Source organism: Zootoca vivipara, chromosome 13 (genome assembly GCF_963506605.1).
Source record: "Zootoca vivipara chromosome 13, rZooViv1.1, whole genome shotgun sequence".
Taxonomy (NCBI): domain Eukaryota; kingdom Metazoa; phylum Chordata; class Lepidosauria; order Squamata; family Lacertidae; genus Zootoca; species Zootoca vivipara.
Window position 1 is genome coordinate 52,134,488 of NC_083288.1, and position 70,325 is coordinate 52,204,812.

General features: G+C 51.6%; 2 protein-coding genes across 2 annotated transcripts; one reads left to right on the plus strand and one right to left on the minus strand.

Annotated features, from left to right (window-relative positions):
* Positions 1–10,448: 10,448 nt before the first annotated feature.
* Positions 10,449–14,114, plus strand: LOC118095282 (C-type natriuretic peptide). The gene is made up of 3 exons (XM_035136391.2): positions 10,449–10,593; positions 10,832–11,115; positions 13,864–14,114. Exons 1-2 carry the CDS (start codon positions 10,519–10,521, stop codon positions 11,111–11,113), a joined length of 357 nt encoding a protein of 118 aa, XP_034992282.1. The 5' UTR covers positions 10,449–10,518; the 3' UTR covers positions 11,114–11,115; positions 13,864–14,114.
* A 3,682-nt stretch (positions 14,115–17,796) lies between these two features.
* Positions 17,797–58,669, minus strand: EPHB4 (EPH receptor B4). The gene is made up of 16 exons (XM_060281938.1): positions 57,844–58,669; positions 44,413–44,480; positions 40,628–41,309; positions 32,223–32,378; positions 29,609–29,938; positions 28,176–28,300; positions 27,860–28,016; positions 26,269–26,371; positions 25,904–25,974; positions 25,455–25,568; positions 24,992–25,239; positions 24,192–24,407; positions 22,894–23,043; positions 21,471–21,664; positions 19,846–20,001; positions 17,797–19,631 (listed from the first exon to the last, which is right to left on the minus strand). Exons 1-16 carry the CDS (start codon positions 57,893–57,895, stop codon positions 19,520–19,522), a joined length of 2,934 nt encoding a protein of 977 aa, XP_060137921.1. The 5' UTR covers positions 57,896–58,669; the 3' UTR covers positions 17,797–19,519.
* Between the last annotated feature and the right edge of the window lie 11,656 nt (positions 58,670–70,325).

Consider the following 70,325-nt stretch of genomic DNA (forward strand, 5'->3'; position numbering starts at 1 on the left):
GGAGCCAGGAGCATAGCTGCCAAGTTTTCCCTTTTCTCGCGAGGAAGCCTATTCAGCATAATGGAATATCCCTTTAAAAAAGGGATAACTTGGCAGCTATGGCCAGGAGTTCTGCCTGCCTTTAGCCTTTTACAGGATGCAAACTTTACTTCACGATCACAAGGCTCCCCATCTGAGCCAGACACACCCCAAAGCCCGGTGCTCTGTTCTACCACCTCTCTCCAAGGCCGGGTCTCCGAGGCAGGTTGGCAGAGAGTCACACCAGCTGGCATGTGAGCCCAGGCACCCTCCCCTTGACCTTCTCTTTGGCTGATTGCTTGTGCCTTTTTTTTGTCCCTTCTTACTGTAAAAACCCTTTACAGCTTTCCCCTAAACGCTGCCCGTAAATCAGGTGGTATTTTAGTGAACTAGGCAGAGTGCCAGGGCAGGGCAAGAATGTGGCACCTTCCATATCATCCCCCTCCTTGCCCCCAGTATTTCTGGTTTTTAAGCAACCTTTCTTTTCTTCTTCTTTTTTTGAAGGCCTTTGCACTTGATTCAAGCAGAGGCTTGACAGGCATATGTCAAGAATGCTTTGATGCTGTTTCCTGCTTGGCAGGGGGTTGGTCTGGATGGCCCTTGTGGTCTCTTCCAACTCTGTGATTCTATGATTCATTGCTGCTCATCAGAGGATTCGTCACAAACTGTGAGCTTGCCATAGGGATCAGGTTGGTCATTGTAGGAACAGGATGCTGAGCTAGTTCATAAGCCTGTGGTGTGATCTAGCCGGTCCCTTCATAGGTTCACTTTTCAGAACTTAAGGAGAGCCCTGATGGATCAGGCCAGTGGCCCATCTAGTCCAGCATCCTGTTCTCACAGTGGCCAACCAGATGCCCATTATGGGGAAACCTGCAAGCAGGATTCTAACACAAGAGCTACACCAGGCATCCCCAAACTGTGGCCCTCCAGATGTTTTGGCCTGCAATTCCCATGATCCCTAGCTAACAGGAGCAGTAGTTTGGGGAAGATGAGAATTGTAGTACAAAACATCTGGCGGGCCGAAGTTTGGGGATGCCTGAGCTACACTCTCCCCTCTTGCAGTTTCCAGCTGCTGCTATCCAGAAGCATCGCTGCCTCCAACTGTGGAGGCAGGCTATCGCCAATGATAGGCCTGCCTGCCATGAATTTGTCTAATCCCATGCAATAATGTTGTTTAGTCATTTAGTCGTGTCCGACTCTTCGTGACCCCATGGACCAGAGCACGCCAGGCACTCCTGTCTTGCACTGCCTCATGTTCAAACTCATGAGCACAAACTCATGTTCGTACCGTAGCTTCGAGAACACTGTCCAACCATCTCGTCCTCTGTCGTCCCCTTCTCCTAGTGCCCTCAATCTTTCCTAACATCAGGGTCTTTTCCAAGGATTCTTCTCTTCTCATGAGGTGGCCAAAGTCTTGGAGCCTCAGCTTCACGATCTGTCCTTCCAGTGAGCACTCAGGGCTGATTTCCTTCAGAATGGATAGGTTTGATCTTCTTGTAGTCCATGGGACTCTCAAGAGTCTCCTCCAGCACCATAATTCGAAAGCATCAATTCATGGATCAATGCCTTGTCGTGGCGAAGGGGCTTGAATAACTCAGAGAAGCTATGAGCTATGCCATGCAGGGCCACCCAAGATGGACAGGTCATAGTGGAGAGTTTTGACTAAACGTGATCCACCTGGAGAAGGAACTGGCAAGCCACTCCATTATCCCTGCCAAGAAAACTCCATGGACAAAGACAACAGGCATGCAATAATAGGGAGGTGCAAACCAAGAGAATCAGCCTCTGGTGCAAGTGAGGGTTTTTTTTTTGCACCATGCCCAGCCCCATTACGTTCTGCCTGGAGCTTGCATCATCTGCCGCTTTGTACTGCACAGAACCAGGACCCTAAATATTGCTCTCAAGCAGGATTCAAGTTCGGCCACCACTTACCAAAGGCTGGCCCTTGAACTTCCTTCCAGGGCCAGAATTTGCTGCTGGAAGGAATTTGTGCAGTAGGAATAAACAGAAGTCACAGAATAAAGGGAAAATCATGAAGGAAGAGCATATGCAAGGAGCCAATAGTTGCAAGGGGAAGGAACATTTAATGAATTCAAACCTCCAGGGCTTGATGAGCTGCTCCCAAAGGGTACTAAAGGAACTTGCAGGTGTAATATCAGAGTCTCTGTCTATAATCTTTGAGAATTCTTGAAGAGCAGGCAAGGGCCCTACAGACTGGAGGCATGCAAACGTCGTCCCAGTCTTCAAAAAGGAGAAAAAAGAAAACCCAGGTAACTACTGACTGGGGAGCTTGACATCAATACCAGGAAAGGTGTTAGAAAAGTTAATTCAACAGTCGGTCTATGAGCACCTAGAGAAGGATGCTGTGATTACTAAGACCCAGCATGGGTTTCTCAAAAACAAGTCATGCCGGACAAATCTCATTTCTTTTTCTGATAAAGTTACAAGCTCGGTGGATCAGGGGAATACTGTGGGCATAGTGTATCTCGATTTCAGTAAGGCTTTTGACTAAGTTCCCCCGTGATGTTCCTGGTAAAATGTGGGCCGGATGACGTAACAGCAATGTGGATTTGTAGCTGATTAAGTGACCAAACCCAGAGTGCTCGCTGATGGTTCCTCATCGTTCTGAAAAAAAGTACAGTAACAAGTAGGGAGCTGCGGGATTCTCTCCTGGGCTGGTTGTTGTTCAACATCTTTATAAACTTGGATGAAGGTATTGAATCTTCAAATTTACAGATTACACCAAACTGGGAGAGGTAGCCAACGCCGCCAAATACAGAACCAGGATTCAATAAGACCTTAACAAACGCGAGAACTGGGCCCAAACTAACAAAATGAATTTTGATAGGGACAAATGAAAGCTTCTAAACTTAGGCAGGAAGAACAAGCTACACAAATATAAGATGGGGGACACCTGGCTTAATAGCAGTACATTTGAAAAGACTCTAGGGATTTTAGTGGACCACAAGTTGAACATGAATCCACAGTGTGATGCAGCAGCAAATGTGAATGCTATTCTAGGCTGGATCTACAGAAGCATAGAGTCCAGACCCAGTGATAGTCCCACTGTATTCCGCCTTGGCCAGACCCCACCTGGAGTCCTGTGTCCAGTTTTGAGCACCCCAGTTTAAGAAGGAGATTGACAAGCTGAGGAGGAGGGCAACCAAGATGATCAAGGGTCTGGAAACCAAGCCTTATGAGGAACAGTTGAAGGAGTTGCGTATGTTTCGCCTGGAAAAGAGGAAACTGAGAGGAGATATGATGGCCATCTTCAAATATCTAAAGGGCTGTCACATGGAAGAGGGAGCAAGCTTGTTTTCTCTTGCTCTGGAGGCTAGAACCCGAACCAACAAATTCAAATGACAAGGAAGGAGATTCCAACTAAACGGCAAGAAGAAGTATCTTCCTGATCCAGACTACCACAGGAGGTAGTGGACCAGGCACCCCCAAACTTCGGCCCTCCAGATGTTTTGGACTACAATTCCCATCATCCCTGACCACTGGTCCTGTTAGCTAGGGATCATGGGAGTTGTAGGCCAAAACATCTGGAGGGCCGCAGTTTGGGGATGCCTGTGTGGACTCTCCTTCCTTGGTGGTATTTAGGCAGAAGTTGGGTGGTCATCTGTCATGGCTGCTTTCGTTGAGATTCCTGCATTGCAGGTGGCTGGACTAGATGACCCTTGTGGTCCCTTCCAACTCTTCAGATTCTATGCTTCTATTCTATTTGCGATTGTCTCGGGGTTTTGTTTTTTTGAAGCACTCTGGAAGTTTGCTTCTCCTCTGGCCGAGCCCACATTGCTTCTGCCGTCTCATCGCCTCCCTGCATCTTCCACAAACAGGAAACGATATCGCTGCGTGCGACTGTGCGACCACAGCCAGCCACACTGCGGTGTGGCATTACGTGACAACAGGCACTCGTGTCCAAATATTTAAACAAGCCTGTCGGAGTGATGGAGGTTGCTTTCCCCCCTCAGTGTCTGTGGGTCCCACAAACCCAGACTTCTCTGTTCTCCAGCAGGAAGGGAAGAAAAATGCGGGGGGGGGGAGAGAGAAACAGAGTGATGGGATCAATGGGGCCTTTCACCCCCAAACTCCCATTTAGGCAGAAGCCTCCTATGACGCCAACCCAGTGAAGCCTGAATGCCTTGGTTGGCAGGGGAACCTCCCAGGTTTAGGCCAGGAATGCACCCTTCTGCCCCCTTCTGCAAGGATCCCCATTCACCGCCACAGAGGTTGTGAACATGCGGGGGTCAAAGTATTTATTTTTAGCCTTCAAGTGGCCACAGAGAGCTGGGGTGGGGGATGAGTTGTGTCCTCGAGACACCCTTCTTGTGCAGACCACGTCATGAGCAGCCTTTCCTTTGTCCTTCCCCCCCCCCCCCCAACGCGGTGTGACTGGAAAGTGCTTGAATTGCCAAAGGACCCAGGAGCCTTGTTCCCAAGCCCCTTCCATGCAAGCCCACCCCCACCCCCAAGCCCTGCTTGGGATATTAATCTGTGAAATTCACCTGTGGAACTGGCTGCCACAAGACGAGGTCAGGGCCGCTGGCTTGGCCACACCCCGGGAACAGCTTTGACCAGCCGGCTAAATGGAGGGCAGCCAATGGGTCGCAAAGCCTCGGTGAGTTGGGGACTTCCTCCGCATGGGACGTGGCGGATTCTCCTTCCTTGGAGGCTTTTAAACAGAGGCATCTGTCAGAGATTCTTCAACTGCAGTTCCTGCATTGCAGAGGGTTGGACTAGATGACCCTTGGGGGTCCCTTGCAACTCTACAATTCCATGATCTCAGAAGGTGGCGTCCTCTCCTTCATTGGAGGTTTTCAAGCAGAGGTTGGGGTGGCCGTCAGTCAGGGATTATCCAGCTGCGATTCCTCCTTTGCAGGGGGTCAAACTAGATGTCCCTGCCCACCCCCCAGTTCTACCATTCCGTGGGGCTTCAATTCTCCCGCAGAACCGTTGTGAGAGCATGTGGGAAGGGGAGAGGCTGGGGGGGAGCAAAGAAACTGTACCCAGAGATTTCCCCCGTGGGCACATGGGGTGCAGGAGGCACAGGGCCCCGGCCAGGCCTTTGGCGAGGGCAGTGACGCTGGCTGGCCCACGACCGTCCCTTGTGCGACACCCGTTGCTGGGGCACCCATCTTGTCTCCCTCGGGAATGCCCGTCTGCTCAGTTAAGCCCTGATACTGAGGTGGGGAGGCCCCCTCTTTCGCGGGACCGAGGGGTGGCGATGTGGGCCCTGCCTCTGCCGTTGCGCTTGACGGCCGGACAAAGCACCACATCCAAGGCAGGCCCTTGGCGTGCCTTAACAAGCATTAAGCCCCCCTGTTTAATTAGCTGCCTGGATTGCTTAATCCTGGCTGATGCGGGGCCATTAATTAAGAGGCACAATGGTAGGGGAGGAGCACCATTCTCCCCAGCGACGTCCTGGGTGTGCGGGCTCCCGCCTCGACCCTGCAGAGAGACCTCCCCTTCCCCGGCTAATTGAAAACCCCGCCGCTTTGCAGCCTCCAGCCATAGACTCTCTTTCTCCTTCAAAGGAGAAAGCTTGAGGATTTCATTTTTTAAAAAAGCAATTTATTAGATTTCTCCCCAGCGACGTCCTGGGTGTGCGGGCTCCCGCCTCGACCCTGCAGAGAGACCTCCCCTTCCCCGGCTAATTGAAAACCCCGCCGCTTTGCAGCCTCCAGCCATAGACTCTCTTTCTCCTTCAAAGGAGAAAGCTTGAGGATTTCATTTTTAAAAAAAGCAATTTATTAGATTTTTCCAATTAAACACATTTAAACAAAAACAAACCACACATACAATCACAAACACAACAACACATAATAAACATAATAAACACACAATTTCTCTTCTTAGCATCTTATCGATCATTACAATTTTCTTTGCTCTGCCGAGCTTTGACTTCCCTCCTTCCCCCCCATTCGGTTTTCTTATTCACTCCTATCTCGCAGTTCCTTTATTTCATCTACTTAAAGTCGATTCGTAGGATTTATTTCAGTCCTGCAAGTGTCTTTAAACCTATACAGTTCTTCTCCATATAGTCCACAATTTTACTCCAGTCCTTTTGGAACCTTGACTCTCCCTGGTTTCGGATCCTGCTAGTCAGTCTTGCTAATTCCGCATAGTCCATCATTTTCGTCTGCCACTCTTCAATCGTCAGTAACTCCTGAGTTTTCCATTTTTGGGCTAGCAAAGTCCTAGCCGCAGTTGTCGCGTACATAAATAATACTTGATCTCCTTTCATTATCTCTTGTCCTATAATTCCTAATATAAAAGCTTCTGTTTTTGGGGGGAAAGTATATTTAAAAATCTTTTTCATTTAAGAAAGGTTGAGGCATTCAAATGTGCAGCCCCCCCAGGTCCACCTGTAGCTGGTTGACTGACCGAACCCAGAACACTCTTGCCATCCTGATAAAAAGAGGGAGGTTGGGGTGCTGCAGAATCCTGTCCCGGGCCTGTTGTTGTTCAGCGTCGAAACAAACTTGGATAAAGTGATTGAGGGGCTTCTCTTCCAATTTGCAGATGACACCAAACTGGGAGGGGTAGCTAATGGCGCAGAAGACAGGATCGGGAGTCAAAATGACCTTAACAGATTGCAGAACTGGGTCCGGACGAACAAAATGAGTTTCAGTGGGGACAAATGTCAGGTCCTACGCTTAGGCAGGAAGAACTAGGTCAGGGGTCAGCAAACTTTTTCAGCAGGGGGCCGGTCCACTGTATAGGGTGGACTATATTTTTTGGGGGGAAATATGAATGAATTCCTATGCCTCGCAAATACAGTGGAACCTCGGTTTATGAACACCTCAGTTTAAGAATGTTCGGTTTACGAACCCCACAGACCCATCTGGAACAGATAAATTCACTTTCCATTACTTTCAATGGGAAAGTTCGCTTCAGTTTATGAACGCTTCGGTTTATGAACAGACTTCCGGAACCAATTACACCCATGCTTCAGTTTATGAACGCTTCAGTTTAAGTACTCCGCGGACCCATCTGGAATGGATTAATCCACTTTCCATTACTTTCAATGGGAAAGTTTGCTTCAGTTTATGAACGCTTCAGTTTAAGTACTCCGCGGACCGTCTGGAACAGATTAATCCACTTTCCATTACTTTCAATGGGAAAATTCGCTTCAGTTTATGAACGCTTCAGTTTATGAACAGACTTCCGGAACCAATTGTGTTCCTAAACCGACGTACCACTGTAACCCAGAGATGCATTTTAAATAAAAGGACACATTCCCGGACTGTCGGTGGGCTGGATTGAGAAGGCGATTGGGCTGGATCCGGCCCCCTGGGCCTTAGTTTGCCTCCCCATGAACTAGGTACAGAAATATAGGATGGGGGGCACCTGGCTTAACAGCAGACCAGGTGACAAGGATCTAGGGGTCTTGGTGGACCACAAGCTTAACATGAGTCAACAGTGTGATGCAGCAGCAAAAAAAGCTAATGCTATTTTAGGCTACATCAACAGAAGTCTAGTGTCCAGATCAAGGGAAGTTTGGTACTATGTTATGTATTTTGGTGTTTCTATATTGTAAATTGCCCCGTGATCCTTGAATGGGCAGTATAAAAATTTAATTAATTAAAAATAAATAAATGTGGAATGGACCCCCTTGAAAGGTGGTGGGCTCTCATTGGATGCTTTTAAGCAGAGGTTGAGTGGTCATCTCCCCGCTGCGTTTCCTGCATAGCAGGGGGTTGAGCTAGATGACCTTCAGGGTGCCTTCCAACTTTACAATTCTATGAAATCTGGAGGGCAGCACATTGACTACCCTGGTCCAAGTGGATCATCAAAGTCTTAACTCAAGCCTTTTCCAGAATGACTTGACTGCAAAGGCCTGCAAAAATTGCACCTGCTCCTCTCCTTAATTTGCGCCCCCTACAGGGGAAAGACCCCCTCCCCAGATCCCCTGTCTCCCTTCTCCTCCACCCTGCCTCCTGCCCTCCATCCCCTAATAACATGGAGGAGGAGGAGAATGGCAGGGCCCCTGGGTGACTTTTGCCTGTCTCTGGGGAAACCTCCCTGGAGAGCAGCAAGAATCAGCCAGGCCTTTTCTCAGACCCCTGAGAGGCAGGGGGGAGAGGGAGGAGGAGGAGGAGGTTTCCTTGGCAATCCCAGGTTTCCCCTTGGGATGATGGATTTAGCGGGAAGGGGGGGTTACGGGATGACAGGTGTTGGGAAGAGGCTCTAGGCTGTGGTGGTGGGGAGAGAGAGAAAGCCATTGGTTGGGGGTGTAGCAAAAACCTCCAGGCCTTCATAAGCTGAACGTTGGGAGATTCAGAACAGATGAAAGAAAGTCCTTCCAGTGCATGTTTGAACTATGGAACTCCCTCCCGCAGGATGGCCAAACCCCTTTTGTTGTTGTTGTTGTTTAGTCGTGTCCGACTCTTCGTGACCCCATGGACCAGAGCACGCCAGGCACTCCTGTCTTGCACTGCCTCATGTTCAAACTCATGAGCACAAACTCATGTTCGTACCGTAGCTTCGAGAACACTGTCCAACCATCTCGTCCTCTGTTGTCCCCTTCTCCTAGTGCCTCCAATCTTTCCCAACATCAGGGTCTTTTCCAAGGATTCTTCTCTTCTCATGAGGTGGCCAAAGTATTGGAGCCTCAGCTTCACGATCTGTCCTTCCAGGGAGCACTCAGGGCTGATTTCCTTAAGAATGGATAGATTTGATATTCTTGCAGTCCATGGGACTCTCAAGAGTCTCCTCCAGCACCATAATTCAAAAGCATCAATTCTTCGGCGATCAACCTTCTTTATGGTCCAGCTCTCACTTCCATACATCACTACTGGGAAAACCATAGCTTTAACTATACGGACCTTTGTCGGCAAGGTGATGTCTCTGCTTTTTAAGATGCTGTCTAGGTTTGTCATTGCTTTTCTCCCAAGAAGCAGGCGTCTTTTAATTTCGTGACTGCTGTCACCATCTGCAGTGATCAAGGAGCCCAAGAAAGTAAAATCTCTCACTGCCTCCATTTCTTCCCCTTCTATTTGCCAGGAGGTGATGGGACCAGTGGCCATGATCTTGGTTTTTTTTTATGTTGAGCTTCAGACCATATTTTGCGCTCTCCTCTTTCACCCTCATTAAAAGGTTCTTGAATTCCTCCTCACTTTCTGCCATCAAGGTTGTGTCACCTGCATATCTGAGGTTGTTGATATTGGCCAAACCCCTAGGTGGCTTTAAAAGAGGATTGGGCAAATTCATGGAGGAGGAGGAGAGGGCTATTGATGGCTCCTAGCCACAATGGCTCTGCTCTGCCCCAGAGGCAGCAATGCTTCTGAGCACCAATTGCTGGAAGCCACAGGAGGGGAGAGTTACTATTGTGCCTGAATCCTGCTTGTGGGTTTCTCATTGGGACATCTGGTTGGCCGCTGGGAGAACATAATGCTGCAGGACCAGATGGGCTGTTGGCCTGATCCAGCAGACTCTTCCTATGCCCTTAGGATGGAAAGCTGGAAGGAAAGGCATGGGTTTGGTGTGTGTGTGTGTGTGTGTGTGTGTGTGTGTCTGGTGTGGATAGAATCATAGAATCATAGAGTTGGAAGAGACCACAAGGGCCATCCAGTCCAACCCCCTGCCAAGCAGGAAACACCATCAAAGCATTCTTGACATATGCCTGTCAAGCCTCTGCTTAAAGACCTCCAAAGAAGGAGACTCCACCACACTCCTTGGTAGCAAATTCCACTGCCGAACAGCTCTTACTGTCAGGAAGTTCTTCCTAATGTTTAGGTGGAATCTTCTTTCTTGTAGCTTGAATCCATTGCTCCGTGTCCGCTTCTCTGGAGCAGCAGAAAACAATCTTTCTCCCTCCTCCATATGACATCCTTTCATATATTTGAACATGGCTATCATATCACCCCTTAACCTAGAGGATGGGCTCCTAGAGCCAGTGGGGGCAGGAAAGGGGGGGCTACGGGCAGATGCATGGACCTGTGAGTTCCCAGGGTCCCTTTGGGTGTGAATCCATATGCCTCCCAATTTCACATTTCCCCCTCTCTTCTGTGTTTCCAGACAACCTGCCTCACAGGGGGTTGGGCTAGATGACCCTTGGGGCGCCTTTGACCCTTCCATGATTCTAACCCTTTCCCTTCCTTGCTGCTTCTCTACCCATCCAGGCCGCCTTTTCTTCCTCCCTCCCTTCCCGCCAGGCAGCCAGCCCCCACTCCCTGCCCTTTCTCCACCCGCCCCCCCCTTCCCGTAAGTCGTCCCCTGGGCAACACATGCCTTTCACTGGGGGACAAAAGCCCCCCTCCAGTCACCATCCCAGGAAGACACCCCCTGGCTCCCTTGGCTCTGCCAGCAGGGGGTGGCCCCTGTTGCCCGGGGAGATGGGGTGGGTGGTCCCAGCACCCCTATAAGAATCGCAGCCGGGGAAACAGGCAGGCCAGACGCACCCAAGCAATCCCTCCGCTCGCCTTTGGGGGTTCAAGGCAGCCCACCCTTCCGACATCCCAAAGGAGAAACTTGCTGGCTTGTTTTTGGGGAAGGATGAAGGTCTTGCCTGCCTCCCTCTTCCTCTTCCTCCTGCCACTGGCCTCCCAGACCCCTGTCCACTCAACCCAGGTAAGTAGAGGACCCCGGGAGAACCCCCACTTCTGTCTCACCCCCCCTCTCTGTTGAGGACCCCACATCTTAGAAAGCATTCCAATGCACCCATTTTTTCCTGGAGATATAAAATAGCACATTGAAGTGTTGGTGGGTACCAAATTTTGGTAGTGGGGCACAGGGTCCTACTTATGGAGTGAGGTTTTTTTTTTTGGAGGGGGTTAAATTTCTCCTCTCTGTCTCCCTCCCTCTTCAGTCCTTGCTGGAGATACTTGGGGAAGACCTGGCCGCCTTGCTGTCGGCCAACCAAGGGGACCACCAGCCGCCGATCTCCCAAATTCTACGCGGCCAGCACCCCCTCCACGATGCCCCCGAACCCCCAGCCCCCTCCTCAGGGGAGCGTGCCTGGATCCACTTCCTGAAAGACTTTGTGAGCACCCAGAAGAAGTTCCGGGGGCGAGGCAAGAAGATGGCCCAGCAAGGGTGCTTTGGCATCAAGCTCGACCGGATCGGGACCCTCAGCGGCCTTGGGTGCTAACGGTAAGCCTGGGCATGGAGTCGCCGAGGAAAAGGGGTTGGGGAGAGGGAACGGGCAGGGTTTGCATCTCAGAAGCCCCCTCTCTCTCGGCACCTCTAAGTGTTGGACTGGGGTTAACCTGCCTGCTCAAGTGACTAGTCCCTAAGAGGTTGTCCTGCGCTGATCATGTTCGAAGCAGCAGGATATGCACATTGGCTGAGCCTTCCCTGGGCACCCATGAGGCACTGGAAGAACAGGAGGATCCCTTTTGGATCAATTCCAAATGCTCATGGAATCCAGACATGGAATTGTTGAGTGGGAAGGGAGCCTGAGGGTCATAGAATCATAGAATCATAGAGTTGGAAGAGACCACAAGGGCCATCCAGTCCAACCCCCTGCCGAGCAGGAAACACCATCAAAGCATTCTTGACATATGCCTGTCAAGCCTCTGCTTAAAGGCTTCCAAAGAAGGAGACTCCACCACACTCCTTGGTAGCAAATTCCACTGCCGAACAGCTCTTACTGTCAGGAAGTTCTTCCTAATGTTTAGGTGGAATCTTCTTTCCTGAAGTTTGAATCCATTTCTCCGTGTCACCTAGTCCAACCCACTGCAAAGCAGCAATCCTGCCCATGTGAAAGCACATTGCTTCCTCCAAATAATCCTGGGAACAGTAGTTTTGCCCCTCACAAGCTACAACTCCCAGCACCCCTAACAAACTACAGCTCCCAGGATTCTTGCATTGGGGAGCGGAATGTGTTCTAAATATGCTTGAAGCAGAATCGTATTGCTGGCCATGTCTCTGGACAGCCGACAAACAGGGTTATGAGAACAATACCCTTCCCCCATCATAGGTCCCCCTCTGGCAGCTGTTACCTACAGGTAGAGTGTCTCTGGGCTTGGAGGTTAAACTTAGCTATGATCATCAACCTGTAGACCTTTCGCACCTCCTCCTCCATAAATTTGTCAAATGACGCTTCTGAGTCAGTGGCTGTCCTCAGAGTTTGCGGCTATGTGTTCCTTACATTAACTATGTCACATACGAATATGCACTTCCTTTTAGACAACTGTTGCTCTTCCCCATCCCATTTGGGAAGGGGAATGCTGTGTGTGGCAGGTGGCACTCTCTCACCTGGGACCACTCCTGCCTTCAGATCTCCCATCCTCAGACAATCGTTGTCTTTAGCTGTGATACAGGGGGTTGGGCTGGATGACCCTCGGGGTCCCTTCCAACTCTATGACTCTATAACAACGGGAAAATTGCCAGGGAAAAGGCAGGGAGCTGAGGGTTCGGGACTGGAGGCTCAAGCCTCCAAAGGAGGGTCATAGGTGGACAGAACTTTCCAGATGTATGTCAATTTTGGTAAGACAAAAAAATATGGTAGCAGCTGTTTTCAGCTCCTTTCCTAATGATCCCTAGCATAGAATTCGCATTTTTCACAGCTGCTGCCCACTGGGTTGACATCTTGACTCCAAGGTCTCGTTCCTGGTTCACCTCCAGTTTAGACCCCAGGAGCCTATATTTGAAATCTGCATCACTTTACACTTGTTTACATTGGATTGCACTTGCCAATTCACCTTCCATTCCCTCCGTTCGAAGAGGCCCTTTTTTCATTTCAGCAACCTGAACGGTTTGGGATCATTGGCAAACTTGGCCACCTCACCCCCGACTCTGGAACATTTCAGGAATTCTCTGCATAGACCTTGTATAATATTTGGCCTTCCGAAACAACCGAAGATTCCTGTGCAGATTTAGCTGTCAGGAAATAAGAGGAGAGGTTCTCTTACAAAACCAGTTGCTGGTTAAAGAGCAGGAAACAGAGTAGGGGACAAATAAATGCCCGGCTGGATCAGGCATGTGATTTAAACGATGGGATTCGCTCCCACAAGCTGTACTGAGCGCCACCACATCGGGTAGTTCGTAAAAATTCGACACACCCGTTGAGGAGGAGGCTATCAGTGGCTGCTATATGCTCTTTCCAGGGCCAGAAGCAGCAGGCCTGCCGTTCAACTATAATAATAATAATAATTTATTATTTATACCCCGCCTATCTGGCCGGGTTCCCCCAGCCACTCTGGGCGGCTTCCAACAAAACACCAAAATACAGAAATCCATCAAACATTAAAAGCTTCCCTAAACAGGGCTGCCTTAAGATGCCTTCTAAAAGTCTGGTAATTGTTGTTCTCTTTGACCTCTGGTGGGAGGGCGTTCCACGGGGCTGGTGCCACTACCGAGAAGGCCCTCTGCCTGGTTCCCTGTAACTTAGCTTCTCGTAGCGAGGGCACCACCAGAAGGCCCTCGGCGCTGGACCTCAGTGTCCGGGCAGAACGATGGGGGAGGAGATGCTCCTTCAGGTATACTGGACCAAGGCCGTTTAGGGCCTGTGGAACTCCCTCCCACAGGAGGCAGTGATGGCCACCAGCCCGGTTGGCTTTAAAAGAGGATTGGGCACATTCTCGGAGGAGAGGGTTGCAATTGGCTACTAGCCATGAGGGTTCTGCTCTGCCTTCATGGTCAGAGGCAGAGCACTGGGTAGATTTATTGAGAGGGCTATTGATGGCTTCTAACCATGATGTATTGCTTCTGAATGCCAGTTGCTGGAAACCAGGGAGTAGGGGGAGAGCTGCTCTCGCGCTCGGATCCCGCTTGTTGGTTTGGCTTTGGGCCATCTGGTTGGACACTGTGAGAACCAGGATCCTGGCCAAGAGGGTCACGACTGCCTTGACCCAGCAAGGCTCTTCTGAGGTCCTCATTCTGCCTCTTTTCTTGTAGGTGCCACCCCTCTGACGAAGCCCCACAGGGGCCGAAGGACTCTGCACAGACAAAAGCACCCGCTGGGTGCTTGCAAATAAATCACCTTGCCTGCCCCTCCGGGCGATCTGCCCCATGTCAGCCTTGGAACAAGACCAAAAAGAAAAAGAAAAAAGCCCCTCCAGTACCCTGACCCCCACCCCCACGGACTTACTTCAAACACCAAGCGTCTCATCGTGCCGGCAATTTGTAACCGATTGGAACCTGTCTTAAATTTTTTGCAAAAATAAAATTGTTTCTGTTTGACTCCCTCCCACCCCACCCAACCTCGCTGCAAAATTCATCCGGTTTGGTCGTGGGGTTTGTGGGAGAGGTCAGTTCCCAAGCGTGTTTTCGATTTGGATAGCGAAAAAGGATGCCTCTCTGCATGTAAGGAGCACATTGTCCTTGCCAAGGCACCTCTGAGATCAGGAGGCAGAGCTAACACATGTTTTTTCCAAGGCAGGCCCATCAGCGCTCACTTCCAGGGCAGGTAACAGAAATGGCTTTAAAAGAGGATGGGACAAACCAGGAGGAGGAGAGGACAATTGAGGGCCACGAGCCATGTTGGCTACGCTCTGCTGGAAATCGCAGGAGGGGGAAGAGTGGCTCTTGTGCTCGGATCCTGCTTGCAGGTTTTCCCATTGGGGCATCTGGCTGGCCAGTGTGACAACACTAGGTGAGCCACTGGCCTGATCCAGCAGGCTTGTCTTAACGTTCTTTTCAGAGATGGGAGACTGGCATGAGAGGTTTCTAGGTCTGAGGCCTGAGAGCCCCGAGTGCAAATTAAGGCATGCCATGGGTTAAGGCAGGGGTTCCCAAACTAAGGCCCGGGGGGCCAGATGCGGCCCAATCGCCTTCTCAATCTGGCCCGCAGACAGTCCAGGAATCAGCATGTTTTTACATGAGTAGAATGTGTCCTTTTATTTAAAATGCATCTCTGGGTTATTTGTGGGGCCTGCCTGGTGTTTTTACATGAGTAGAATGTGTCCTTTTATTTAAAATGAATCTCTGGGTTATTTGTGGGGCATAGGAATTCGTTCAGATTTTTTTTTCCAAAATATAGTCCGACCCCCCCCATAAGGTCTGAGGGACAGTGGACCGGCCCCCTGCTGAAAGTTTGCTGACCCCTGGGTTAAGGCCTCCAGCAAACATGTATGAACGGCAAGCACTTTCCACAAAGGTTCACAGATTTCCAGGGGCGGCACAGCTCAACGAGGCCACACGGGGGCGCTGTTCCTCTACGAAACCTGTGGCCTCGCTTCTCTGGACCCGGGTTTGTGGAGGGGGGTGTTTGTTTTTCTACGAGAGTAGAAAGGGGGAAACAGCAGCACACCCTCTCTACCCAGCTGCCTCTTTGCGAACCGCTTTAGAAAGGAGTCTGAAGGTTATCCCAAACTGCATGTGTGAAAGGACCCGTGCTCAATGTGGACAACACTTCTGCTCGGCAAGGGGCACCGTATCAAACCCAGGAGAAATTTGCACTGGGTGGGCCAGCTTTTGTGGCAGCTGCATTCTGTATGGGCCATTGAGAAGAACCAGGAGTCTTTGCAAAACGAGCCATGCAATAATGCAGTCATAAGAACACTGCCAGAGCCAATTTATGTCATATAGAGGAGGGAGAAAGGTTGTTTTCTGCTGCTCCAGAGAAGCGGACACAGAGCAATGGATTCAAGCTACAAGAAAGAAGATTCCACCTAAACATTAGGAAGAACTTCCTGACAGTAAGAGCTGTTCGGCAGTGGAATTTGCTGCCAAGGAGTGTGGTGGAGTCTCCTTCTTTGGAGGTCTTTAAGCAGAGGCTTGACAGGCACATGTCAAGAATGCTTTGATGGTGTTTCCTGCTTGGCAGGGGGTTGGACTGGATGGCCCTTGTGGTCTCTTCCAACTCTACGATTCTATGATTCCAGGAAGTACCACTTGGGGGTTAATTTAATTTAATTAATTTAAATGGGGATTAATTTTAACTTGGGGATTAATTTTAACAGAAATGCAATCAATAGCTCTCATTCCTGCATTACAGGAGATGACACTAGATGCCCCTTTTGTGTCCCTTCCAATGCCACAATCGTAAGGATTGGAAGTAAATTATAAACGGGTAGTGCTTGGCAGTGTTGTCCTAGGTAAGCTGGCAAATCATAGAAATGTCTATTTGGAAGGGGTCTCGAGGGTCATCTAGCCCAACCCCCCGCAATGCAGGTATCTCTCGAACCCACAACCCCGAGATCGAGAGTCTCGTGCTCTGCCCACTGAAATCGCTCGGAAGCAAATGCTGCTTAAGTTCAGGGGGGTTTGCATCTAGGGTAGCCGGATAGAGGATCATTGCCTCAAAGTCTCCTTATTGTTGCTGGTTGTCCCTCACCCCACATTTAAGAGGCCTCTGGGAACTGTAGTTTTGTGAACCTGCCGGTAATCTGTGCTACCAATCCGAGCAAAAAAAAAACAAAAAACCACCTGGTGCAAGGTTTTCAAATCCACCGGCAGAATGCACATTCTGGCGTAAACCGGGTTCGGCTGCAGGCATAGGCCTACTGGACGCTAAAATCTTCTAATATTATTTTTAAAGGGTCCCTCTGGACTAAATTTTCCAGAAGGAATGTGGACACATTACGATTCGGAGTTCCCGAATTTGCAGGAGCCTCACGTCTCTGCCACATTTCAGATCTGCCTCCCTCTTGGGTTGGGCTTCTGGGACACCCCCCAGCCCCCCCCCAAGCGGTTTAGGTCCGTGTGGGTGCCAGAATTCCCTCTTTCGAGTGGGAGCCAGCTGCATGGGATCAACATGGGCTTGGCCCAGAGAGCACCGATAAATCAAGAGAGCCATTAACCCCCATCCTCTTCCCCATTGTGTCTCTGCGCAAGGAATCTGACCTGTGGCTTCCCCTCCCTGGAAAAAAGGAGTCTTCTTAATGGATTTCTGCCCAGTCAGTTTCCTTCCACGCTTCCTGCTATTTTGGGTGGGGAACATTCTCCCTTTTCCTTTGCTTGCTCTCTCCCCGCTCCAGAGCGGTGCGAAGGATCCAGGAACATTGGGTCCAGCTTGGATGGAGAATTTCAAAAAGCTAGAATGTTTATAGAATTGGAAGGGTCCCTGAGGGTCATCTAGCCCAACCCCCCCTGCAAGGCTGCAATCTCAATACAGCATCCATGACAGATGACCATCTGATCTGCGCTTTAAAAACCTCCGAGAAAGGAGAGCGAGCCCACAACCTCCCCAAGACCATTCCACTATCGAATGGCTCTTACAGGTCCTTCCTGTTAAGCAAGATCTTGCTGAATTTGACCAAACGGGCCTCATCCGGTACAGCAACCGCTGTCTCTGGAAAGCCCACGAGCCGTTTCTGAAGGCAACAGCCCTCTCTCGCTGCCCTTCCATATGGCAGTTCGATTTAGCCAGCCTTCTCCAACCTGGTGCCCTGCAGACTCCAACGCCCATAAGCTCCAAACCAGAGCTAATGTGTCACTTGCATGGGGTGACGTGGGATAAGGCTTTTCTCTTGCTGACAATCGTATTGAGGGTTGAGGAGGGGATCCAGCCCCCACAGACCGTAAAGGACATTAATGCCTTTAATGTCTTAGCTGCCAAGAGAGGATTAGACAATTTTGTGGAGGATAAATATGGCTGTCACGGGCTACTACGTAGCTACTCTTCCTGTCGGGAGACAAAAAGAAAGTTTGCGATTCCAGGTAGATGTGGAAATTCCAACTGCTGTGGAATCTGGAACCCAATACTTTTAATTTGGCATCCTGGGACCCTGGGCAGTGCAACCTTTGATACTTTCTCTTTCGGAAAATAAAGAAAAAGGGAGGAGGGGATATAATTGCAGCATCAAATTCTGCCCCCCCCATGACAATTCCCGCCCCCTGTTCCACTCCACACACACCCTACCCAGGCAGCAGTATTCCCCTCGGTTTCATATATATTTTTTTTTAATAAAAAGCAAAATCACCACCTTCAATATGAAGGTTAACAAAATGATACAAAAGGAGAAGCGCTTTGTAACGACATCACGGGCCTGTTCCCATGACATCACCTCTCAGCGCCCACACTTTATCCCGGAGGCACTTTGTTTCGATGTCATTAAGAGAGCGAAACCAGGCATCGTCTCCTTCCGCCGGCTTCGGCGTCTGCCGCCAGTTCTCCCGGCACCCGCAGTCGCACGGAGATGACGTCACAGAGAGAACGGCCAGGTCTTGCTCTTGCGCCACGATGACATCACAGCCCAAGTGCCCGGGACATCCCTTAACAGTCTCCAGGGTATTATTGGACTCTAGTGGCGAAAGCCATAAAAAGGCAGCTCGAGATATCCCAGAGCAAAAGCTTCGCTTTCCCCTTCTGTGACATCATCACAGCGACATCATCAGAAAGTGCAGAGTCTTCTGATTGTCATATGGTTATTTCAACGCGGCGGTTTAACCCTTCTCTGTGGCATGCGTGTCCTTGAAAGCCCCTGCTTCTGATGACATCACTACATAGCTGCCGTTTCCCTCTGGCTTTGCAGGGATGTGGCGACAAGTTGCACTCTGGCGCAGGCGGCACTGCCCCGCGGCATGCCAATGATAGTCCCTCTTTGGCTTTCGGGACGTGGAGAGTCAGGGGCTGCACATCAAAGTGTGCAGGAACCCCAAGCCCCGTCCCTTTATATTATATTATAATGGAATATGTCCATTTCGATTCAAGTAAGGGCTCCCATTTTCAGAAATCGGTAGCACGGGTGGCCACCCTCCCGTCACCCCAAAAGGACGGACGACAAATTGTATAAGGCCTCTGGTGATCACCCCACACAAATCCTCCATACAGGACAGCACCATGGGGAGCCAAAGTTTTTTTAAGCACACCCCCAAATGGCAGAAAGACAGCGATCCAACAGCCTCCATTTCGAAAATGTTGCCACCGAGCAGAAAGGGGTGGCCATCTTGAAAGCCAGGTGGCAAAGGCATTTCATTTCCCTTTCCTTCCCTCAGCGGCCGCCTCATTCCTCCTACCAGGCAGCCACCTTGCAATCTCCAACGAACAGGCCTGCCGCTCCGGAAGACAGCGGGAGGGCGGCCATTTTGCGACGTGAACCGCAGCATGGGAAACTTGGCCGACGGGAGGCCATCTTTGGCTTTTCCAACGTTCAGGAGCTTCGGAACCACGGAAGGTCATGCGAAGGCGCCGAGATCTCGGACGTTTCAGCGGCCCATGAAACGACGGGGACGGAAGACGCTGGGGGTTTGGCGGCCCCCTTTGTTGCCACTGCGGTCGGCCATCTTGAAGAGAGGCCTGGCGGGCAGCGAGAGCGACTCCTCGCCCCGGGAGTGGCCGTTTGTGGCGACTTGCCCGGCAAAAAAGGACGGACAAGAACGGCTACCCTCATCGCGCTTGAACAGTTAAATATCTTTCCATCCCTTTCCGTGCTAAAGGATGAGAGGATACGTGGGGGAGAGAGAGAAAGCCAAATTATTCCCCACGGAATATGCTGTTCCAAAACTGAAAAATAAGTGAAAAATAAGAGAGATGAGCTCCAGGAAGGAGGGAGGCAGTTGATGTCCCAAGTCAAGAGGCCACAATCATCACTGTTTGATTCCTGGGGATTTGGGGGGGGGGAAGAGCAGTCAAAACGCAATAATTTTGGTCTGTTTCCTTCCTCCGCGGTCAGTAGGGTCCCAAGGAGGAGCCGGACTTGCTCTGAACGCGCATGTTGTGAATGCTGGTCAAGATTTTCTTCTGATGCCCGGCCAATGTCACGCCGATCCGGAGGAGGTCTCTGGAGAGGGAAAGCCAAGGGAGGAGGAGAGAGGAGTCATCCCAGAACCAAAGAGTTGGAAGGGACCCCCGGCGGTCATCTAGTCCAACCCCCTGCGATGCGGGAACCACAGATGCGATTTAAGTGCAGTGTTTCCTCCCCACCTCGCACTCGCTGCCCTGTCTCTCCCCCCCCCCCAGGTCTTGGGACCCTCCTGCCTCGGAGGCTTACTCACTCGGTGGAGAGCTGGCTGACCAGCTCGAAGGTGGTGAAGCCGGCGCCGGCGAAATTCTCTTCATAGCGCCCCATTTTGATGGCGCGGAGCCAGTCGCCGACAGATGCGAAGGAGGAGTAGTGGGGCAGGCGCTGGTCCAGGAGGGGGTGGGACGGCCTGAGATTATAATAATATAATAATTATAAATTTTTATTTATACCCCGCCCTCCCCAGTCAAAAACGGGCTCAGGGCGGCTCACACCAATAAAATTACAATAAAACATAAAAAGCAATTGATTAAAATACAGATTAAAATACAGTATTAAAGTTTAAAATTTAAGTTTAAAATGCAGCCTGATTTTAAGTAGACCATAAATCCAAGCCATGAGGGAGGAAAAACGTAGGGGTCAGACTAAGTCCAACCCAAAGGCTAGGCGGAACAGCTCTGTCTTGCAGGCCCTGCGGAAAGATGACAAATCCCGCAGGGCCCTGGTCTCCTGTGAAAGAGCGTTCCACCAAGTTGGGGCCAATACTGAAAAGGCCCTGGCCCTAGTTGAGGCCAGTCTAGCCACCTTATGGCTCGGGATCTCCAGAATATTGTTGTTTCTGGGTCAGCTTCGAGGGCAGCCCCGCGTAGAGCGAGTTACAATAATCAAGCCTGGAGGTGACCGTCGCATGGATCACTGTGGCCAGATCAGGGCGAGAGAGGTAAGAGACCAACTGTTTGATACGGCGGAGATGGAAAAATGGGGCGGGAGGAAGGAGAGAGAGAGAGAGAAGAGCAGCCGCTTCAGTAGAGTTACGGTGGTGAAGGTGAGGGAGACAGAAGTTATAGAATCATGGAAGTCAGCCTTTAAATCCGTATTAAATCTGTGCTAATTTGACCAACGATTTGTTAAAAGATTATGGAAAACCACTAAAAAAATAATTGGCCAAAAAACAAACAAACAGGGAACTCTCCCATTTATGCGGGGGTTACGTTCCGAGGCATGTGAAAATGATGATGATGATGATGATGATAATAATAATAATAATAATAATAATAATAATAATAATAATAATAATAATAATAATAATAATAATTTATTATTTATACCCCGCCCATCTGGCCGGGTTCCCCCAGCCACTCTGGGCGGCTTCCAACAAAATATTAAAATACAGAAAAGCCTGCAAACCCCCTCTGAACATCTGGAAACCCTAAAAAAAACCTTTGGAAAACCTCAAAGGCCGGTGGGATTGCTAGACGCAATTTTTGCCCCTTTCTGCGCCCGTTCTGGGTTAGAGGCAATGCACGCAGATGCGGTGGCTCATGCCTTTAGTGCGTGTAAATGGGGAGTTGCCTGTACCTTCCAATTCTAGGATTCTGCGAGGGTCAATTACCCCGGAGCGGCCACCTCTGAAATCTGTCCGTGTCCACAAACCCCCCAGATATGGGTCCCCCAACCCCACATACAGTCCTAGAGAAATGGCAGAGCCTTTGCCTCACGAGCAGAAGGTCCCGGATTCAATCCTCGATGGCATCTCCTGGTTGGGAGTTATTTCCTTGGGGAGGCAGTGGTGGTGTAGTGGTTAGAGCATCGCGACTGCAGTAATTTCCGAGGCCAGATCTCCCAGGGGAAGAGGGCAGGGGGCTCATCCAGACTCACCCTCCGTTCCCCCGCGAGACGATCTTGAGGCTGGCTGGGTTCCGGATCAGCTTGTCCAACGAGTTGACGATCTGGGCAAAGCGGGGCCGGGTGTTGCGATCCTTCTGCCAGCAGTCGAGCATCAGCTGGTGCAGCGAAGTGGGGCAGTCCGTAGGGGGCGGTAGCCGGTAGTCCTGCTCGATGGCGTTTATCACCTGGGGGACAGAATCACAGAATCATGGAACTGTTGGAAGGGCCCCCGAGAGTCATCTAGTCCAACCCCCTTGCCCTGCAGGAATCTCAGCTTAAAAAAAAAGACCCCGACAGAGGGCCGTCCGACCGCTGTTGGGAAACCTCCAACGAAGGAGAGCCCATAGAATCATAGATTTGAAAGGGACCCCCAAGGGACATCTAGTCCAACCCCCTGCAATGCAGGAAGGTGAAATAAGAGGGAAACACAGAGAGAGCTTTTGGGGGGGGGCAGCCCCAGAATGCAGCTCCCTCCAAGGAAGGCTGGAAGGACATTACTCCTCTCCCACAAAGATTTGGGGCTTGGTGGCGAGGAGGGTCATCAGAAAATAAAATGGGTGCCGGGTTGAGGGGAAAAAATGTGGCAGAGGTCGCCTATCTGTAAATAAGAGGTTTCAAAAGCAGGGACTACAACTCCCATCAGGCTCCAACCAGTCACAGCCGTGCTGGCTGGGGGCTGCTGGGAGCTGTAGGCCAAAACCAAAATGGCCACGCTGGCCTGGGGGCTGCTGGGAGCTGTAGGCCACAATGGCCACGCTGGCCTGGGGGCTGCTGGGAGCTGTAGGCCAAAATGGCCATGCTGGCCTGGGGGCTGCTGGGAGCTATAGGCCAAAATGGCCGCGCTGGCCTGGAGGCTGCTGGGAGCTGTAGGCCAAAATGGCCATGGTGGCCTGGGGGCTGCTGGGAGCTGTAGGCCAAAATGGCCATGCTGGCCTGGGGGCTGCTGGGAGCTGTAGGCCAAAATGGCCATGCTGGCCTGGGGGCTGCTGGGAGCTGTAGGCCAAAATGGCCATGCTGGCCTGGGGGCTGCTGGGAGCTGTAGGCCAAAATGGCCGCACTGGCCTTGGTGCTGCTGGGAGCTGTAGGCCAAAATGGCCACACTGGCCTGGGGGCTGCTGGGAGCTGTAGGCCAAAATGGCCACGCTGGCCTGGGGGCTGCTGGGAACTGTAGGCCAAAATGGCCACGCTGGCCTAGGGGCTGCTGGGAGCTGTAGGCCAAAACATAGCTGCCAAGTTATCCCTTTTTTAAAGGGATTTCCCCTTATGCTGAATAGGCTTCCTCATGAGAAAAGGGAAAACTTGGCAGCTATGGTCCAAAATGGCCGCGCTGGCCTGGGGGCTGCTGGGAGCTGTAGTCCAAAACATCTGAAGGGCATGGGGGAGGCTGGATGAGGGCCTGGGAGGGGGCACTCACATCCTGGTTTGACATGTCCCAGTATGGCCTCTCCCCGAATGACATGACTTCCCACATGACGATCCCGTAGCTCCAGACGTCGCTGGCGGAGGTGAACTTGCGGAAGGCGATGGCTTCTGGGGCCGTCCACCGGATCGGGATCTTCCCGCCCTGAGGAGAAAGATCGGGAGGATCGACCAACGGAAGAAGAGGGAACACGGCAGAGGCTTCTGCACCCCCCCAAGGCGCCGGGCCTCAACTCATCTCCCAGGAAGCCTGGGTTCCTTGTGAGACTTAGTGGTGGACCAGGACGTGAGACAGACCCAGGTTCGAATCCCCGCTTGGCCCTGTAGCTCACTGCGCTGGACCAAAGCTGTTCTGAGTTAAGTTGTTACCGTTATTATGCAAAGCCCTTAAGAACCTTGACTGCTTAGATCTGGGGAAGCGGCACTGCTAAAGGTGCCATGTAATAACCTCATCCACATCTTTAAGAACTCAATCTTTGGAACTCCCTGCCTATTGACATTGGACAGGTGCCCTCACTGTTTTGTTTTTGACGCCTGCCGGAGGCATTCTTACTTAGACAGCCCTACCCAGAAGTTCAGAAAGTCTGTGTTTAAATTTGGTTTGCTCTGTTCTACTGCGGTTTTAACTTTATGCATTTTTTTTAAAAAAAAATGTTTCCATTTCTGCATTTTACAATATTTCAACAACAAAAATTAAATCTAAACAAATTCAACCTGCTCTTTCTTCTCCCCCCCCCAGTTCCTTATTTTATATCACTGTCTTACTGTGTAACCAATTCAAATCTATTTACCAATTTAACCTTTTTACTCCCTTTAAGTTATTTCTTACTGCTCGCGTTTACGTCAACTCTGCTAACGTTTAACTTTCTGCATGTTTTAAATTAAGGTTGTACATCTTTTAACGAGAGTTTTCTCTTTTTTTGGTAAACCGCTTTGAGGTTTCCTTCTGCAATCAAGCGGTATATAAATTTTAGGAAACAAATATAGAATAGAATAGAACAGGGATGGCCAACTCCCAAGAGACTGCGATCTACTCACAGTTAAAAACTGGCAGTGATCTGCCCCCTTTTGCAGGGTTCAGGTTCAGGAGGAGGAAGGCCCCATTATTAGGGTGCAGGGCACAAATGTTGAACTTTTTTTAGGGGACCCAAACTTGTTGAGCTTCGTTGGGGGGAGCCAGTGATCTACCGCAGACATCCAGTGATCTACCGGTAGATCATGATCTACCTGTTGGACATGCCTGGAATAGAATAATATTGAGAGCGGGGAAAACACAAAAGCAATTTTCCGTACCAGCGAACTGGTGTAGGTGGGGTCGGATGAATTCTCCTCGAGAAAGCGAGACAGGCCGAAATCGGAGACTTTGCAGACCAAGTTGCTGTTGACCAGGATGTTGCGGGCGGCTAAATCCCGGTGGACGTAGCTCATGTCAGAGAGGTAGCGCATGCCAGACGCGATCCCCCGCAGCATCCCCACCAGCTGGATGGGGGTGAACTGCCCGTCGTTCAGCTGCAGAAAAGCGAGACAGAGAAGGCGACTTAGGAATGGTTATGCCATGGAGTCGCCGGATGTTGTTGGACTACAACGCCAATCATGCCTAGCGAGTGCGGCCAGTGGATGATGGGAGTTGTAGTCCCGACACCTGGGGGACCCCTCCAGATTGAGAAAGGCTGCGTTAAGAGGATGCAGCCGGCCCAGTGGAAACTTAACCCTTCGTCGACTCAAGGCCTTCCCCAACCTGGCTCTCTCCAGATGTTTTCGACGACCCACCCGCCCCAGCCAGCTGTGGTCCAAAACATCAAGCTGCGTATGAAGCAGAAATAATCATATATTATATGTGTTTTCCTTGTCTACGTGTGTTTCGTTTCCTGCCTAAAGTACTGCAAGTTGCTCGGAGTCGATGCAGCCAAAAGAAGGGACAAATAAATTCAATGAATTGGGAAATTCGGGTGCAAAAGCCTCAGTCGAGATTGCAGTTAAGGCGAGGATGGGCAAAAGTCCCCTGAGTTCTTCTTATTACAAAGATCAGGGGGACCCCTACCCCCCCGGTCTGCACACCCCAGCCCTCCCTTGGCTCCTGCCTCCGTCCTTACCCGGAGGAAGGAGTCGAGGGCTCCGTTCTCCATGAACTCGGTGACGATCATGACGGGGACGCTGCTAGTGATGACCCCATCCAGGCGGATGATGTTCGGGTGCTCAAACTGCCCCATGATGCTGGCCTCGCTGAGGAACTCCCGCCGCTGCTTCTCGGTGTAGCCGCCTTTCAAGGTCTTGATGGCCACGTAGATCTCCTTCTTCCCGGGCACTTTCAGGAGGCCGCGGCACACCTCCCCAAACTCGCCTGCGGGAGGGAGGGAGGGCGGGGAAGCGAGACTCAGGGGAGGAAACAGGGAGGTCGGGACCCGCTTGGGATCCCCTGGCGGGCTTTCTCTTTTAAGGGGAAGCAGGGAGCAGGGTCGCAGTGAGGAAACCTGGCCCCGATGCAGGTTCAGGTAAAAACTACTATCGCCTGTGACTTCAGTCCAACCACCTGCAACGTAAGGTGTCGGCCCTTACCTGCGCCAATGACCTCCTCAATCTTGACGTACGAGACGTCGATCTCTTTGGCAAACTCGCGCACAGCCTCGTTTGGGTCTTCGTAGGTGAAAGGGTCGATGTAGACCTTGGTGCCTGGAGAGGGGAGGAACCATAAACATAAAAATACCCCTTTCGTAGGGTTGCCCTATTTCCCGACATCCACAGAGTCATTGAGCTTTTTTGGGGGTGGGGGTGGGGAACAAACCCAAATTGTTGAGCTTTTTAAAAGTGATTTTTAGCTTTGGGTGTTGTTTCCTCTGTGTTTTCCACCGCCATACATCCCAGTCACTTCACCAATTCGGCAAATTTTCCTGACATATGACAAGCTGGCAATGAACTAACCCAAACAGGCCTTTCTGCCTTAGCTCCTCCCACCACCTAGGCTCCTCCCACTGACATAACCACAGTGCCCGCCTCCGCTCACTCACCGTGTCCAATCAGGTACTGCCCAGGCTTGTCGGAGTATTCTTGCTCCCGTGACCTGGACGACCCCTGGCGGCTGCCAAAGGGAGGAAACAAGATGGCGTCAAGGCCAACTCGGCGGCTTTTTGGCTCCGCCCACTAGCCCTCCCTTTAGCTCCTCCCCCACAACCGCGTTCCAAAGGGAGGCGTCAATCACTCTTTGCATTTCCTTTGCGCTCTGTCTGCCCCTCCAGCGCCTGACTGCAGCTCCCATCCTCCCTGCCCAGCGCGGCCATTTTGGACTACGGCTCCCATCAGCCGGCTCCTCCCACTGTCCATTTAGCCCCTCCCACAACCTCCGGCTAATCACATCCCCTCGGCGGCACCTTACCGGAAGCAGACAATGGCCACAATGATCACTGCCAGGACCAGGAGTGCGCCCAACGCCGCTGTTCCCACAATGAGGGCCAGCTTCTCTGTGCTGCTTCCCGACTCTACCAGGAATGGAAGAGCAGGTCGGGATTATCAGAATTATGATGGTGATTTATTGAGCACCCTTCCCCTCGAGGTCCCAGGGCGCATTACATCATTAGAATGCAACATGCGGAACAATTACGATGCATTTTGACATTGTTTAACTCTTCTGTTTTTAAGCTCCTTACAATTTGACTGTATGGTTTTTATGTTTTTATACCGTCGTTCCGTCTGTGAGATGCTCTCCCCGGGGAGGCCCGCCTGGCACCTTCACCAAACCCTTTTACATTATTACATATCTTTAGTCGCCAGGCGGAAATATATCTTTAGAGCCAGGACTTTGGCTGAGCGAGCCACACGGGCATTTTGGAGTACTGTTCCCAATCCGTGCCAACCAGTCCGCAGCCATTTTGGACAGAAACGCCCATCAGCCCCTGGTCCTGAATGGGTAACTGTGCCCCTGAAGGACCAGGTGTGCAGCCTGGGAGTCATTCTGGACTCACAGCTGTCCATGGAGGCGCAGGTCAATTCTGTGTCCAGGGCAGCTGTTTATCAGCTCCATCAGGTACGCAGGATGAGACCCTCCCTGCCCGCGGACTGTCTCGCCAGAGTGGTGCATGCTCTGGTTATCTCTCGCTTGGACTGCTGCAATGCGCTCTGCGTGGGGCTACCTTTGAAGGTGACCCGGAAACTACAACTAATCCAGAATGCGGCAGCTAGACTGGTGACTGGGAGCGGCCGCCGAGACCACATAACACCGGTCTTGAAAGATCTACATTGGCTCCCAGTACGTTTCCGAGCACAATTCAAAGTGTTGGTGCTGACCTTTAAAGCCCTAAATGGCCTCGGTCCTGTATACCTGAAGGAGCGTCTCCACCTCCATCGTTCTGCCCAGACACTGAGGTCCAGCACCGAGGGCCTTCTGGCGGTTCCCTCGTTGCGAGAAGCCAAGTTACAGGGAACCAGGCAGAGGGCCTTCTCGGTGGTGGCGCCCGCCCTGTGGAATGCCCTCCCATCAGATGTCAAAGAGAAAAACAGCTACCAGATTTTTAGAAGACATCTGAAGGCAGCCCTGTTTAGGTAGGCTTTTAATGTTTAATAAATTATTGTATTTTATTTTTCTGTTGGAAGCTGCCCAGAGTGGCTGGGGAAGCCCGGCCAGATGGGCGGGGTATAAATGATAAATTATTATTATTATTATAATTAGAATCATGGAATCATAGAGTTGGAAGAGACCACAAGGGCCATCCAGTCCAACCCCCTGCCAAGCAGGAAACACCATCAAAGCATTCTTGACATATGTCTGTCAAGCCTCTGCTTAAAGACCTCCAAAGAAGGAGACTCCACCGCACTTCTTGGCAGCAAATTCCACTGCCGAACAGCTCTTACTGTCAGGAAGTTCTTCCTAATGTTTAGGTGGAATCTTCTTTCTTGAAGTTTGATTAGTATGTACTTGATTTATCCCAATGGGAAAGAAACATAGGGCAATGTTAAGAGTTCTTACTCACCCATTCCCTGGGTCTGGAAGGCCTTCTCAGGCCCAAACGTTCCGTACCCGGCCTCTGAGCGGGCGCGGACTTGAACCCCGTACATCGCCCCTCGCCGCAAGCCGCTCAGGGTCACCTGGTTATCTGATGTCTTCACAAACATGGTGCCCCCGCCGCTCTGCATAGGGGGTGGGTGAGAAAGGGGTGGTGAAGGGGCGCCGGGAAACTGCTCCTCTTCCAACACACACACCCTCCCCCGGCCGCAGCTGCACTTCCTGCGATTGCAGGGGATTGGGCTGGATGGCCCTTCTGATGTCTCCCCCCCTCTTCTGCTCACCTTCTCGTAATACTTGACTTCGTAGTCCAGGATGCTCCCAGTCGGAGGCTGGACGGGAGGCCAAGTCAAAGTGACCGCGCTGGAGCTGGCAGACATTTGCTGGATCTCGGAGACGGGCTGGGGGACTGTGGGGAGAGAAAATAGGGGGCCGCGTGAGCCATGGGCGATGCGGCAGCCCCTAGGAGGCTTCCTGCTGTCTCTCTCGCGTGTAACACTGGAACGCGTAGCTACAGCTCCCATCCGTCCTGGGTCCAGCAACAGAAGCTTTTGATACCACTGACCATGACATTCTTCTAGATTATCTAGAGCTGGGGGACTGTTATACAGTGGTTCCTCTCCTTCCTCCTGGGCCGTGTCCAGAAAGTGGTGGTGGGGGATGAGTATTCAGACCCCTGGGCTCCCACTTGTGGGGTGCCTCAGGGTTCTGTCCTCTCCCCCATGCTTTTTAACATCTACATGCGGCCGCTGGGAGAGATCATCAGGGGGTTTGGGCTGGGTGTTCATCAATCTGTGGATGATACCCAGCTCTACTTCTCTTTCAAATCAGAACCAGTGAAGGCAGTGAAGGTCCTGTGTGAGTGCCTGGAGGCGGTTGGAGGATGGTTGGTGGCTAACAGATTGAGGTTGAATCCTGACAAGACAGAGGTACTGTTTTTTGAGGGGGCAGGGGGCAGGCTGGCGTGGAGGACTCCCTGGTCCTGAATGGGGCAACTGTGCCCCTGAAGGACCAGGTGAGCAGCCTGGGAGTCATTTTGGACTCACAGCTCTCCATGGAGGTGCAGGTCCGTTCTGTGTCCAGGGCAGCTGTTTACCAGCTCCATCTGGTACACAGGATGAGACCCTCCCTGCCCGCTGTCGATGCTCTGGTTATCTCCCGCTTGGACTACTGCAATGCGCTCTACATGGGGCTACCTTTGAAGGTGACCTGGAAACTACAACTAATCCAGAATGCGGCAGCTAGACTGGGGACTGGGAGACCATATAACACCGGCCCTGAAAGACCTCCATTGGCTCCCAGGACGTTTCTGAGCACAATTCAAAGTGTTGGTGCTGACCTTTAAAGCCCTAAACTGCCTTAGTCCAGTATACCTGAAGGAGAGTCTCCACCTCTATCATTCAGCCTGGACACTGAGGTCCAGCTCCGAGGGCCTTCTGGCGGTTCCCTCCCTGCGAGAAGTGAGGTTACAAGGAACCAGGCAGAGGGCCTTCTCGGTGGTGGCGCCCTCCCTGTGGAACGCCCTCCCATCAGATGTCAAGGAAATAAACAACCACCTGACTTTTAGAAGACATCTGAAGGCAGCCCTGTTTGGGGAAGTTTTTAATGTTTGATGTTTTATAGTGTTTTTAACATTCTCTGGGGAAACGCAGTCAGATGGGCGGGGTATAAATAATACAAGTATTCCTGCGCCGGTCCGGCTGCGAGAGGGACTGACCGTCCTTGTTGGTGGTCACGTTGATGGACTCTGAGGCCGGCGGGTTGTGGCTCATCTCGGAGACGCCGTTGACGGCCTGGATCCGGAAGAGGTAGTTGATGTAGGGCTGCAGCCCCTCCACGGTGACCGAGCGCTCCCACAGGCCCCTGGATCGGGGGGCGTAAGCCAGGCGGGAGCAGGGCCGGCAAGGCTGCTTCTCGGGGCACTCGGAGCAGGTGACGTGGTAGGCCACGTCGTCACGGCCGCCGTTCTCGAGGGGCTCGCTCCACTTCAGGACGGCCACCGAGCCGTTGATCTTGGCCTCGGGGCTACGGGGCTTGGACGGGCCTTCTGCAGGGAGCGGAGGGAGGGAGGGAGGGAAAGAGGCAACGGTCAAGATGGGGGGACCCCGACCTACCCCAGGACAGCCTTGCTCCAAACAAAGCCACCTTAAACCCTTTGCATTGCAGCCGGGTTGGGCTAGATGACCCCTGGGTGTCCCTTTCAGACGGTAAGAGCTGTTTGGCAGTGGAATGGGCTCCCTTCCTCGGGCGTTTTCAAGCAGAGGTCAGATGGATTTATGGACTACTTAAAATCAGGCTGCATTTTAAACTTAAATTTTAAATTTTAATACTGTATTTTAATCTGTATTTTAATCAATTGCTTTTTATGTTCTATTGTAATTTTATTGGTGTGAGCCGCCCTGAGCCCAGTTTTGACTGGGGAGGGCGGGGTATAAATAAAATTTATTATTATTATTATTATTATTATTATTATTATTATTATTATTATATGTCCATCTGCCAGGGATGATCTAGTTGTGATTCCTGCATTGCAGGGGTTTAGACTAGGTGACCCTTGGGGGTCCCATCCAACTCTTCTATGAACATGCTGCCCTCCAGCTGCTTTCAATTGTTTTATTTTTGTATTAAGCTTGTTTGTCTCCCCCCCCCTTTTTTTCTTTTCCCCCAAAAGTAACTTTCAACAAAGAAGCAAAGCCCATTAAAACCAACATTAGGACCAAAAAGAAAGAGGAAAAGCCCAAAATGTTTTAGATTTATTTCAATAACCTTTATATACCACTAGTTTGGTTTTCTCTTTCTTTTTTTTAAGGCCCGGGAGACAGTAAAACGATAAATTATATGTAAAGGAACTCCCAAAACCATTTGAAAGATTAAAAAAACAGCAATAAACTAAAGACAAAACATCCAGTGCCATTCTATATTGCTGTTTTTAGCAGGCGCCAAAAAGCGTTCCATGCTGAAATATCAATTTATTCCAGATGCAGAACAGGCAGTAAGCCGCACCTGTGGCCGTGCCAGTTGTTAAGATCAAAGCGGTCAAGTGCGAGTATATGGCACATGGTGAGAAATGGCGGCTAACAGATTGAGGTTGAATCCTGACAAGACAGAAGTACTGTTCGTGGGGGACAGGAGGCGGGCAGGTGTGGAGGATTCCCTGGTCCTGAATGGGGTAACTGTGCCCCTGAAAGACCAGGTGTGCAGCCTGGGAGTCATTTTGGACTCACCGCTGTCCATGGAGGCGCAGGTCAATTCTGTGTCCAGGGCAGCTGTTTATCAGCGCCATCTGGTACACAGGATGAGACCCTCCCTACCCGCAGACTGTCTCACCAGAGTGGTGCATGCTCTAGTTCTCTCTCGCTTGGACTACTGCAATGCGCTCTACGTGGGGCTACCTTTGAAGGTGACTCAGAAACTACAACTAATCCAGAATGCGGCAGCTAGACTGGTGACTGGGAGCGGCCGCCGAGACCACATAACACCGGTCTTGAAAGATCTACATTGGCTCCCAGTACGTTTCCGAGCACAATTCAAAGTGTTGGTGCTGACCTTGAAAGCCCTAAATGGCCTCGGTCCAGTATACCTGAAGGAGTGTCTCCACCTCCATCATTCTGCCCGGACACTGAGGTCCAGCACCGAGGGCCTTCTGGCGGTTCCCTCGCTACGAGAAGCCAAGTTGCAGGGAACTAGACAGAGGGCCTTCTCGGTGGTGGCGCCCGCCCTGTGGAACGCCCTCCCATCAAATGTCAAAAAGGAAAACAACTACCAGACTTTTAGAAGACATCTGAAGGCAGCCCTGTTCAGGGAGGCTTTTAATGTTTAATAGATTATTGTGTTTTATTCTTCTGTTGGAAGCCGCCTAGAGTGGCTGGGGAGACCCGGCCAGATGGGCGGGGTATAAATAAATTATTATTATTATTATTATTATTATTATTATTATTATTATTAAATCCTATTTTTAAAAGGCAGGTTAAAAACATCCCACTCACGGATCACTAAGAGCCAAAAGTCCAGTTGGAAAAGGAAGCTCTGTGCCTGGCACCTAAAGATACGTAACGATGGTGCCAGGGCATCATTCCTGGGGAGAGCATCCCGAAAGCGGGGAGCCGCCACCGAAAAGGCCCCATCCTCCTGCTGCCACCCTCCAGACCTCCCATGGAGGGAGCACACAAAGATCACAGGATCCAGGTTGGTTCATGTAGGGGGAGCCAGTCCTTGAGGGGCTGGAGGTCCGGAGTCACCGAAAGCTCCATGGGTCAAATACTAGCCCCCTGAACCGAATCCCGGCTCCCGCCAGACCACTCTCCCCCGCCACCGCCTTTGACACCACTTACTAGCACACGGCTTCGTCACGGGGTCCTTCTCCGTCCGGTAGAATCCATTGCGGCAGGGGCACCCGCTCGATCCCGGGGTGTTTGATTGGCTGAAGGCCGGGCAGCTCTGGCAAAAGCCCTCGCCCTGAGAGGACTTAAACATCCCCACAGGGCAGGCTGTGGGGCGAGAGGGAGAGACACAGAGGACATGAGAAGGATATTTGCTGGTTTGTTGGATGGCTGCCTGTCCGGGATTCTTCCGCTGCGATCCCCGCATTGCTGCAGGGGGTTGGGCTGGATGACCTCTGGGGGACCTTGTCAACCCTATAATTCTATAACCTTAAGAGGCTGGTGGTGGGATTGCCTTCACTGGAAGCTTTTAAACCGAGGTCGGGTGGCTGTCTGTCAGGGATGCATTAGCTACGATTCCTGCATTGCCTGGGGTCGGGCTATATGCCCCCTGGGGGTCCCTTTCAATCCTATGATTCTATAACCATTGGAGGTTTTCAAAAGTAAGTGGCTGGCTGTCAGAGATTCTTGCTTTGCTGCAGGGGGTTAGATCAGGGGTCAGCAAACTTTTCCAGCAGGGGGCCGGTCCACTGTCCCTCAGACGAATTCCTATGCCCCACAAATAACCCAGAGATGCATCTATCTATCTATCTATCTATCTATCTATCTATCTATCTATCTATCTGTAAAAATCGTGAAAGTGTGGGCTCCACTTTTCTCCGTAACCGCTTGACCGATCGTCCTGAAATTTTGACACAACGATCCAGCCCACTCCCCGAGTGTTCCTAGAAAAAAAAATCCCTCAGAACTCACACCTGTGCAGGTACAGACCTCTTTTTCAACAAAGTAAAACAGCGCCCTCAAGTGGAATTCCTCCCACAGTACACCCCCTCCCTTCCTGTGAAAACTACACCACACCCACAAACCCCGCCTCCACCACGAGATCCACCACTCACATCCATCCATCCGGCAGAGGTATTGAAGACCTCAGCAGAACTGAAAACAGGCCTTTTGCAGCAACAAGGCCCAACATTGCCAAGTGGAGGTAGGGGCCTGCCTGGGGGGGGGATGGGGGACCAAATAGGGGGCAGGGATAGGTAATGGGTCGCAACAGTGTGGGGGAGACACAGGGATGAAACCTGCCCTCTCCACAGTATCTCGCCTCGGCTCAGGGGGACTCTGAGACTCAGGGGGATCTGAAGGGGGGCTATTACCCTCCATCTCACAGACTAATGCACAGCAACGCGTGGCAGGGCCAGCTAGTTTTAAATAAAAGGACACATTCTACTCATGTAAAAACACGCTGATTCCCGGACTGTCCATGGGCCGGATTGAGAAGGTGACTGGGCTGCATCCGGCCCCCGGGCCTTAGTTTGCCTACCCATGGGTTAGATCAGGCACCCCCAAACTCGGCCCTCCAGATGTTTTGGGACTACAACTCCCATCATCCCTAGCTAACAGGACCCGTGGTCGGGGATGATGGGAGTTGTAGTCCCAAAACGTCTGGAGGGCCGAGTTTGGGGATGCCTGGGTTAGATGGCCCCACAGAGGTTTCAGTGAGGACAGATAAAAGGAAGCCCTTTTTCATACAGTGCACAGATAAACTATGGAACTCCCTGCTGCAGGAGGCAGGGGTCGCCAATGACTTGGAGGGCTTTCAAAGAGGATTGGGAGAATATGGGGATGGCTCTGGTCTGCCTCCACGGTCAGAGGCCACAACGCTTCTGAATTCCAGCTGCCGGGCATTGCAGGAAGGGATAATGGCTCTTGAGCTCTGGTCTTGCTCAGGGATCCCCCCCCCCCCGCCCGGGATCCACTTGGCTGCTGTGAGAACGGGATGCTGGACTATATGGGCCATTGGCCCGATCCAGGAGGATCTGTTCTGTGTCCAGGGCGGCTGTCTATCAGCTCCATCTGGTACGCAGGCTGAGACCCTACCTGCCTGCGGACTGTCTCACCAGAGTGGTCGATGCTCTGGTTATCTCCCGCTTGGACTACTGCAATGCGCTCTACGTGGGGCTACCTTTGAAGGTGACCCGGAAACTACAACTAATCCAGAATGCGGCAGCTAGACTGGTGACTGGGAGTGGCCGCCGAGACCACATAACACCGGTCTTGAAAGATCTACATTGGCTCCCAGTTTCCGAGCACAATTCAAAGTGTTGGTGCTGACCTTTAAAGCCCTAAAAGGCCTCGGTCCTGTATACCTGAAGGAGCGTCTCCACCCCCATCATTCTGCCCGGACACTGAAGTCCAGCGCTGAGGGCCTTCTGGCCTTCGTTGCGAGAAGCAAAGCTACAGGGAACCAGGCAGAGGGCCTTCTCGGTGGTGGCACCCGCCCTGTGGAACGCCCTCCCATCGGAGGTCAAGGAGATAAACAACTACCTGACATTTAGAAAACGCCTAAAGGCAGCCCTGTTTGGGGAAGTTTTTAATCTGTGATATTTTAATGTATTTCAGTATTTGTTGGAAGCCGCCCAGAGTGGCGGGGGAAACCCAGCCAGATGGGCGGGGTAAAGGTAAAGGTAAAGGGGCCCCTGACCATCAGGTCCAGTCGTGTCCGACTCTGGGGTTGCGGCGCTCATCTCGCTCTATAGGCCTAGGGAGCCGGCGTTTGTCCGCAGACAGCTTCCGGGTCATGTGGCCAGCATGACAAAGCCGCTTCTGGCGAACCAGAGCAGCGCACCGAAAAGCCGTTTACCTTCTCGCCGGAGCGGTCCCTATTTATCTACTTGCACTTTGATGTGCTTTCGAACTGCTAGGTGGGCAGGAGCTGGGACCGAGCAACGGGAGCTCACCCCGTTTCCGGGATTCGAACTGCCGACCTTCTGATCGGCAAGCCCTAGGCTCTGTAGTTTAACCCACAGCGCCACCTGGGTCCCTATAAATTAATAATAATAATAATAATAATAATAATAATAATAATTTAATGTGCTTGGAAGTGACAGCCAAAGCCAAAAGAGCGGCCCCGAGATGCCCCATGGGAAATGATTGACTAACGAAACGGAATAAACAAGTTAAAAGGCCACAGAGGCCTCTGCCCGGGAGGCGGCTGCAATTGGAGAAATGTGCAGATGATTGAGCTAAACCCAGCAAAAGTGTATTCCGAACTGCAGGAATGTTATCCTCACTAAACAATGAGGAGGATAACCCTGGAAGATGGGAGACTTTCACCCTATCCCCCCCCCCCCGCAGAAGAAGAAATTTTCACAATGAAGGCAGCAGTAAACAATGGCTGAAACAGTCCCAGCGACTTTCTTGTCCGCTGCCCCCTAAGTCTGCCCCACTCCAAGAGGCCTTGTTTAGGACTCTCTCCCTCCCACCCCCCACTGCAGCTGCCTGCCGGAGCTGGTTACCCTTGACCCCACAGATATTTGGCATTCCTGGGGGCTTGCACGCCCCCTGTCCAGCCGCCCCGGAGTTCAAAGACCCGTCCTTCCTGACCGAGAGAAAGATAGCTAGAGAGAAAGCAACTGCGAGTCCCTTGTGGGGCTGGTGGGCTTCCTGGGAGAGCAAGGGGGCTGGTGAAGCTTTGGGCCCCCTTTTCCCCAGACCCCTTTGCTCCATTCGAACCACGCCAGGGACCGCCAAGGAAAGGACCAAAACCAGAACCTCTCGTATCGCAATGCTTGTTGCAAAAATCATTCCGTATTTGGAATGTTTTCCTGCACCGTTCTGGTCGCCTCGCCTGAAAAAGGATGCGGAAAGAGTTGGGGAAGTTTCGGATAAGGGCCATCGAAATGATCGAGGGGCTGGGGCGATGCCAGTTTGTAGCGTTGGGGGGCTTTTTAGTTCAGAGAAAAGGGGAGGGGAGGGGCAGCACGGCGGACGTTTGCAAAATGGGGCGTGGAAGTAGCTAGAGTAAGTTTTTTCTCCAACGCTCACAGTGCTAGAAGTCCTGGGTGTACAAGGAAGCTGAATGTTGGGAGATTCAGGACTGTGGAACTCCCTGCAACAGGAGGCAGGAGTGGCCATCGACCTGGATGGCCTTAAAAGAGGATTAGGCAAATTCATGGAGGAGGAGAGGGCTATGATGGCTACTTGTCAATATAGCTATGCTCTGCAATGTCTACAGTCGGAGGCAGCAAAGCTTCTGAGTGCCAGTTGCTGGAAACCACTGGAGGGGAGACTGCTGCTCTTGTGTTTGAATCCTGCTTGTGGATTTTCTGCTGAGAAATCCATTTAGCCATTGGGATCGCCTTCTGTTCCGGGAATTGTAGCTCTACAAGTGGGAAAACTACAGTTCCCAGGATGCTTTGGGGAGAAATTGTGTGCTTTCAAAGCATCGTGCAGGGAGAAGCTGTGATGATGATGATGATGATAATTTTATTATGTATACGCTGCCCATCTGGCTGGGTTGCAAGACAAAAAAACTCCCAAGAGGAGGGAATCTGTCTGAATCCGTAAAAGTAAGCACAGTGATCGCGGCCAACAGACACACATCCCTCTCTGACTGAGACATGGCTCCCTCCCGGCCAACTGTTTACGTTTCCTGGTGCCTGATCCACCTCCCCGGTTTCTCGAAAGCGAGGAATGCCGGAATGTGGTCTCCCTTCCTCGCAAGAAGGCGCAGGGCTTGGGGGCCTCTCCACACGCAGACGCTTCGGTGGCCCCTTTTGGCACCCTGCCTGCAGATCTGGTCTCTTCTTCTTCTTCTCGAAAAGGACATCGTAGCTTAAGAACACAAGGAGAGCCCTGTTGGAAAGCAAAGGTTTGAGCACAAGAGCCACTCTGCTCTCCTGCAGCTTCCAGCAACTGGGATTCAGAAGAATCTGCTGCCTCTGGCTGTGGAGGCAGAGCAGAACCATCGCTGGCTAGTAGTAGCCATCGATGGCCCTCGCCTCCTCCATGCATCTTCCCAATCCTCTTTTAAAGCCATCCAAGTTGGTGGCCGTCACTGTTTCCTGCAGGAGGGAGTTCCACCGTTTAACTCCCATCTGTGCTGTCAAGAAATTTTCTTTTATCTGTCCTGAATCTCCCAGCATTCAGCTTCCACAAGTTATGGCGTTGTGAGAGAGAGGAAGAAAAACTTTCTTCTACCCACTTTCACTATGTTCTGTCGTAAAGCTCTTCCTTGCCTTTTCTCCAAACTGTTGTTGTTGTTTAGTCGTGTCCGACTCTTGGTGACCCCATGGACCAGAGCACACCAGGCACTCCTGTCTTCCACTGCCTCCCGCAGTTTGGTCAAACTCATGTTCGTAGCTTCCATAACACTGTCCAACCATCTTGTCGTCCCCTTCCCCTTGTGCCCTCCATCTTTCCCAACATCAGGGTCTTTTCCAAGGAGTCTTCTCATCTCATGAGGTGGCCAAAGTCTTGGAGCCTCAGCTTCAGGATCTGTCCTTCCAGTGAGCACTCAGGGCTGATTTCCTTCAGAATGGATAGGTTTGATCTTCTTGCAGTCCATGGGACTCTCAAGAGTCTCCTCCAGCACCAGAATTCAAAAGCATCCATTCTTCGGCGATCAGCCTTCTTTATGGTCCAGCTCTCACTTCCATACATCACTACGGGGAAAACCATAGCTTTAACTATACGGACCTTTGTAGGCGAGGTGATGTCTCTGCTTTTTAAGATGCTGTCTAGGTTTGTCATTGCTTTTCTCCCAAGAAGCAGGCGTCTTTTAATTCCGGGACTGCTGTCACCATCTGCAGTGATCATGGAACCCAAGAAAGTTCTCCAAACTAAAAGACCCCAAACACTGTATTGAGTCGTTCCACATCCTCTTGACCATGTGGGCTGCGCTTTTATGAATTTTTTCCAACTCTACAATATCCTTTTTGAGGCGAGCCAGCCAGAACTGCGCACAAATGTTCCCAGTGCGCCCACACCGCAGATTTGTACCTCTCCTCCAAAGAGGTCGAGGCAGCAGAATTTGTTCTCCCCCGCCTCTCCACTTTATCCTCACAACAGCCCTGTGAGGCGAGGCTGGAGGATGGCTAATAGATTGAGGTTGAATCCTGACAAGACAGAAGTACTGTTCTTGAGGGACAGGGGGTGGGCTGGTGTGGAGGACTCCCTGGTCCTGAATGGGGCAACTGTGCCCCTGAAGGACCAACTGCTCACCACTGTCCATGGAAGCGCAGGTTAATTCTGTGTCCAGGGCAGCTGTCTACCAGCTCCATCTGGTACGCAGGATGAGACCCTTCCTACCTGCGGACTGTCTGGCCAGAGTGGTGCATGCTCTGGTTATCTCCCGCTTGGACTACTGCAATGTGCTCTACGTGGGGCTACCTTTGAAGGTGACCCGGAAACTGCAGCTAATCCAGAATGCGGCAGCCAGATTGGTGACTGGGAGACCACATAACACCGGTCCTGAAAGATCTCCATTGGCTCCCAGGATGTTTCCGAGCACAGTTCAAAGTGTTGGTGCTGACCTTCAAAGCCCTAAATGGCTTGTGCCCAGTATATCTGAAGGAGCGTATCCACCCCCATCCTTCTGCCCAGACACTGAGGTCCAGCGCTAAGGGCCTTCTGGCGGTTCCCCCCCTGCGAGAAGCAAAGCTACAGGGAACCAGGCAGAGGACCTTCTCGGTAGTGGCACCCGCCCTGTGGAACGCCCTCCCATCAGATGTCAAGGAAATAAACTTTTAGAAGACATCTGAAGGCAGCCCTGTTTAGGGAAGCTTTTAACGTGTGACATTTTAATGTATTTTTAATCTTTGTTGGAAGCCGCCTAGAGTGGCTGGGGAAACCCAGCCAGATGGGCGGGGTATAAATAATAAATTATGATGATGATGATGATGATGTTGTGAGGTAGGTTAAGCCAAGAGGTCCTGACTGACCCCTCAAGATCCCCTCTTTCACAGCCGAGGAAGGATTCAAACCCCACAGGCCAGTCGCTGCCTGCTGGCCTACCCTACAGGGTTGTTGTTGTGAGGGTGGAACCCACTACCTGAGAGCTTCTTGGATGAAAGGCAGGAGCGAAATGCAGTTTATAACTAGTGACGGGAGATTTAGAAAATGATGTTTATAGCGTGGCGCTGGTAGCGCCAAGGTTGCAAATTTGATCTCCATATGGGCCAGCTGCACATTCCTGCCTTGCAGGGGGTTGGGCTAGATGACCCTCAGGGGTCCCTTCCAACTCTACGATTCTATGACTCATGGCCTAGAGAGAGAAGAGTATTCTCCCTTGGTCTCACAATAGTCTTTTTCATTCATTGAAGTCAACAGTAAAAAAAAACAACAACCAACCCTAAGGGGTTGAGGGAAGTCCTTGGTTAGAGAATCAATAATTAACTTCACAAAGTTGTCTGCCAGAAGATCCGATGATGGCAAGTAATGGGTGGGAGGCAGGGTGCGTCCTATAATGTTTTCATAAGTGTTGGAAGCCACACAGAGTGGCTGGGGCAACACAGGAAGATGGGCAGGGCATAAATAAAATCAATAAAATCATCATCTTTGAACAGCATCAGCACCAAGAGCTCAGAGTATTGACTTATGACTTCCCCTTTGCACCTTTCTGACTACCTGTTTACTTGCCTCCCTTATTTATTGATTGATTGCCAACTGTGTGTTTTTATGTTGTGAAACTGCCCTGAAATCTGCGGGCGAAGGGCAGTACAGTGGTACCTCGGTTTAAGAACAGTCCCAGTTTAAGAACGATTTGGCTTACAAACTCTGCAAAACCAGACAGAGTGTCTTGGTTTGAGAACTTTACCTCAGTCTAAGAACAGGATCTGAATGATGGAAGGGCACCGGCGGAGGGAGGCCTCATTAGGGAAAGCGCGCCTCGGTTTAAGAATGGTTTTGGTTTAAGAACGGACTAACGGAACGGTTTAAGTTTGTAAACCAAGGTACCACTGTATACAGATTGAATAAACAACACCTTCCCTCCTGGGAAAAACAACAACTGCTCTCTAGTGCTCAATCGGAGCAAACAGGAATCTGGGTTTCCCCCCAGATTGCCATTTGATCTGCTTTATCATGAAGAGCTGGTTTTCCCTTGGAAAGGAGCGGGGGTCAAGGGGAAAACGCCTTGGACCCATGCTTAGAAAGCGTGAAAGAAGAAGAAGAAGAAGAAGAAGAAGAAGAAGAAGAAGAAGAAGAAGAAGAAGAAGAGAAGGAGGAGGAGGAGTTTGGATTTGATATTCCACTTTATCACTACCCGATGGAGTCTCAAAGCAGCTAACATTCTCCTTTCCCTTCCTCCTCCACAACAAACACTCTGTGAGGTGAGTGAGGCTGAGAGACCTCAGAGAAGTGTGACTAGCCCAAGGTCACCCAGCAGCTGCATGTGGAGGAGCGGAGACTCGAACCCAGTTCCCCAGATTACGGGTCTACCACTCTTAACCACTACACCACACTGTAAGCCACCCAGAGTGGCTGGGGAAGCCCAGCCAGATGGGTGGGGTATGAACAATAAATTATTATTATTATTATTATTATTATTATTATTATTATTATTATGGGATCCTCACCTCGGCACTTGGTGTTCTCCTCGGACGGCTCGTGTCCGGCCGCGCAGGTGCAGTCGGTGACCGTCTGCTCGGCCCACTCTCCGTCCTCGCGGCAGTACATGCTGAGCGGCCGGGCGCTGACCTTGACGGCGTTGGGCATGCACCGGCCGGCCACGGGCATGACCAGCTCGCGGGGCACCGTCTCCTGGAAGAGGGTGAAGTTGACGGTGACGGCGGGGCACTTCTTGTAGAAGAGGCGGACTGAGAGCAGGGCCATGCAAGCTCCTTGGTCCTGGAAGGCCAGGTAGAAGCCGGCCTTGGAGAGCGGCCCGATCTTGAGGGTCTTGACGTTGACCTTCCCAGAGGCCTCCATGCCCGCTCGCTTGCGCGTCAGGTGCTCGGCCGCCACCGTGTCCACCTTGACGTACGGGTTCTCCATCCAGGGCGGGAAGGACTCGGTGGCCAGGTCGCGGTCTGCCTCATAGAAGAAGACGTTGAAGGTCTCCTTGCACGAGCGCGTGACCTGCGGGATGGAGAAGCACTCCACCACCGTGAAGCGGAGCTCGGCGTAGACGTGCGTGGCCCCCGAGCGAGGGACGAAGGTGGTGCGCAGCCAGTTGTTCTGGTTCGGAGAGCGGACGCCGCACACCTCAAAAGTGCGGACGCTGTTCTGCTCCTCGTCCAGACCACTCAGCTCCTCCCACTGCCACAAAGAGAGAGAGAGAGGACATTTTGAAAGTTCTTGGTTGTTCAGAGCAACCCAAGCCAGTGGCCTTCTCAACGTTTTGGGCCACGGCTCCCATCAGCCCCTGCCACACAGCCTTTTTGGAAAACAGTTCCCATCAGCCCATCAGCACGACCATTTGGGGCCACACTTCCCATCAGCCCCTGTAAGCACAGCCATTTGGGGCCACACTTCCCATCAGCCCCTGTAAGCAGGGCCATTTGGGGCCACACTTCCCATCAGCCCCTGTAAGCAGGGCCATTTGGGGCCACACTTCCCATCAGCCCCTGTAAGCAGGGCCATTGGGGCCACACTTCCCATCAGCTCCTGTAAGCACGGCCATTGGGGCCACACTTCCCATCAGCCCCTGTAAGCATGGCCATTTGGGGCCACACTTCCCATCAGCCTCTGTAAGCACAGCCATTTGGGGCCACACTTCCCATCAGCCCCTGTAAGCAGGGCCATTTGGGGCCACACTTCCCATCAGCTCCTGTAAGCAGGGCCATTTGGGGCCACACTTCCCATCAGCCCCTGTAAGCAGGGCCATTTGGGGCCACACTTCCCATCAGCCCCTGTAAGCATGGCCATTTGGGGCCACACTTCCCATCAGCCCCTGTAAGCATGGCCATTTGGGGCCACTCTTCCCATCAGCCCCTGTCAGCATGCCCATTGGGGCATCACTTCCCATCAGCCCCTGTAAGCACAGCCATTTGGGGCCACACTTCCCATCAGCCTCTGTAAGCACAGCCATTGGGGCATCACTTCCCATCAGCCCCTGTAAGCACGGCCATTGGGGCCACACTTCCCATCAGCCTCTGTAAGCACGGCCATTGGGGCCACACTTCCCATCAGCTCCTGTAAGCAGGGCCATTGGGGCCACACTTCCCATCAGCCTCTGTAAGCACGGCCATTGGGGCCACACTTCCCATCAGCCCCTGTAAGCACGGCCATTGGGGCCACACTTCCCATCAGCCTCTGTAAGCACGGCCATTGGGGCCACACTTCCCATCAGCCTCTGTAAGCACGGCCATTGGGGCCACACTTCCCATCAGCCTCTGTAAGCACGGCCATTGGGGCCACACTTCCCATCAGCTCCTGTAAGCAGGGCCATTTGGGGCCACACTTCCCATCAGCCCCTGTAAGCAATGCCATCTTGGAAAACAGTTCCCATCAGCCCCTGTCAGAACAGCCGTACGATGCAAAGGCCAATGGGAGTTGTAGTCCAAACCTACTGGAGGGCGCCATGTTGGGGAAGCTCTCCTCCGGGTGCCAACCAGCTCCCTTTTTATTTTCGTTTCCTGGGCTGCTCAGAGTTAACTCCCAGACCGATCTAAGTCTGGAGCGTTATTTCTCTTGTTCTGAGATTTGAGCTGCTGTTTTTAATAATCCGGCTTCGTCTTTACACTGTGTTTTTAACCGTTCAGTGATCTGAAAGCCTAATGAACACTCGCTGCAATAAACGGCCACCGGTTCAGATGGCTTTAAAAGAAGATTTTATGTTCAGCTTCACTGGCTGACAAGTCCTTCCTATAACAGGCCTCTGTTTGGCCAGTGTGAGACCAGGATGCTGGACTCATAGCTGCCAAGTTTTCCCTTTTCTCGCGAGGAAGCCTATTCAGCATAAGGGAATTCCCCTTTAAAAAAAGGGAGAACTTGGCAGCTATGGCTGGACTAGATGGGTCCCACTTTGCCCTGACCCAGATGAAGGGATTTTTTAAAAAAAAGAAAAAGAAACCAAAACACATTATTAGTACGGTAGCATTGCAGCGGGTTGGTCTAGATGACCCGCTGGCCCCCTTCCAACCCTACAGCTCTGCTGTTCTATTATTTCCTCGCCTTCCACAAACATACAGATCTCGAGGCGACACACGAGAGGCGAATGGAAAAAATCACACACAACAGTTTATAGAGCAGGGGAGTTTTTAAAAACGGCACAAAACAGGACACCCGCGGCTGAGAAGCATTCGTTCAGCTGCGAAAGCTGGTTGGAATAAAAAAAGGTCTCCAATTGTTTCCAGAAGATAGCAGGCGCCGGCAAGATCCCGACAGAAATGCCGATCCACCCAGCCCGGCTCCGAGTTATGGAGGGGATTTTGAGATCTTGCGGGGCTGCAGTCACTCGGTACCAGAGGGAAACGCACTCTGTACACACCCAGAGGCACTCCTGTTTAACCCGCTTCCAATTCTGGTCCCAAGCCCACTGCCGCACACCCCAAACGATGAGGACCAATGGCCTCTGGGTTCCTCAACCTGCTTCCCACCGCCTTTTACAAAAGCCGGGAAGTTTCACGTTTATAATTAAAAAAAGAAACTTTCTGGCTCTGGGTTTCCTGCATGGCAGGGGGTTGGGCTACTATAATAATAATAATAATAATAATAATAATAATAATAATAATAATAATAATAATATAACAACAATAATAATTTATTATTTGTACCCTGCCCATCTGGCTGGGTTTCCCCAGCCACTCTGGGCAGCTTCCAACAAAGATTAAAAACGATGCCTTATGAGGAACGGCTTAGGGAGCTGGGTATGTTTAGCCTGGAGAAGAGAAGGTTAAGGGGTGATATGATAGCCATGTTCAAATATATGAAAGGATGTCATATGGAGGAGGGAGAGAGATTGTTTTCTGCTGCTCCAGAGAAGCGGACACAGAGCAATGGGTTCAAGCTACAAGAAAGAAGATTCCACCTAAACATTAGGAAGAACTTCCTGACAGTAAGAGCTGTTCGGCAGTGGAATTTGCTGCCAAGGAGTGTGGTGGAGTCTCCTTCTTTGGAGGTCTTTAAGCAGAGGCTTGACAGGCATATGTCAAGAATGCTTTGATGGTGTTTCCTGCTTGGCAGGGGGTTGGACTGGATGGCCCTTGTGGTCTCTTCCAACTCTATTGTCACAGTGATTCTATGATTCTAAAAATACTATGATTTCTATTATTATTTCTTCCCGCCCACCTAGCAGACCTTGGCCCCGAATCTCCAAGCCGACAGGAGACATGAGGCGACGTGACCCCAAGGGAGGTCAGGGACCCTCACATTTTCAAGCGACTCTTTGTCCCACCCCCACCCCTTCCCGCTGCCTCACCTGGCCATCCGCAGGGTAGGTCATCCATCGAAGGTCAACCGTCTCCAGCTTGGTGTTCATAAGACTCTCTGAAAGAGAGACAGGAAAGCTGAGAATTCAGACATTCATTATTATTATTTTTGGCCAGGATTCAGCTTGCACAGAACTTTGCGACGGAGAGGACCAGAAGGGGTTAATGATCTACGCAGGAATGCGGAACTGCAGTCCCAGGGGGGGCCGAATGCCATTCCCCACCTGGCCCTTGGAAGGCTCCCTTAGTAGCCCACACCCTTTACTGGCCCTGCTTTGCATAGCACTTGAATTGATTTGCCAAATCCTTTGAGTTGATTTCACCAAATCCTTTGCAAGCTTTCGAGCGCCGCAGAACTCTTCAGCAGCTCTTGACGAGGAGTTCTGTGTAACTGGGAAGCTTGCGCACTTCCTATAAAGGCACTGCCCTAATGCGGATTTGGCTTTCAGGGTCAAAATGCTATCTTAGTAAGACACAAGCCATCTAATCCCTTAAATCTCAACCTTCGGGAAAGTTTGCGTTTCTCGTTTAAAAGGGCAATTGCGGGGACTAAAAATGTTGACGTTTTGAGGTTCGGCATGACAAATACAAATAGGTCACTGATCTCATTGCCCAAGGTGCAAATTATTACAATCATTAATGAGGAGGGTGATGGTTTTTATTATTCGCACCCTGCCCATCTGAGTTGCCCCAGACACTCTGGACGGCTTCCAACATATATAAAAACATATTCGCTTTCGGCAAGTGCTGGAGTTGCCCAGCTTCACCCCGGGGGCCTTGGTCACTTGAGAATTGTGTGTTTTTCAGGGCCCACCCCAATTCCCATGACTGTAATTTGTTTTAACGGTTTCTAATTCTGAATTTTTAACCTGCCGTATCCCTCCCGGGGACCTGCTGGTAAAGGGCAGGCAACAGACATTACTAACCAATAATAATAATAATAATAATTAATAATCGTTGCTGGCGGCTTTCTGTGGTTTATTTAGCAACACATCCGCACAGATGGCAAATTGCATCCAAAATATGATTTCATCCGGCGATGGTTTTGATTATGCTAGTTCTAGATCCGCTATTTAAGCGCTTATCTATACCGCTAAATATCCCTTTTAACGTTTCTCTTTATATCTTTCGTTTCCTTGCCCTATACCCCCCCCGGCCTGTGAGTTTAGTCTCCCTTTCGCTGGAATACTCCGTTCGTCTTGTTTTACGTTTAATGAAATTAACGTTTTAAAAGAGTCTCTCGAATCAGCTCGCAAGCCATCTCCAACATTATCGATTCAGACGCCGGCTTGCTTGAGGAAATGAACGTCAGAAAGGTTTTTTTTCCATGTGTGTGTGTGTGTGTTTTCTTTATTCTTGGTGTCTTTTAAGATCACGATGTTAAAAGCCTTGCAGTTTATAAATTTGCCTGTCCTCCTGTTGCGTTTGGACAAATGGGGGGAGCAGGACTATGGAGAATTTTTTTTTGGGGGGGGGGGAATCTGTGAATCCAGGACACCTGGGTCCTCTGAAGGAGGAGCAAACCAGAGCTTCTCCTCCTCGCGAGGAAGCCACAAAACATTACCTTAAAAGATTTCAAAAGCAAGGCACTGCAAAGGCAGGTGGGAGTGTAGAATTATGCAGCAAAATTAACGACAGCAACCGAGTATTATTCTTTCCTAGGATCGTAGGGCTGGAAGGGACCCCCGAGGGTCATCCATTCCACCCCCCTGCAATGCAGGGATCTCAACACACAGTCTCCCATCCAATTTTAAACCAGGCCAGACCCGGCTTAGCTTTATATATATGCGCACCTTGCCAGCCAGGTGGTTCAGAAATCCAAGCCGAAATCCACACCCGCAAAAACCCTGCTCTGTTTTTTTCACACAGACCAAAAAGAAAGGGGGGGGGAAACCGCTGAGCCAATTCCCGGGCCCCCCTCCTCACTCGCACAATTGCACGAGGTTCTGGGAACAGCGCTGACTCCCAAAGGGTCAAAGGTGGGCACTTGGTGGCAGAATATTTATAAAAAGCCGGACTCGCGTCATTTCCCCAAACAGCCTCTGCGGCTGCCGCCACCGCCCAGGGCTAGGAAGGCAACTCCCACCGTTTCACAGACACACGTGCCCCCAACATCATCCGCATCTGACACCTCCCTGTCGCCCCCCCCCTTTATCCACTTTCTGGATTTTTATTTTTTAAAAAGTCCTTTTCCAACGCGCCGTTCAACTGCGGAACTCCCTCCCACAGCAAGAACCGGGTGGCTTTTAGAAGAGGGCCTCCCTTCTCCCGAGGGGTGGGGGGTTGCAACTTTGTCGCACGAGAGCCCCCCCGCTTCTGCTTCGGTTGTGCAAAAGCGAAGCGCACAGTTAAGACTGCGGAACTCCCTCCCACTTGAGGCAGCGGCGGCCACAGACTTTGAAAAGGGGATCGGGGCAAATTCATTAAGGAGAGGGCTATCGACAGCTACTAGCCAGGGTGGCTATACTCCCCCCCCCAATTCGAGGCAGCAAGGCCTCCGGATGCCGGTCACCAGAAAGCACAGGAGGGGAGAGCAGCTCTTGGGTTCGAATCCTGCTGGCGGGTTTCCCTTTAGGGCATCCGGTCGGCCACTTTGAGGGCAAGATGGTGGACTAGGTGGTCTGATCCGGCTAAAGCTTCTTCTTATCTTATTAGCAACCCCCCCATCTCCCCTCAATGCAAAGGGGGTGTGTGTGCACGTCCCCCACCTCACACACACAAAAATTATTGGTATATGGTGGCAGAGGGATGGATACCTGAAGCGGGCTCTCTGCCTATGCCAAGGTCGCCCGAGAAAACAAAAGGGTCCTTTGTTTGAGCAACGTCCCCCCCACTTTCGTCCCCATGTTGGAAGGGGAGGGAGGAGGGTCTCAAATGCACAACTTGAGCAATGGACCCTGGGAGTCAAGATGGGAAAGGATTATGCGAATGGAAGAGGAGGTTGCTGGATCAGGCCAGGGACCCATCTAGGCCAGTATCCTCGCCAACAAGACATAACCATGGGAAACCCAGAAAGTAGGATTCGAATACAAGAGCCATCGATAGCCCTCTCCTCCGGGAATTCGTCTAAAGCTCATCTAGGTTGGTGGCCACCCTGCAGCAGGGAGTTCCATAGTTTAACTAGCCGATTCCTTTTATCCGTCCTGAATCTTCCGATGCTCAACTTCATTGGCTATCCCTAAGTTTTAGTGTTGTTTCCATCTCTATCTGGACCTCTGTTTGGGACCTCTGGGTGCTGGTTTCACCCGGTACGTGGGGGCCCTTGAGACGCATGTCAGCGAGGATGCCGGCTGGCCTCCTGTCTGAAGGTTCTGGGTTCAAGTCCCGGGCTGTTGTTGTTTTGCCACTGGGCCTTTGGCCATTCCTCTTCCCCGTTTCCAGTTCTCCCAAACAGGGGGAAGAAAGGGGAAAAGAAGAGGGGGCCTTCCTCGCAGGGGGGTTGACGAGAGGGCCAAAATGCCACAAAACCAACAAATTGAATTTTTTTAAAAAACAAAACAATTGCTTAAGTAGCTTGTTTTCTGCTGAACCAACAGATTCAACCTGCAGGAAAGGAGACTGGAATAATTTTCCGATGGGCACGTTCTATCGTATGTGGTGGACGTGCAAGGTAACAAAAGCGTTCTGGGAAATGATATATAATGAGTTGGAAAAAATGTTTAAAATAACATTTGTGGGGGGAAAGAGAGGCTTTTTTCTTAAAGGTATTTTAGGTACAGAGATTCCGAAAGAGCAGAAAAGCAAGAATATTACTAGCCCAGAGATGGAAAGAAGATAAGGTTTCCAACTAGAAAAGATGATGGACTATGCCGAAATGGCGAAATTGACCAGGAGAATCAGAGACCAGGACGAGAAGCAGTTTAAAGAAAGAATGGGGGAAATTTATAGTCTGTTTAAGAGAACATCGTAAACAGTTAAAAACTTTGGCAGGATTGGAGTAATACTTGTAAAAGGCAAAATATATTGGAAAAGTTAATACTAGATACAGCAAATTGGGGGGTATGTGCGTGGAGGATAAGTTGAGTAAAAAGGGATGGACAATGGAAACCAGAGGGGGGGATTCTGAGAATCCTAAATGTAAAGGCGATTGATATGTTTAAATTGAAATTTGTTAATAAAAAATATTATTTTTTTAAAAGAAGGAATAATTTTCTGGTGGTTAAGAGCCGTTGGACGGTGGAACGGTCTCCCTCCTTAGGAGTTGGTGGACTCTCCTTCCTTGGAGGTTTCTAAGCAGAGGTTGGGTGGCCATCTGTCATGGGTGCTTTAGCTGAGATTCCTGCATTGAAGGGGGTTGGACTAGATGACCCTTGGGGGTCCCCCTTCCGACTCTACGATTCTACAATCTAGCTAGTGGTTTTGTTTGTTCCCTCTCCGGGAGCCATTCTGTCTCCACCAGAAGCCCTCAGGTCCTGCCATTATAACACCCCCCCTCCCGCTGCCAAAAATCTCCATTTCCTTCCTCGCCCTCCCCTCCGGCTTAGCCAGACAGGCAAAGAGCTGGCTTCCTCCCCACCTGACCGCCTGGTCCCCTCTCCTGGAGGGCTCAGAGCTCGAGAAGAGGCGAATAACACCCCCCCAAAAAAATACGGCACCAAAAAAACCCAGGCGTCCCATGCTCCTGTCCGCCGCCCCCCTCCAATTCGACAGACCAGGACAAGATACAGAGGAAATTGGAAACAAAAGGAAGATTTTCTCCTTCCTTCCTGCATAACACCCCCCCCCCATCACTGACTTTCTCCCCCCCCCACCCACGAGATAAGCAAATGGGGGTGGGAGAGGTGCCAGCAGGGAACTCTGGGTAATTACAGGGCGCCTCCGAGTTGCGACGCCCCAGGGGCCAAGGCGAGCGGGACGGGGGCCAAGTGGAAAATCATTACGAGGTGGCTGGAGGGCGGAGGCAAGGGATGGGTGTCTGTGCGTTTGTGTGTCTGGGGGTATTTCCACATACCAGGAAGAGCCGCCCGGGCGCCCTATATATTTGGCGTAACACGGTGGCGGGACACCTGTTCGGCATGCAGAAGGCCCTTTCGAAACCAGCCTCCTCGGCCATGAGGACTAGGAATATGCTTTATGGGTCTGGCTTCAGCTCAGGGGCAGAGCATCTGCCTTGAGTGCAGAAGGTCCGAGGGGGGAGCCAATCCCTGGCGGCGTCTGCAGGTTGGGCGGGGAAGGTCTGCTCTGCCTGGGGGACCTGCTGCTGCCAGTCAGAGCAGACATTATTGAGCTAGGTAGGGAACAGTGGGTAATCACTGTGGGTAATCAGTAATGTCCGCTTCCAACGGAAAATAGAGACTGCTTGGTAGACCTGTTAAGATGAAGGCCGCGCCTGCGTTTCACCTGAGATTTAAGCATTGCAGGGGGGTGGGATGGATGACCTTTGGGGTTCCCCTTCCGGCCATACACAACTCTACGGCAAAGGATTTTCCAGGCTGTTTTTAAATGCTGCTAGCAACGCGGCGACTGACGGGGCCTAACAGCAGATCTACAGTGGAAAGTTTTTTGTAAATTTCCCCGCACAACGGACTTTGCACGGCACACACGGCCCCATCCCACAGCAGGGCCCCCTCCCCCGATACTGAGCGGCTGCTTCGTTGCAGACCACCCCCCGCCCCCTGCCAAACACCCCCACCCACCCACCCACCCAAGCCAAGGCCTCCCACCGGCCCACACTCATTCCTGTCTAAATCCGTCCCAGATGTGTGAGGAGCTGACTACACAAAAGCACACACACCCCGAACGAGGATTCAGAAAGGAACCGTGGGGGGGGGGCGACACACACGTGCCAGGACTCCTGGGTCCCCCGGAAAGCAAATGGGGCCTAGCTTGTCTACGAGGGGCTGGGACGACGGCAGGTTGCAGCAATGCAGCAGGTTGAACGACTGGCATGCGGCTCTTTTAATACTTCCGATACATTTCATTATTGCATATTTATGTGCTTTTTCTCTCTCCGAGCAGCTCAAGGGGGGATATACGTGGTTTTCTTCCAGCTCCTCATCTAACCCCGACAACAGCAGCCCTGTGAGGTAGGTCCCAGGCAGAGAGGAGGCCCCCACGGTCACCCCCAGCGGGCTTCAGGGCTGCCGAGTGGCGAATTCGAATCCTGGTCTCTCCCAGGCCCGAGTCCTCCGGCACTCTTAACCATTGCACCAAACTGCCTTTTGCGCAGCCGTCCTCCTTCCCCCTAAAACAAAAGCGCAAACTTCTTCTTTTTTAATCGGAAGGCGAGAGGGCCAGCCGTTGCTCAGCGGATAAGAGCACCTGCTTGGAATGTAGAAGGTACCGGCTGCAAATCCCTCCAATGGATCCCAGGAGTGCTGCTGCCAGTCAGTGTAGGCTAGCTAGCTGTCTGTGGCTTTCCACCTGCTGTTGCAAGCCCCAACTCCCACCAGTCCTGGCCAGCAAAACCAGTGGGTCAAGGATGCTGGGAGCAGTAGACCAGAGACATCGGGCCTGACTCGGGAGTATCGCAGCCTAGTGTAAGGACAGCCTGCTGGATCAGGTCCAAGAAGGGCCATCTAGTCTGGCCTCCTGCTCTCACAGTAGCCAAATATCCAGTGGGAGGGAGTTCCACAGCCTTAAATATGCACTGCATTAAAGAGGAAGGGCAGAGTGTAGCCACTGTGGCTAGTAGCTTTCAACAGCCGCATGCATTTTTCTCGCTTGCCTTTTCCTTAAACTTTTTTTTTTAAAAAAGCCACGAGGCAGGGGGATTCGAACCCCCAGCCCAATGCGCTAACCACTAGGCCATCCAGCATGCAGCCAGCTCCTCCAGAGTCGCAAGCGGGCTGGGAGAAAGAGAGAGAGAAGCTATTGCCACGCCCTGCCCTGCGTGCGTGGAGACTTTTTATTAATTAAATCCAGGGCACGTCTCCCAGCGCGCTCGTTAATGTGCTCCCTGCATTGTTTAATTACAGCCGCGTCCTGCCCCCGTGGGCAGAGAGGGGGGCCAGGTGTCTGCGCGCCCCATAAACGCTCCTTTTAATAGCCCCCCTCGGAAAAAGAAGAGAACAGGAACCGTGTTGTGCCATTCCATCCCCAGGCCTGGGCAGATCTCCCACATCACAATCGAACCCACAACAAAAGCTTCGCTTGGCTCAGCCTTCATGCCAAGGCCAGGCCGTGGGGCCCGTCTCCCCACCCCCCAAAAAAACCCATTATCTCACCGCCCCCATTTCGCAAGACGCAGGACAGGGAGCCTCCGCCCTCGCTCTGCCTGCTTAGAATCGTAGCCCTGCAGGATGAGGCCCAGCGAAGCCAGCATCCTGTCCCCGCAGCGGCGCCCAATAAGCAGGATTCGAACGCAAGAGCCACTCTCCCCCCTTCCTGCGGTCTCCGGCAACTGGGATTCCGCACCATCGCCGCCCCCGACTGCGGAGGGCAGAGCACAGCCATCCATTTGTCCGATCCTCTTTGAAAGGTGTCCGGTTCGATGGCCATCGTCGCTTCCTTCCTGTGGCAAGGAGTTCCGTAGCTCAACTGCGCACCGAATAGCTGCATTTGGGGAGTTAGCAGGGGAGAGGGCTCGTGGGCTCATCAGAGGCAGCGGTTGCTGTACTGGATGCGACCCTTTCAGTCGCACGCCGCAAGATCTTGCGTAACATGAATTCTCCAGTAAGGTCTGGCTTGGCAAGTTACAGATCCTGGATCCTGGGGCGGATAGAAAGCAAGGAAAGGAAAAGGGACTATGTCCCCCACCCAAATCCCAATTCTGCGCCCCATGAAGGACTGTCATTTATCTGTTCTGAATCTTGCAACACTCAGCTTTCCGGTCTTACGAGAGAGGGAGGAAGACTTTCTTCAATCCACTTTCTCCAGCCGGCGCATCGTTTTAGGAACTCGCCTCTTCCTCGCCTTTTCTCCAAACTCCAAAGTCCCAAAAGCTGCAACCTTTCTGGAGAAGGGAGCCTGCTGGCTCCATCCCCTTGCTCTGGTTCTGAACCGTTTTGCAACTCTTCCACATCCATTCTGAGGCAAGGCGGCCAGAACCCTAGCGTTCCAAAATGCGGGTTTTGGTGCACAACGGCGCTATGACAATCGGCAGTGTTGTTTTTCGATTCCTAACCGGTGTGCATCCCGTCAAGCCAAAACAGCAAGCGCTTTCATCCTTCGGGGGTTCCTGCATTGCACGAGGTCGGTCTAGATGACAGGAGGCAGAGATGGCCACGTGCTGGTCTTGTGTTCGAATCCTCCTTGCGCGTTCCCCCCTGGGGCATCTGTTCAGACACGGCGGGAACAAGATGCTGGCTCTTCCTACGATGGAACCTCCAGGTTCAGAAGCAGTCTACCCACATTCCCAGGTTTTTCAGCAGAACTTGGATGCCACCCCCCCCCCGGGCCCGGTCTTGGATGCTTTAGTTGAGATTTCTGCACTGCAGGGGGTTGGACTAGATGATCCAAGAACCCTATTTTGCAGAGCCCTGTTTTGGCGCCTGCCCCCCAGCGCCCTTTCCCCCCTTCCCGCAAAATACTGCATTTTCCCATGTATAAGATTTTATTTCCCCCCCAATTTTTAAAAGTTTAAAAAGAGTCGAAGAGTCGGACACGGTTAAACGACTAAACGACAACAAAAATTGGGGGTCGTCTTACACATGGAATGTTGCAATTATTTATTTCTTAGTTTGGGGGCTCAAAAAATAGGGGGCGCAATCTCGCCTCCTTTGATAGCAGAGCGGTTCCCTCCCCGAGGAGAAAAGCAGGCCTGGGCAGATGGAAGGCAGGGGAATCTTTGCCTTTGATGGCTGAGCCAGGCGTTGAGATTAAAACCCGCCTCCGCCTCTCTGCGGTGAGAGGTGTGCCCGCCAAGCCCCGTCCCAGGATGAGCAGGCAGCTCCCCATATTTCTCGCCGCCCCACACGACCCAGGAGCTGGCACCGTGCCTGGCAAGAGAGAAACCGGCACCCCACGCAGGACAGAGACCTCGGACTCGAGTTCAAATTACGCGCACAGCCCAAACTCAGCCACGGTGTGTGACCGTGGGGGAACAGTCGCAGCCCTCTTGGCCCCTAACCTTGAGGGTGGGATTCCTGGGCGACGCAAGGCGAGAGAGGTGGCTTGTGGGCCGGAGCGAGGCATGCTGGGAGTCAGGTCTCCGGCGGCACCGCGGGGATTTTTCTCAGCTTCTGCCCGCGAGCCACGGGTTCCAATCCCACCTCCCGGTACCCAGAAAGCTTCCGTTACGCCGAGTCGGTCTAGCTGAGCGCTATGCCTCTATTATGGTAGGGCACAGGCCTTTTGATCTCAGGGTCGTGGGTTCGAGCCCCCACATTGGGCAAAAGATTTCTGCATTGCAGGACTAGATGACCATTGGGGTCCCTTCCAACTCTTACAGTTCTTTTACTGGTTTTGCAAACTCCTCAAAGCAGCTGCAGACCAGTCAGAGAAGCTTCAAATAATCAGCGTTTTCTAAATGTTTTGAATAAATGCAATAAAATGCTAACACTGGCCAGCTGCCTCTCTCCCCCCCCCCTGTGGTTACCTACCCGGTGAGGCCAACCTGGGACCTTCTGCATGCCAAGCACCTGCTCTACCCACTGAGCTACGTTCAAACCCGCTTTAAAACAAAGCAAGGTTCCAGTCCTCATTGTTTACAATGAAACGATGCTGCCGGGGGCTGAACCTGGGGCATTCTGCATGCCAAGCAGGTGCTCTCCCCAACCACTGAGCTGCTGAAGAGCTGCAAGAGCAGGCAGGGCCCGTGCTTTTCATGAAGAAGATCCCAAGCTGGGTAGAGTAATCTCAGCTCAACCGACCAGGAAAGATCCTGCTCCGAAACCCAACCTCAAAAGTGGACGGCTCTGGACTCAAGTGACCCAATGGTCTGCACTGACATGCAGTAGTTTCGTCAGGTCTTCTGGACATGCAGAAGCACGGAGGTTAAGCAGGCAGACTGCTTGATCAAGTCAATGGGACTTGGGGAGTTTGGCTGCTGCACACCTCAAAATCTTGGAAGGGGCGGACGTGATTTAAGCCCGGCTGCTGATCAGGCTAGTGGCCCACCTCACCCAACAATCAGATGCCTGCGACAGGAAACACGCATCAGGATTCGAACGCAAGCCCCGCCGGAGATTCCAAACACGTGGAAGTCGTTTAATCCTGGTTTGAAATCCTGGAAAGCCTCTGTCAACTGGGGTGGAACGTGGTGAACTAGACAGCTGCTATTCCTGCGTTGCAGGGGGTTGGGTTTGATGACCCTCAGGGACCCACGGTTTGAGGCAGCGATGGTTCTGAATCCCAGTTGCTGGAAGCCGCACGAGGGGAGAGCGGCTCTTGCACTCGGATCCTGCTTTCTGGTGTGCCACAAAGGGCATCTGGCTGGCCACCGTGAGAACAGAAAGCTGGGCCAGATGGGCCATTGGCCTGGCCCTCGTGTTCTTACTTCTTCATGTGGCGCATAGTTAAACTGTGGAACTCCCTGCCACAGGAGCCAACAACTTGGACGGCTTCAAAAAGATTGGGCAAATTCACGAAGGAGGAGAGGGCTACGGGTGGCTATTCCGTGCCCTCCACAGTCAAGAGGCAGCAACGCTTCCGAAAAGCACTTGCTGGAAACTGCAGGGGTGCCGCTCTTGTGTTCGAATCCTGCTTGTGGCGGGTTTCCCCATAACGGCACCCGGCTGGCCGCTGTGAGAAGAACACGTGCCGGGCTCTCCTTCGTCAGAGGTTTCGTAACAGAGGCCGTAACCTGCCAGGGTTTCTTCTGCCGCGATTCGGGGTTGGTCTAGATGACCCTGGGGGTCCCCTTCCATCTCTACATTGCTACACCATGCCAAGATGTCTGCTCCAGAAGGCCGGGCTCTTCTTCTTACTTCCACACACACACACACTTGCAAGCTTTTGAGACAAGGAGCAGCAAGCATCACGCACGCCCCCCCCCAAATTCCCATCTTGGTGGGTTTTTTGGTGGGGTGGGGGGGACACACTGAATTTCTGGACGCCCCACGTGTCTCCGGCTCCAGGAGCCACAATAGAGGATTCAATTAATGTGTTATACGCTCCGGTGCCCCTTCACAGCCTTGGGAGAGACCTGACCTCCGAGATCAGGGATGGAGGGAACAGGCAGAGATAGTGGAAGGAAAGTGGGTGGGTGGGTGGGGGGAGTTTGGGGTGGGGTGGGGGCGAGATAAGAGAGAAGGGAGGTTTTACAGTCCTGGGGTGGGTGGGAAAAGGAGGGTTCCTTTGTGAGCTTCTTAAGAAGGGGGGGTTCCTTTTGGCAGAAAGGGAAGACGCTTCAAATGCCCCCCCCCAATTTCTTTGCTTCCCCCCCCCCTCCTTGGCTTGGGGTTGTTTGGGGCTGAAAGCTACGGAGGTTTGTTTCTCTGGCCTGGATTTTTTAATCCCTTTTCAATGAGGTTTTAGCTCCTGGAAGGGGGTGAATGGGAGAGAAGAGGGGGAAATGAAGAGGAAATTGGGGGGGGGGACAGGTTGAGCAGGAGGAAGAAGCAGATTCGGGATCCGGGTGTCCAGATTACTGGGGGGGGGGGGAGAGGCAAGGTTTCTTGGCCCTTTGGGGAAGGAGGAGGGCGCAGGACTCCTGGGTCCCCCGGTGCGGTACCATTGCGGTAGTCCATGTCTACCCTGCCTGGTAGAGGGAGGTTGAACCTGGAGCGTTCTACATGCCAAGCAGCAGCACTGCTACCGAGCTGCCCTCTCTCCCTGCTGCGGTCAGTTTAGCTCAGGACTGTCCACACTGGCCGGCAGCAGCCACCCACGGTTTCAAAAAGGGAGAGTCTCTCAGCCCTACCTGGGGGGGGGGCCTTCTGCACTCAAGGCAGCTGTCCTGCCGCCCAGCAAGAATCTCTCCCTTGGCTCAGCAGCCATTGTTGTTGTTTTTTTGAGGCAATCGGGCAGGTAACTCTCCCAGCCTGGAGATGACACTGGAGACTGAATCAGGGACCTTCTGCATTCCTAGCAGATGCTCCAGCACTAAGCCATGGCTATGAGGGCAAAGTGCTCAAGCTTTTCTAACAGGTCAAGGTGGAAACCTTTGTGCAGAGGGCCTCCCACCTCAACAGCCCCTTCTGCAGTCCTGCCACCCTGGCCTTCGCCAACTGGGTGCCTGTCAAGTGTTCAGCACCCAGTTGGCAGAAGCTGCTGTTCCCACTAGGCGCCGCTCCTCCTCTGCAGCCTAACACAATGCTGACGGCAAGTCAGAGCTGTTTGACGATGGAACGCACTCCCTCGCGGGGAGGTGGCGGGCTCTCCTTCCTTAAGAGATTGATATAAGCAGAAGGCAGGTGGCTGCCTGCCAGGGATGTGATTCCTGCCATGCAGGGGGTTGGGCTGGATGACCCTCGGGGGTCCCTTCCAACTCGCCAATTCTAAATCCCCCAACTTCCCGCAACTCAGGATTCCAGCCACTTGCCTTCCTCTGGGCTCCAGCCCATTAACAACATCTCCACCACCTCCTCCCCACTGTTTCCAAGAGGACCCAGGAGTCCTTTTTGCAGAACTGCAGTTGTAAGGTACCAAAGGTCATCCAATCTGACCCGCACAATCTGCCATTTTCACAAAAACAGGACTCTTGGTTCCCAGCTTCTATACGGGTCCGAGGCGCTGAGCTTCCCCCTCATTTCTCCCCCCTCTCTCCTGGGAACCCAGGAGTCCTGCAAACTCCCACCCACTCACCCACCGCCCCAGGCATGGCCTTCACCTGCCCCGTGTCCCTCCCTCTTCCACCCAGGGGAGCTCAGGTGTCCGGACTCCCAGAATCCTTCACTCTGCAGCAGCCCACCAAGCGCAAATCCGCCCCCCCCCACAACCCCATTCCTCCTGGAAGAGAAAAAAGCACTTTATTTTACAACAATGGGAGGGAAAGCCCCAGCCCAGTCCCTTGGGACAACTGGGGGGGGGGCACGACAGGCAGCGAAGATTGATGAGGAAGGGAGAGGATCGGAATTTGGAGAGATGAAAGCCTATTGTAAATCGTTGTCCTTTTTGGGGGGGGGGCAGGAGAGCGCAGAAGGAAGCGCCGATATTGGGGGGGGGGGTGGAAGAGGAAAGAAAATCTATCGCCTCGGAGAGGCTCATTACCGAAGATCGATGTGGGACTTTAAAAAACACTTTGAACACGCGCTTCAAAAATAGATCAGGCCGCGAGGAGGGAAAAGGAATGGGGGGGGAGGGTGTGGAACCCAGTCTCCCTGTTAGCGGGGAGAGGACCCAGGAGTCCGGGTCTCCAGACCTCTTCAGCCGGGCAGCCCAACTTTCCTTGTGGGAAACCCAGGAATCCGGGTGCAGCAATACCCCCCCCCCAAAAAACCACACACTTTTCAACAACAATTGCACTTTCCCCCAAAGGGACCCAGGAGTCCTGCTGACTCCCAAGCTGGGAGACTTCGCTCCACTTGTGTGTGAGCACACGGAGGGTTTTGAGCATGGAGGGGTCTGGATCAGAACCCGGACCCCGTTTGGCGCCTCACCTTCCGCAGTCAGGGCGAAGGGGATCCAGAAGCAGAGGAGCCAGCCAGCCATCGCTCCAGGAACGCCAGAATGAATCCAAACGGGAGGAGGAGGAGAATCTCTGGATCCACAGCAGCGGGAAAAATATTCCTGGGGAGGGAGAAATCAAATCGAAGAAACCCAGTTCGTGGGGTCATGAAACAGTGATTCCAAACATGGTCGAGACGCCTAGAGATTCCTTGCAACGCACACCCCAAAAAAACTAAATCCTGGTGCGGAATATATGCGCGTTTTGCTCCGCCGAAGATAAAATAAAAATTCAACAACACAAAGCAACCCGCACAGAACGCAAAATTAAAAACTGTTCAGCAAACTCCTGCCTTGGAGGAACTTCCAGAGGTCTGTATGGCTTGCTTCTCCACAAGGTATTGTCTTCGGTCCAGACAATACCTTTTCTCTGCGATGTGTCACTTTTTGCAGGCTGGGGACCCCTGAAATCGGGGCAGAAAATATGGATTCCCCTTCCCCCTCCAAAAAAAAGAGACCTTCTTTGCAACAATAGGAATCCTCGCAACTTTTCGGGACGTTGGATTGTTCTGGGAAGACCATCCACACGATACTTTTAAGTGGAAACAACCCGGTTTGTCCTCCTCCCAGGACAAAGACTCCAATGTCTCCCCAAAAAGAAATCCAGGATGGGAGAGTTCCTCTTCCAAACCAGAAAGTCCGGAATGGCAGAAAAATCCCAAGCAAACGTCTCGGACAAAGGAACCCCCCTAAATAGCAGCAGGAGCAGACTCTCGAAAGCAGCGTTGTGGTGTGGAGCAGAAAAAGTCTATGCTGGGTTGGGTGAGAGCCAGGAGACTTGGGGGGGGGGAGAGCAGAGGCGGGAGGGGGCGGGATAAGTGGATCCGGGTTAGGAATCTTTTTTTTAAAAAAGGGGAATCCAAAATAGTGTCACTTTTTTTAAAAAAAAAACCAGCTTCTGTGCAGATCTGGATTCTTGCCCCCCCCCCAACAAAAAAACAACAATGTTCCCTGCACACACGCACACACCCCAAAAATGTGGGAAAGGGAATTCTTGCCCAGATTTGCACAGGAAAAGGAACTTTAGGAAAACTTGAAGCAAATACTTCGCGGGAATAAATCACAGGCTCTTCACTCTCTCTACCCCCACCCCCCCAAAAAAAAACACAAAGCGGGGGACTTTGCTCAGCTCTCTAAACACTTTTTGCAGGCCTTCCCAAAGGTTGGAAAAGGAATTCTGCCCCCCCCCGGCCATGAAAAGGTGGGGGCTCTCCTTGAAAAATATTTGCAAAGGCAGTGAAAAAATTGCACAGCAAAAACTTCTCTCCTAAATATTTGCAAAAGCAGACCCCCCCCGAATATTTGCAAAAGTAGAACCCCCCCCGAATATTTGCAAAAGCAGAACCCCCCCCGAATATTTGCAAAAGTAGAACCCCCCCGAATATTTGCAAAAGTAGAACCCCCCCGAATATTTGCAAAAGCAGAACCCGCCCCCCGAATATTTGCAAAAGCAGAACCCCCCCCAAACATTGCAAAGGTTTCTCTCCTAAATATTTGCAAAACAGAACCCCCCCCCAGAAAAATACTTTCAGGACCCCCACCCCACCCCCGAAATACTTGCACTTCTCCCCTAAATATTTGCAGAGCCCACGCGCACTAGCTTTGAGAGGGGTAGCAAATCTACAAAAGGAACGTCCCCCCTGAAAAAATATTTGCAAAAAGGGGGTAGGAAGAATTTTTGCAAAGAACCCCCCCCCCCGGAAGGGGGTATTTGGAAGTGCCAAATTCTACATACTGTAACAATAATTTTAAAAACCTTGCAAAAGGCGCGCCCTGTCTGATGAGAGATGGGGAGGATAACTTGGGGGTCCTGCGACTTCCCCGGGAGTCACGGGAACCCGCATGGGCCTCCGCCCAGCCGCTGGGCTGCTAGAACGAACTCGCGAGTTCCTCGCGCGGAGAGGGGCGGGGCGGCCGGGAGGCACACGCGGGCAGCCAGGCGCACGTGTGAACGCGCCAAAGGGCTCCGTGCACGGAGCAGCAGCAGCAACAACAACAGTAATTGTCACTGCTTGCTGCTGCTGCTGTTGTAGTTGTTAACAATAAAAAACAAAACGATATATGAAATATCGTCGTTACCGTTCCCATAATTTTTTATTTGTTTTCTGATTTAATAATTGAAAACTCAGAGAGCTAGAAAGGCACTGCGGTGTAGTGGCTAGAATGCCAGATTAGGACCTGGGAGAGGCACGGGTTCAAATCCCGCTCATGGCTACGAAGCTACCAGTCGCTGCCTCTTGGCCTAACCTACCTGGCAGGGTTGTTGTGGTTGGGATTAAATGAGGGGGACACACACCCACCCACCATCTATGCCACTTTGGGGGTTTATTCCAAGCCTGCGATTGCCTACGGTTCCAATGCTTCGCTGGCTGCCACCCTGAAAGCCGCAGCAGGCAACCCCGGCAGCCACAAGAGGTGCCCCCAGAAATCATAATAATACACAGTTACGTCTGCAAAACGTGGCCTTAATCCAAAATTACTCATCAAGGTGCTTTGATATCGGTCCCTTCTGCTTCCGACACGCCCGATGGCTCTCCCCCAGGGCAACACTCAAGGCCCCCAAAATCTCAACCAGCTGAAAGTCTCACACAGGAAAGTCTTCTTATTCCTGGAACCCGGCTGGCATCTCCCAGCCTAGGCTGGCATCTCTGGGCAGCTGCTCTGGTCGGCACTTCCTCCAGGTGGGCCTCATTCTGCACCCCAAGCCACCTGCCGTCCCCAGTTCCAGGTACTGTACAAGAGGCAGGGCGAGCTTTCCAGAGGAGGGGGAGGGCATCCCCAAGATGGCAAACTAGGCATCTCGCTCCCCCCCCACCGCCCCCCTATTTTTTCCCTTTACCCTCCTCCTCCTCCTGCAGCTACTTACTCCCCAGGGCACTTTTCAGAGTACGAAACAGCACCGGATTATCCAATAGGCAGGCCAAGCGCATGCTCAAGGCACTAGGGAAAAAGGTGGGTCCCCCTTTTATTTAAATTATTTGATGATTTATATTCAATTTAACAAAAAAAAAACCCAAAACGTCACCATGGAAAAAAACCAAACTTCAGATTTCCTTACCTCCCATTTTTCCGTTCTCGTTTTAAACACGAGGTGAGCCTCCTGGATCAGGCCTCTCGAGGCCAGCTTCCTGTCCTCACAGGGGCCAACCAGATGCCCGTAATGGGGAACCAGCGATCAGGATTCGAACCCAGCTCTCTCCCCTCCTAGTAGCCACGAATAGCCTCATCCTCTTAAAGCCACCCAGGTCGGTGGCTGGATCTTTAAGGAATCGATCTTAAATGTAGGCAGCCCGCTACATTTTATTTTTAAAAGGGTTTAGAATACTTTTGAGACACTTAGGTTTAGAATACTTTAAAGGCACTTAGGTTCTTGTCTTTTTTAGAAACAATGAAATAAAAATGGTTAACACCAGAGGTTCGCCTGTTTGGGGAAAACCCTGGCAAGTGAAAACAGGTTGCTTTTTTTTTTTACTGTGCAATTAGGACGCCTTGCTATTTTACCCGTAAAATTACGATAGTAAAAAGTAAACGTTAAATTAATCCGCAGCACTCTGCTTTTCGCAGTGCCCCCTCAGAGGCTGCAGAACGTAATGCTGGTGTGTGTGTGTTGGGTGTGGGTGTATCTCCTATATACATTAAAAACTGAAGGTTGTCGTCGTATATTTATTTCATAAATTTTGTATACTGCTTCATTGGAGGGAGGAAACCCTCAGAGTGGTTCACAAAGCAGATAAAACAATAAAATGATCGTTTGGTGTTTACAACCACAAGTGAAAACATTCGGAGAGCTAAAACCACAACAGAATACGCCGCCAAGGCTCATACAAGCTTTCCAAGTGCCTGGGTAGGCTTGTTAAAACAATAATGCCTTCAGCAGGCAGTGGGAAAAGTGCAGCAACGGCCCGATATCAATAGGCAGGGAGTTCCAAAGTACCTCTGCCGCCACAGTAAAGGATTGGGTTCTTACAGGTGTGGTGCGGGCGTTGTGCCAATTCCACCGATCGAAGCGGTCGAGCGGGCACATATGGCACATAGGCAAACTCGGCCCTCTGGATGTTTTGGGACTACAACTCCCATCACCCCTAGCTAACAGGACCAGTGGTCAGGGATGATGGGAATTGTAGTCTCAAAACATATGGAGGGCCGCGTTTGCCTATGCCTGCGCAAGGTAATCTGGTAGATCTCTGTCAGCAATTGTGCTGCAGCGTTCTGCACTGACGGCCGGTTCTGGATCAAGCACAAGGGATGCCCCATGGAGAGCACATTGCAGTAGTCCAACTTTAAAATAACCGGCGCATGAACTACTGCGGCCAGGCTCTCTCTCGGTGGCAGCCAAACCGACTGCAATGGGGGGGGGGGGCAAGAGGCAAACTGTTTGATGGGGAGGGGGGCACTTCAGAGCCAGTACCATCTACATGGGTAGATTTTTAAAAATAAATAAATTAAAATTTCTGCTGCTCTCGTGCATGGGAAAACTTGCACCTCGGAAAGAGATTAGGGGAGAAAATTCGCCCCATGGCAGTCATCAGATTTCAGGGACACAGGGAGGGTGGATGGGGAAAGCCTAACTAAAGGGGTTGGCAGATCAATGCGGGCCAGAAACTTTGGGAAGCTGTTCTGCCGAAAATGCTCGCGTGGGGAACGAAGCCCACAAGGAAAAATCGGTGCGATCGCTCTGGCAAAATAAATAAACAAACCACCCTCTTATTGTTTTTCACTGCCCAGCCTTGTGAAGAGTCACATTTCGGTTGGCGCAACCGAGGCCCTGCCCTGGTAGGGACTTTGGAATTTGCCTGCTGTGCCCATTTCACAGCTCTCGGCGACTGAGGCAAGAGATTGAGGGCGACTGTGTGGGAACTGGCGGCAGAGGCTTGGCGGCGAACCGCAAGGCTGGCTCCTTGCCTATCTAAAAATATATCCGTGTACCTGGCAGAGCAGCGTTACAGCTCGGTCCGACACGCCCGCAAGCTTTGTACAAGGCGGAACTGTAGCGTCGGGAGGGATCCTGGGGTCATCTAGTCCAACCCGCTGCAATCACACAAATGTCGCTCAGGCACCTCTCTAAGAGGCGCCCCATCTGTCCATCCCCCCAGAAGGCAGGGATATGGGGACTCCAGGGGGGGGGAATGTGTGGGTCAGCTGCAAGGGGGCAGCGGCAGAACTAGGCCTCTGACCCGGGAGAGGCTGGATTTCATTGCGTTTCCTGCCTGGCTCCAGCCATCCTGAATGAAACAATTCCCTGCCCTTTCCTTTCTGGCAGAAGCCGACACAATTGGGCCGAGAAGATGATGAATCCGGAAATGCAGTTTGGAGGGGGGAGGCGGTGGGGGGGGGGGAAGAGATTGTGTCTGTGCTGGCAAGGGACACACGCAGACACAGGAGGTGGGTGGGGGAGACCAGCCGTTCTTTCGGAAGGCAGTGTGGCGTAATGGTTAGAGCAGCGGGCTAGGAGCTGGGAGGAGAGCAGGGTTCGAATCCCCGCTCAGCCATGAGCCATGGGCCGATCTCATAGCCTCACCTACCTCACAGGGTTGTCGTGAGGGTGAAATGGGGGGTGGGGGCCAGGAATAGAACCTTGAACGGCACCTTGAAATCCTTGGGAAATAAAACTGGCAGGACAGAAGATAGTGTTTGTTTATGTTGGCTGTTACATTGGACCGGACGACGTGAATATTAGTTTTATATAGTGGAGAGATGAATAATATTTTTCTCTCTCTCTCTTTTTACCTCTTTTCTACTCTTCTTTCTTTCCTTTATTTCTCTATTCCTTTCTCCTCCTCCCCTTTTTATTTTTTAGCGCAACTAGATCAAAGTCTTCGTTTGGATTTTTTAAAAAAGGGAAAAGTTATGAAGTTTTGCATTTCCCCCTCTATAAACATTAATAAAAATTATTATTATTATTATTATTAAGAAGGAAGATAAGCTATATATACGGTATATAAATTTAATAAACAATAAAAAAAATTTTTATTTATTTAATAAATATCCCACAGCCTAGATAGGAACCAGGGATTGAGTCTTGCCGACGCCAAGCCCTCAGACATCGGAAGGGACTGCTGGATGAGGCCAATGATTGGTGGCCATCATTGCTGCCTCTTGTGGCAGGGAGTTCCACAGCTCACGCTGCCTCTGTTGTGGCTGGTAGCCCCTGATCTTCTCCATGAATTTGCCTGATCTTCTTCTAAAGCCAACCGAAAATTGGTGGCCAGCATTCATTTACGAGAGAAGGAGGAGAACGTTCCTCTCTCCACTTTCTCCAGGCCAGGCTTAATTTCATAAACTTCCGCCATGTGGCCTCTTACTCATCTTTCCCCTGAGCTTAAAAGCCCCAAGCGCTGTGTCCATTTGCCCTTTCCTTCACCTTTCCCAACGCCACAATATCCTTTTTGAGGAGAGGCGACCAGAACAGCTTCCCCCGGGTCGAGCTCTGTGTCCTCAAGCCCTCCAGCCAACAAAAGAACCTCAGGAGAGCTCTGCAGGATCAGGCCAGTGGCCCAACTAGTCCAGCACCCTCATTTCCAAGAGCACCCCTTAAAACCTGGGAATCTGGATAGACTGCTCCTGCAGCTGGAAGCTCTATCAGAACACAGGAAGAGCTTGGCTGGTGAAACTGGTTCCCGGTCGCTCCAGAATGTAAAGGACCAAGCCAAGCAGTCCAAATGAGGAGAAAGGAGGATTCGCACTCGGCTTCCCGGCGGAATGATCTTCAGAACAGGCTGCCTCCATAGAAGTGTCCAAGCAGAGAGGTGGGGGGGCCTAACAGGGGTGCCCTATAGCAGTAGGAGCGAGCTGAATTTTCCCAGCTTTCAAATTCCCAAAATGAGGGGTGGTAAAATGTCGTAACACGAATCGGGAATTCAAAAGGTTAAATTGGTTAAATTAATATGATTTAGTTTTGCTTGGTAGGTAAAACGGCGTGGAAAATGGCATAAAATAGTTTAAAAAATGATTGCCAAGTGTTTGCATTCACATTATTATTATTATTATTATTATTATTATTATTATTATTCAGCATTACCTGATATTTTCAAAATAAAAAAATTCCTTCAGTAGCACCTTAAGGCCAACAGATACCTATCTGAAGAAGTGTGCATGCACACGAAAGCTCATACCAAAATAAAAACTTAGCTGGTATTTAAGGTGCTACTGAAGGATTTTTTTTATTTTGTTTTGACCAACACGGCTACCTACCTGTAACTGATATTTTCAGAAAGTAAAATTAAAATGCTTTAGTTTTCCAAGAGCCATTTATGTGCTTCTTCATCAAACGTGGACCTACCTTGTCCAATCACAAGAATTGTAGCAGATTTGAATTCCACACACCCAAAGACCTATTTTTAAGACCTCGCACTGAATAAAATTGCAAAAAGGGAAATTTTCACACATACCCCAAAATTGCACCCCCTACTATTGCAGTACATTGGCAGCAGGTTGGCCAAGGCTCAGCCTCTGAAACTTTTTCTGGTGATGTAACAGGGGAAGAGCGGCTTTCCTCTGAGCATGTGCAAAGTTCACACACACACTGCCCACCTCCTGCTCCACTAGGCAACCACACTGAGCTTCAGGGAAAGCAATAATTAGCATTTATATAGTATCTCATATGTGTTATCACACATGTCATCTTGCAATAGACACGTCTCGGTATTCCCAGGCCCTGTTTTTCGGGAATGCCTCACTCCTGTTTTCTCAGACGGAAGCCGGAATTGGAGATGGCTGCCCTTGAGTGAGTTCCCAGCAGCAAAGGGAGGAGCAGAACGAGGCTCACAGCTCACACTGCTAACCATAAGCCATAGGAACCATAAGGAGCCAGACGGTTGGGTCTCTTATCTATCTCAGTATTATCTAAAGGGAACAAGATTCTAGTCCTCATGGCTGCAAACAAATGAACAGGAGTCTTGGGAATGAAACCTACACTGACTGGCAGCAGCGACTTGCCTGGGGATTCGAACTGGGGTCTCTCCCAGACCTACCTGCGTCTTCAGGTAGGTCTGGGAGAGACCCCAGTTCGAATCCCCTGGAAAATCAGGGATTGGACCTTGGAACTTCTGCATGCCAGGCAGGTGTTCTGCTACTGAGCCCTTGCCTAAAACAGAAGGTTGCCAGGTTTAGAGAACGGGTGCAATTTAATAAATAACCTCACTTTTATCTATCTCTCTGTCTAAATTCAGCACCAGCAGGGGAAACTGAGGCTAAGTCTGCGGCAGGTGCGGGACTCGAATCCAAACCAAGAGGTTCCTGGTTCTCAATCCTCTGAGCCATTTCAGCTATCGGTTAAGTGAAACTGCTGGTGTGCGCACAAATAATAAGTCTGCTTCGTTTCTGAAAGAAGTCTCCTCCAATCACAGCTGTGTTGCCGTTCCTCCACGGTGACTGGGCAGCACTCCCTACGTGCTCAGAGGCACTCTTGACTTTACCAGGGCCCCTGAAAATTGGTTCAGTGGCCAACCTTACCGCAAACAAATTTATTTATTTGGCCTGCTTATTCCGCATTAATCTTGATTCGCTTGCTCAGCGCTTACGCGGTGGTTAGACTATCTTGGACTTTTGTCGAGCGCTAGCAGGGTGTGCCTGGGAATGTTTAGAAACCCAAAAAATATTGTGATATTTGAATGGATAGCGCAATTTTAAAGTTCGGACGCACCGAAAAACAAGCGAAGTTGCACCAAAGTCGCTTTTGGTTCGAAATGGCGCCTGGCATTGACGCGTCAATGAAATCTACCCCCTTCAGGAAAACTCATTGGCGAGGATTTGGAGACAATATCTCAAGAGGCGGCCGAACTTATCCCAAAACAAGGGCAAAGTCACACCAAAGTAACGCTTCAGTCCGCCATCTTGATTCAAAATGGCAGCCGGCCAAAACACAGGAAAACAAGTGTTCCAAAATATAGAGAAAACTGGCTCCGATTTGTTTTGTGGGGCCGTTATGTGGCCGGGATCCTTAATCCCGATTTCCTTTGTGGGGCGTTCACACACAATCCCGTTCACCTCACTAGATATCCAGGAGTCTTATGAGAGAGCGAGAAAAAAACTTTTCTCTACCCACTGAACGCATTTCCTCCTCGCTTCCTGAACAGTAAAAAAACACACACACACCATTTTTTCTTTTTTAAAAAAATGAATTTATTGAATCCACTTTAACCGCACTGGTATGCGCTTGGACGCCTGACGCAAAATGCGGCCTTCCTACAACTCCGTCCGTCCCCCCCATTAACTAAATAATGGTGAATTATCCAGCCCGCTAGCCCCACCACCTCTTTCAGAGACCCCTCTGTGCCCCCCCAGAACTTGGCGGAAAAAAATCCAGCCATTTTTGGAAGGTCACCAGCCAGAAAAACTCTGGCCGGCCTGGCAGTAGTTTGCTCTCCACCCCGTTGCCCTCTGGGTTATCTGGCCTGGCCAGCTGCAATCGGCCTCCTGTGGGTCAGCCGTGGGTCAGGAAACAGAAGGGGCATTGCTAGCCTACGATGACCAAACACAAGCCATTTGGGGGGGGGGAGGGAGAGATATCGCAATTGTTTCACGGGAACCAGAGGTGATTAAAAATAGCCAGCGGGGTGCTTCCTACTGGAAAAAGGCACCGATTCCATAGAATTGTAGGGTTGGAAGGGACCCCCAAAGGTCATCCAGCCCAACCCGCCGCAATGGCAGGAAACCTTGCTCGAACTCACGGCCCAGAGATTATTAAGAGCCAAAAGCAAAAAAAAGTCCAGAGTCCTCCAATGTGGAAGGAGAGCTGGCTGAGGGAGCCTCGGCCTGGGGGAGATTCGTTGGGTTAGAACAGGCATCCCCAAACTTCGGCCCTCCAGATGTTTTGGACTACAATTCCCATCATCCCTGACCACTGGTCCTGTTAGCTAGGGATCATGGGAGTTGTAGGCCAAAACATCTAGAGGGCCACAGTTTGGGGATGCCTGGGTTAGAACAGGCTTCGCCAACCTGGCGCCCCCCCCAGAGGTTTCGTACTACAACTCCCAACAGAGGGGCGCCAGGTTGGCCAAGCCTGGATTAGAAAGAGGGTTGCACAACTCTGGAGACCGGATTTCTTGGGGGGTCGGGCTCTGGATTCGAGCCCTACGTAAGTAGCAGGATGCCCTTTATAAGAAGACATGTGGGAAGCAGGAGGGGTGTGGGTGGGTTTTTAGGCAGTTGTGGGGGGGGACGCAGAGCCTGATTTTGATCACATTATTTAGAATAGACCCCCCTCTTCTTCTTCTCCCCCAAGAGAGGTGGATGGGGGGGGTGTCCGTCTGACTTTCAGCAGCCCAGTGTCCGTCCCCCCCCGCACCCATATCCATTTCCCTGCTCTCGAGGGTCTTAAATATCATCCCGGAGAAAAGATAAATGGAGATATTAAAAACACGCAGCGATGCCCAACAGATGAAGACCATCTGGGCCGGTGTGTTGGAGGGGGGCAAGCGCCCCCCTCTCCATCCAGGATCCATTTCTCTTTCCTGCCCCCCCCCAAAACCACCCCACACTTTTCCATCCCGTCAGCAGAGCAGCTCACCAGGCCTCTTCCTCCCCCCAAAAAAACCCTAGCACACAAAGGGGTTCGCTATCGGTACCCTTAAATCTTAACAGAGGGCCCCCCCTCCCTCATCCTTCCTCTTTTATCTCATGTCAGGAAGTGGGAAAGGGGGGCCACGATCCCCTCCAAGTCCGGATGCGGGGTAGAAATTTATCGGGGTGATGTGGGGTGGAGTGGGGAGTGAGGCCGGCGTAATTCGAAACAGGCTGCGTTTTTTATGGAGCACTCAAAACTGGCCAGTCGGAGATCGCCGTCTCCCCCCCCCCCCCTAACAAAAAAAAAATTCCTCGGAAAACACTCAAATATCCCCCCCTCCTTCCTGGACATTGCTGTCTGGAATCAATTTGTGTTGGGAGGTATGAGGCCTACCCCGGGATATGAACAAACGGCAAACCCCCCCCCCCATCTCCCCATTAGCGTGGGTGCCACCGGGATTTAGGGTTGCTAGGCGCTGGACGGCACAGAAGCTCACTCGGTAGAGCATGAGACTGAGGGTGATGGGTTCGAGCCCCACATTGGGCAAAAGATTGGGGTTGGATTGGATGACCTTCAGGGGTCCCGTCCACCTCTACAATCCTGTGATGCCAGGAGCGCCTCCAATGGTGGTGGGATCTCCTTCGATGGAGGTTTTTAAGCAGGGGGGGTTGGGATAGATGGCCCTGGGGTGTCCCTTCCTGGCTCTGAGCTCCCCCACCGCATCTCCTTTAGCCCCGTTGATTCTCTCAAGAGGCGCTTGGGCCTTGTCGCCATCTTTAACTCGCCAGCTTTTGGCTCCTAAATCCTATGGGGATTTATGGACACCCAGCTCCCCCCTACCCCCACCCGAGGGGACCCCAAAAGCCCCTCTCTCCCCTCAACCCTTGCCGTGCCAGCACAATGCAACTCTTAGTTCCCCCCACCAAGCTGGGAATATTCCCTGTTTGGACTCTCATTCCTTTTAGGAAGCCATGGGTGGGAACCCAGCCAGGAAGTTACACCTCTTTTCCTCCCATTGGCATCTTGTCCAGGCCCCCAAGCAGATTCCTACAGACAACCCCCCCCCCAACATTGAAGCGACTCCTTTGTAAACAGAGGCTCAGGGGTGCTTGCAGGCCGTGCAATCTCTCCCCGCCTGGTTAAGCCCAGGGAAAGGAACTCTGCGTGTGCACAAAGGCACTCCTAGAATTGAAGCGTTGGATGGGGCCTCCCCAAAGGTCATCCAGTCCAACCCACTGCAAGGCGGAAATTGTAGCTAAAGATTCCCCGGCAGCTGACCACCTGACCTCTCCAAGGAAGGAGAGCCCGCCAATTTCTTCCCGATGTTGAGTCCGAATCTCCTTTAATCCAATGGTTCGAGTCCTGCTCTCTGATGCCCGTACGAAGACTAGAAGCAAAACCCAAGCACAAGGGCAGCCCTCTCCCCGCTTGTGACTGGAAAGGACAAAAAGAGACCTTCGCACAGCGCCTAGTTAGACTGCGGAACTCCCTCCCACAGGAGGCAGCGATGGACATCAGTTTGGATGGCAAGAGTATAAGAGACAAATTTATGGGCTATGGATGGCTACTCACCACAGCTGCTGTATACAACAACAACAACAAAACAACAACAACAACAACAACAACAAATAAATAATTGTGTAATTTATACCTTGCCCATCTGGCTGGGTTTCCCCAACCAATCTGGGTGGCTTACAGAATATATGAAACATAATAAAGCGTCAAACCCATATATGAAACATAATAAAGTGTGTTTTATTTTTTGTTGGAAGCCGCCCAGAGTGGCTGGGGAGACCCGGCCAGATGGGTGGGGTATAAATAATAAATTATTAGTATTAGTATTATTATAACTATACCTGCAGCATCAGAGGCGTTAGAACAGGCATCCCCAAACTTCGGCCCTCCAGATGT

Bases quoted from the DNA above. Each gene is read 5' to 3' on its own strand.
- LOC118095282 (XM_035136391.2), top strand. From the start codon at position 10,519: ATGAAGGTCTTGCCTGCCTCCCTCTTCCTCTTCCTCCTGCCACTGGCC. The intron at 10,594-10,831 runs GTAAGTAGAGGA...CTCCCTCTTCAG, and splicing joins CCCCTGTCCACTCAACCCAG to TCCTTGCTGGAGATACTTGG.
- EPHB4 (XM_060281938.1), bottom strand. From the start codon at position 57,895: ATGGCTGGCTGGCTCCTCTGCTTCTGGATCCCCTTCGCCCTGACTGCG. The intron at 44,481-57,843 runs GTGAGGCGCCAA...TCTCTCTTTCAG, and splicing joins CTTCGCCCTGACTGCGGAAG to AGAGTCTTATGAACACCAAG. The intron at 20,002-21,470 runs GTGAGTCTGGAT...TTATAATCTCAG, and splicing joins GTCTCGCGGGGGAACGGAGG to GCCGTCCCACCCCCTCCTGG.